Source organism: Mesoplodon densirostris, chromosome 5 (genome assembly GCF_025265405.1).
Source record: "Mesoplodon densirostris isolate mMesDen1 chromosome 5, mMesDen1 primary haplotype, whole genome shotgun sequence".
Lineage (NCBI taxonomy): Eukaryota > Metazoa > Chordata > Mammalia > Artiodactyla > Ziphiidae > Mesoplodon > Mesoplodon densirostris.
This window is the reverse complement of record NC_082665.1, coordinates 139001741-139073829: the sequence shown is the minus strand read 5'-3', so window position 1 is coordinate 139073829 and position 72089 is coordinate 139001741. Positions and strand designations below refer to the sequence as shown.

The 72089-nt window shown below is 38.1% G+C and overlaps 1 protein-coding gene across 1 annotated transcript; it reads left to right on the top strand.

Moving 5' to 3' along the window:
• The first annotated feature begins 31567 nt into the window (after nucleotides 1-31567).
• On the top strand, nucleotides 31568-70952 carry CPB1 (carboxypeptidase B1). The gene is made up of 11 exons (XM_060100210.1): nucleotides 31568-31638; nucleotides 31747-31822; nucleotides 39047-39171; nucleotides 52417-52516; nucleotides 52605-52706; nucleotides 53538-53639; nucleotides 55953-56063; nucleotides 56153-56243; nucleotides 56943-57145; nucleotides 68738-68822; nucleotides 70765-70952. The coding sequence occupies exons 1-11, from the start codon at nucleotides 31568-31570 to the stop codon at nucleotides 70950-70952; spliced, it is 1254 nt and encodes a 417-aa protein (XP_059956193.1).
• The last annotated feature ends 1137 nt before the right edge of the window (nucleotides 70953-72089 follow it).

Here is a 72089-nt window from a genome sequence, read left to right as displayed (position 1 = left end):
CTAACATTCTAATATATTCTTATAGACATTTTTCTTACACGTTATTTTTATTTTTTTACATAATCCTATATTGTATCATGCTTCCTAACCTAATATTATATTTTAAGCATTTCTTATCTACCTGATATTTCAATCACATTATTTGTAACAGTTACATATTACTCCATCGTATAACTACATTATAATTTATTCCAACAGTGTTAACTGTTGTTAAACATTTAAATCGTTTACAAAATTTGATTACTAGAAACAATACAGACTTCCCTGGTCAAACATTAAAATGTGCAACAATGTACAAGCAAAAAAATCAAAATAAAAACTATTTTAATATATAGACAAGTAAGAGAAAACTAAAAGTCTTAAGGATAAGTAAGAGATTAAACCACTCATCAGGGGTATTAGAATCAGATAGGCCATAGGTGCTGGAGGCTGCAATTTAACGAAGTTAGGAAACAGGAGACGAGATGTCACACCCATGAGAGTCAGTCTGCATAAAACTGGGAGCGTGAAGGACTGTGCATTCTATTCTACAAGCTCTGGTTGCCAGCCTTGGAAAGCTCTAAAGAAACTGAGCATGTACATAGGGATAAGGTTGAAAAAGAATCACCTGTAGGAAAGCAGAGCACCACACCAGTGCCATGGGTAAGAGGGTCCTAGTCCCTGGGCATGGAAATCCCAACATGAGGAACTAATGGAACGGTTTGTCCAAATCAGTAAAACTCATAAATCCCTGGAAGAGGCAAGTACAAAATCATTCCACAGGAATGACTCCACAGAGACAATTCCAAAACCCAGGATACTGGGACTTCTGTGGTAAACAACCCCTACTGAAGAACTGCTCACAGTAAAAAATTGTAAGCCCTACACAAAAGTGAGCTACACTGAAGCAGAGTGAGTAGACGCAACTACTGGAATCATCTGAACCCTAAGAACTGAAGATAATAGAGCAGTCCAAAAGAAACCTGCAAATAAATATGAAAGTAAATTTCAAATGATCAAAGAAATGAAGAACAGAATCTCAATGTCAAGAACAGAGAACAGAATCTTAATGTCAAGATTAGATGTAAAAATGTGATTTTAAAAGAAGAAATTCTATAAATAAAAATATGTGATCAACATAATTTTTAAAATTTATATGTTTTAATTCAAAAGCCATTAAGTGGAATTCAGTATGATGGTGTCCATGTAAGGTCAATAAGTGGGGGACAAAGATGCAATGAGAAACAGGCCACATACAGGTAGGACTGATGCAATAAATATATCTAGGATAATGGAAGTCAGTTTCCTCATGTTAGAGAAAGGAGTGGCAAATACAAAAAGATAAAAAATAAAGTGGATTGGAATTGAAGGTATTAGGGGAACTCATCGGTGTCAATATAGATGGTTTGGGAAGTAAATACAGAAGTATATATGTGTTTATGTATTTATGTGTATGTATCTAGATAGATACATACAGAAGGAGAGAGAGAATGTGAGAGCGATTTGAGCATAACAGCAACGATTCCACCTAAAACTCAGGTCTTACTTTTGAAATAACCACTCTCCACTATAAGGAACCACAGGGCTCCTTGGAGAAAGGCTGCTTCCTGAGCTAGGGTAAGGAAAGTATAAGGTGAGCCTGAAACATCTTTGGGCCAAAAAGTAATAAAATGCTCAGGGAATCATGGGTAAATATCAAAGACACAGACATCAGTGAAAAGGGATTCCCAGCCAATTTCTGGAAAATTTGAGCATCAAAATGAACAATAATTTCAGTGGATTATAATCCATTGTATAAAACAGAAATTCATGAGTCCATACTGATATAAATAAATAAGTGAATATCTAAACATGGAGAAAAGAAAGCTTTTCCTTACAGCAGACTACCAGTGAATAAATGGAAACAGAATAAAGAAATCAGGAAATCACAATTTGACAACAATCAGAGAAATAATTAATTCAGCCAAGAAACACCAATAGGTGCTAGAGCTACTTGGTGAAAGTTTAATGAGAAATGGGATGTGTAGTTAGTTTCAAAGCACTTCTTCTCAAAATCCTTATTAATTACAAAGGCATAAAGAGCACCTTTCCTGTGGAGAATGCTGACAGATACCACTTTAATCATGGTTATGATGATCAGGGATGGGACAAATCAAAACCATGTGCCACCTGATAGGATGCAATGAGAAGAATATGGTATCACTTCTGTAATATTCCTATCAAAATACACAAGCTGAATCTAACGATGAGGAGATATCAGAGATATGAAAATTGAGGGACATTCTACAAAATAACTGGGCTGTAATCTTCAAAAGCTTCAACATGAAAGTCAACGAAGGCTGAGGAACTGTTCCAGACCAAAGGAGCCTAAAGAGACAGCTAAACACAATGCATAATTCCATGCTAAATCCTTTTATTAAAAAGGGCAATGTTGAGACAACTGGCAAAAACTAAACGGAGTCTAATTAGATGGTAATGTAATGTACCAGTGTACCAATGGTACACTGGTACATTACAATGTACCAATGTTAACTTGTGATGTACCAATGTTAACTTCCTGATTTTGATGATTGTAGTTATGTAGGAGAATTCTGTGTTTATAAGAATTACACACTAGAAGCAAGAAAAACTACAATCCTGCAGCCTGTGGAACAAAAAACACATTCACAGAAAGACAGACAAGATGAAAAGGCAGAGGGCTATGTACCAGATGAAGGAACAACATAAAACCCCAGAAAAACAACAAAATAAAGTAGACATAGGCAACCTTCGAGAAAAAGAATTCAGAATAGTGATAGTGAAGATGATACAGGACCTCGGAAAAAGAATGGAAGAAAAGATTGAGAAGATGCAAGAAATGTTTAACAAAGGCCTAGAAGAATTAGGGAACAAACAAACAGAGATGAACAATACAATAACTGAAATGAAAACTACACTAGAAGGAATCAATAGCAGAATAACTGAGGCAGAAGGACGGATAAGTGACCTGGAAGACAGAATGGTGGAATTCACTGCTGTGGAACAGAATAAAGAAAAAAGAATGAAAAGAAATGAAGACAGCCTGAGAGACCTCTGGCACAACATTAAATGCAACAACATTCACATTATAGGGGTCCCAGAAGGAGAAGAAAGAGAGAAAGGACCAGAGAAAATATTTGAAGAGCTTATAGTTGAAAACTTCCCTAACATGGGAAAGGAAATAGCCACCCAAGTCCAGGAAGCGCAGAGAGTCCCACATTGGATAAACCCAAGGAGAAACATGCCAAGACACATAGTAATCAAACTGGCAAAAATTAAAGACAAAGAAAAAGTATTAAAAGCAGCAACGGAACAACGACAAATAACATACAAAGGAACTCCCATATGGTTAACAGCTGACTTCTCAGCAGAAACTCTACAAGCCAGAAGGGAGTGGCATGATATACTTAAAGTGGTGAAAAGAAAGAACCTACAATCAAGATTACTCTACCCGGCAAGGATCTCATTCAGATTCGATGGGGAAATCAAAAGCTTTACAGACAAGCAAAAGCTAAGAGAATTCAGCACCACCAAACCAGCTCTATGACAAATGCTAAAGGAACGTCTCTAAGTGGGAAACACAAGAGAAGAAAAGGACCTACAAAAACAAACCCAAAACAATTAAGAAAATGGTCATAGGAACATACATATCGATAATTACCTTAAATGTGAATGGATTAAATGCTCCAACCAAAAGACACAGGCTTGCTGAATGGATACAAAAACAAAACCCATATATATGCTGTCTACAAGAGACCCACTTCAAACCTAGAGACACAGTCAGACTGAAAGTGAGGGGATGGAAATCAAAAAAAGCTGGAGTAGCAATACTCATATCAGATAAAATAGACTTTTAAATAAATAATGTTATGAGAGACAAGGAAGGGCACTATATAATGATCAGGGAATCAATCTAAGAAGAAGATATAACAATTATAAATATATATACACCCAAAATAGGAGCACCTCAATACATAAGGCAACTGCTAACATCTATAAAAGAGAAAATCGACAGTAACACAATAATAGTGGGGGAATTTAACACCTCACTTACACCAATGGACAGATCATCCAAAATGAAAGTAAATAAGGAAACAGAAGCTTTAACTGACACAATAGACCAGATAGATTTAATTGATATTTATAGGACATTCCATCCAAAAACAGCAGATTGTACTTTCTTCACAAGTGTGCATGGAATATTCTCCAGGATAGATCACACCTTGGGTCACAAATCAAGCCTCAGTAAATTTAAGAAAATTGAAATCATATCAAGCATCTTTTCTGACCACAATGCTATGAGATTAGAAATCAATTACAGGGGAAAAAATGTAAAAAACACAAACACATGGAAGCTAAACAATACGTTACTAAATAACCAAGAGATTAGTGAAGAAATCAAAGAGGAAATCAAAAATACCTAGAGACAAATGACAATGAAAACACGACGATCCAAAACCTACGGAATGCAGCAAAAGCAGTTCTAAGAGGGAAGTTTATAGCTATACAAGCCTACCTCAAGAAACAAGAAAAATCTCAAATGAACCATCTAAACTTACACCTAAAGGAACTAGAGAAAGAAGAACAAACAAAAACCAAAGGTAGCAGGAGGAAAGAAATCATAAAGATGAGAGCAGAAAAAAATGAAATAGAAACAAAGAAAACAATAGCAAAGATCAATAAAACTAAAAGTTGGTTCTTTGAGAAGATAAAAAAATGGTAAACTATTAGCCAGACTCATGAGGAAAAAGAGAGGACTCAAATCAATAAAAAGAGAAATGAAAAAGGAGAACTTACAACAGACACCGCAGAAATACAAAGCATCCTAAGAGACTACTACAAGCAACTGTATGCCAATAAAATGGACACCTGGAAGAAATGGACAAATTCTTAGAAAGGAATAACCTTCCAAGACTGAACCAGGAAGAAATAGAAAATATGAACAGACCAATCACAAGTAATGAAATTGGAACTGTGATTTAAAATCTTCCAAAAAACTGAAGTCCAGGACCAGATGGCTTCACAGGTGAATTCTATCAAACATTTAGAGAAGAGCTAACACCCATCTTTCTCAAACTCTTCCAAACAAACTGCAGAGGAAGGAACATTCCCAAACTCATTCTATGAGGCCACCATCACCCTGATACTAAAACCAGACAAAGATACAACAAAAAAAGAAAATTACAGACCAATGTCATTGATGAACATAGATGCAAAAATCCTCAGCAAAATACTAGCAAAGAGAATCCAACAGCACATTAAAAGGATCTTACACCATGAACAAGTGGGATTTACCCCAGGGATGCAAGGATTCTTCAATATACACAAATCAATCAATGTGATACACCATATTAACAAACTGAAGAATAAAAACCATATGATCATCTCAATAGATGCAGAAAAAGCTTTTGACAGAATTCAACACCCATTTATAATAAAAACTCTCCAGAAAGTGGGCATAGAGGGAACTTACCTCAACATAATAAAGGCCATATATGATAAATCCACAGCAAACATCATTCTCAATGGTGAAAACCTGAAAGTATTTCCTCTAAGATTAGGAACAAGACAAGGAAGTCCACTCTCACCACTATTATTCAACATAGTTTTGGAAGTCCTAGCCTCAGCAATCAGAGAAGAAAAAGAAATAAAAGGAATACAAATTGGAAAGGAAGAAGTAAAACTGTCACTGTTTGCAGATGACATGATACTATACATAGAGAATCCTAAAGATGTCACCAGGAAACTACTAGAGCTAATCAATGAATCTGGTAACATTGCAGGATACAAAATTAATGCACAGAAATCTCTTGCATTCCTATACACTAATGATGAAAAATCTGAAACAGAAGTTAAGGAAACACTCCAATTTACCATTGCAAAAAAAGAATAAAATACCTAGGAATAAACCTACCTAGGGAGACCAAAGACCTGTATGCAGAAAACTGTAAGATGCTGGTGAAAGAAATTAAAGATGATACCAACAGATGGAGAGATATACCATGTTCTTGTATTGGAAGAATCAACATTGTGAAAATGACTATACTACCCAAAGCAATCTACAGATTCAATGCAATCCCTATCAAATTACCAATGGCATTTTTTAAGGAACTAGAACAAAAAAATCCTAAAATTTGTAAGGAGACACAAACGACCCCAAATAGCCAAAGCAGTCTTGAGGGAAAAAAAACAGAGCTGGAGGAATCAGACTCCTGACTTCAGACTATACTATAAAGCTACAGTAATCAAGACAATATGGTACTGGCACAGAAACAGAAACATAGATCAACGGAACAATATAGAAAGCCCAGAGATAAACCCACGCACCTGTGGTCAACTAATCTATGACAAAGGAGGCAAGGATATACTATGGAGAGAAGACAGTCTCTTCAATAATTGGTGCTTGGAAAACTGGACAGCTACATCTAAAAGAATGAAATTAGAACACTCCCTAACACCATACACAAAAATAAACAAAATGGATTCGAGACCTAAATGTAAGACCGGACACTATAAAACTCTTAGAGGAAAACATAGGAAGAACACTCTTTGACATAAATCACAGCAAGATCTTTTTTGATCCACCTCCTAGAGTAATGGAAATAAAAACAAAAATAAACAAATAGGACCTAATGAAACTTCAAAGCTTTTGCACAGCAAAGGAAACCACAAACAAGATGAAAAGACAACCATTAGAACAGGAGAAAATACTTGCAAATGAAACAACAGAGAAAGGATTAATCTCCAAAATATACAAACAGCTCATGGAGCTTAATATCAAAAAAACAAAGAATCCAATCCAAAAATGAGCAGAAGACCTAAATAGACATTTCACTGAAGAAGACATACATATGGCCAAGAAGCACATGAAAAGCTGCTCAACATAACTAATTATTAGAGAAATGCAAATCAAAACTACAATGAGGTATCACCTCACACCAGTTAGAATGGGCATCATCAGAAAATCTACAAACAACAAATGCTAGAGAGGGTGTGGAGAAAAGGGAACCCTCTTGCACTGCTGGTGGGAATGTAAATTGATATAGCCACTATGGAGAACAGTATGGAGGTTCCTTAAAAAACTAAAAATAGAATTACCATATGATCTAGCAATCCCACTACTGGGCATATACCCAGAGAAAACCATAATTCTAAAAGACACATGCACCCCAATGTTCTTTGCAGCACTGTTTACAATAGCCAGGTCATGGAAGCAACCTAAATGCCCATCGACTGACGAATGGATAGAGAAGATGTGGTACATATATACAATGGAATATTAGCCATAAAAAGCAATGAAACTGGGTCATTTGTTGAGACGTGGATGGATCTAGAGACTGTCATACGGAGTGAAGTAAGTCAGAAAGAGAAAAACAGATATCGTATATTAACGCATATACGTGGAACCTAGAAAAATGGTACAGATGAACCGGTTTGCAGGGCAGAAATTGAGACACAGATGTAGAGAACAAACGTATGGTCACCAAGCGGGGAAAGCGGTGTGGTGGTGGTGGTGGTGGTGTGATGAATTGGGTGATTGGGATTGCCAGGTATACACTGATGTGTACAAAATTGATGACTAACAAGAACCTGCTGTATAAAAAAATAAATAAAATAAAATTTAAAAATTAAAAAAAAAAAGAATTACACACTAGAGTAATCAGAAGTGATAGGGCATCACATCGGCCACTTACTCTTAAATATGTCAGGAAGAAAATTTCTTCATCCTATTCTTACAAGTTTTCTCTAGGTTTGAAATTATTTCAAGTTAAAAGAATAAAAATGTCAAACAGTAGAGCAGGCACAGCTAACAGTGAATTATTTGGAACCTAGAACAGAAATGATTTTAAAACAAGGGGACTGTCCAGTAGAAACTAACACAACATTGTAAAGCAACTATGCTCTGATCAAAAATAAATAAATAAAAATTTAGAAAATAAAATATGGGACAAAAACTAAGAAAATGAGTGGGAGATTTCAGAATTAAGGATTTGCAAGGGCCTTACATTGGTTCACAGGAGGATATAGATGTACTGTTTAACTTTAGAATTTAAGAAGGCACATAGAAATTTAAAGGTAACATAAGGTAGATATAGAATTAAAAACTTCCAAATTAGTAGAGAAAAATATGAGAAATAACAAAAACATGATCAATCTTATAGAAAGCTGGATAAAGAATAAAACCATAGAAACTGAGTAAGTATGATTAAAAGAAAGTTATCAATACTATAATAAACATTCTTGGATATAACCTTCTGTATAATATATATATTTAATCATATCCTTAGAATTCCCTAGAAATGGAATCACTGTGTTAAAATTTATGTTCACAGTTTTATTATAGATGCAATAACTTTTGATACATCAACAAGTAAACTAAGGTTTTATTTTACAAACTACCAGTTTTTAATAAAAAGTTTTAACTGCATATCTCTTAAACTTCACTTTGCCATGATCCACCCTGTTGATGACATCCCAGCGACACTATTCTTCTACCTGCTCCCAGAACATGGCAAGCTCTTTCTCACCTTAGGGCCTTGCAGATGCTGTTCCCTCTGTCTGGATGGCCTCCCACTTTCCCTCACAGCCCACAATCAACATGTTCCCTTTGGTCTTCCCACCATTTCCACCTTCCCAGAGAAGTCCTCCCCTAATCCTCCTTTAGCTCTTCCTAGGAGATCATCTCCCAGGGAATCCACAGACACATTCTGCAGAAAACTTTCCACAACTTTCTCTCCTAAAACTGAGGAGTGCAGTGTCACCTTCTTATATTAATTTTTCTAGAGTAGTCTTTCTCTTTTGACACACTATATTCAATTTTTTTCTTTCATAAATCAAGCTGCTAAGTGCTAATAAACCATGTAATAAAAAGGTAAATGGCCTCTATTAATCTTAAGTACTGCCGCCTGTAATATGATTTTTAAAGCTATATTCTCAAATTATATAAACCCCGTGGGGCTGATTGTCAATGTCTTTCATACATAAGAAAGCCTCATTGTGGCTGTCATGTAACTTATGCCAAATCTGTTTTCTTCTCAAAAAAAAAAAACCTTGTCATAAGAGACTTCTGTGAACTTAATGCTAGTGAAAGGAGTCACACTAACAGCTCATGACCTTGGCTAAACCACAGGAGAAACACCCTCTTAGATCACTGATATCTGCACTTCAACAAATCCACAGTTTCCCTATTAACAATCATCAAATACTGGTGAAAGTTTTTGTCATTTTAATTTTTTCCATTTCCAGTAGGAAATGACTTGGACTACCACAAGGTGACTGGCTTTAAGGGTCTGGTGATGGCCGCCAAGAATGAGCTGGTGAATTATTAACATTACTAGACCTGTCTGTAGCATTTAGGATTTTCAGAGTGTTTTGTAATCCCTTTTCTTAGTCATAACTCACAGATTTGTGAAAGAGGCGGCTCCTGTCATTTTTGCTTTGTGATTTGGATGCTGATCCATGGAAAGGTTAAATACCGTTTCCAAGGTCACCAAGAGCTTTCCTGACAGAGCCTACTTAAGCATTCATTGCTGCTGACATAGGGCTCTGGGGAGAAGGAAAGAGAGGAGGTGAGGAAAAGCCCTAGGCTAAGATGAGAATGCTACAACATAAGCACATCCTGGGGATAGCCTTTCTCATAAACTACTAAAGACAACTACACCAGGAAATATCCGATTTTGTCCAATTTTTGCTAATATTAAATAACGTTATCCTTAGAATTCCTGGGAACAGCAAAGCCATAACCTGAAATAAAATGGGAAGGGGATGAAAGAGAGTACGTTAACTTTTTTAACACCTCCAAGATATACTATTTATTTTCTACTTATATCATGTTGATGCTCATACATGTACACGCTAATGTCTGTCGTATGTGCTGAAAGCATTAATTTTTCTAAGTGTCACAATAAGATCTTAGTGTCAGAGGAACACTCTCATTACTGAGCATAGTACACTGTCTTCGGAAAAGTTAAGTGGCTCCTCCAACATCACACACCCTGTCCCCAAGCCATGCTATCTCCCTCTGGCCTTCCTCTGATAGACACTACTGATACCCTTAAATATGTAGAAAACAACATCCGTGAGGACATTTTAATTGGGGGGAGGCCATGAGTGGAGGGAATCAATTAGCAACAAGAGCTACTAATCAACTGGATTTGGATGAAATACCGAAAATACTCCAAAGTCACATGACCTGAAGACCTTTAAGAAGAGGAGCTCACCACTGCTCTGTAATCATCAATCCTTATTTAATGCTTATCCTAAGAACACAGACAAAGAGTTGGAAACCCAGATGAGCTCTGGAAGCAGGCTGTGCCTCCAATCCTAGGCTCTTCACCCGCATCATCACTAGTTTAATCAGACTCCCTTCTGCACATAGAAGAGTGCAGTTACGGCTATTTCTCACAGAAAGCAAAGTCATAGCATAAGAATCAAATCTCTTGTCTTTTCTCTGTTTATTCCAAATACAAATGTATTTCCATCACGCTGTGGTTCATGAATACATTTGATCATAAAATCTTGGCAGCTCTTGGGAGTTTATGTTGTCTAACCTGGAGGAGAACGGATGTCAAGGCAGGGCCTAGAGCAACTGAACAGAACTGGGCCTTCAACAAATTTCCTTCATTCACACCATCCTCTAAGCAGAGTCCAAGCATGGCCCTCTTACTCCTGCCTTCAGCAGCAAACCCAAGACTTTTCACTGTGGGATTTGGGATTTGGTTTGTTTTCCCTTAGCCCTGTGACCATGACTTTTCTAGTATGTGAGCGAGTGCACTGTCTCTCTGTCGAGCTCCCCAATTGGTCCCCACAGAACAGACTTGGCGCCCAAGGCAACATAGCTAGGCAGACCACAGAGTCTTCAGAATGAGAAAATGTTGGAAGCTGATAATATATTCAGCGGAGCATTCTTCCTGGCAGTGTGAGCGAGAGCCTGATTTGGACCTTAAAAGCTAAGTGGCAACAACAAATGAGCACTGGCCTGGAATATCTACTTCCTTTTAGGCAAGATAAGGTAGGTAAGGGGAAAATAAGTTTAGGTATTTGCAGAATCTCCCTGCATTAAAAAAAAATGTTCACAGTCAAATACAGGCTACTTTCATGGAATCATTCAGCTCTACATCCCTTGTGTGTAATCCAAACCTCTTTGCATCTCTGACTGCATCCCAGTACCTGAGGGTCAAGTATCCCGCTGAGAGCTTGGAAAGAGAAGCCAAAAAGACCTGGAGCTGATACGGGTGACTGTAGAGCACAGATGGTCAGTTACCGATGTAATCTGTGTATCTGGGAGGCATGTGCTCTAAGGAGGCAGCTGCTAAACCAAATGAATTAAGCCACAGTTTTTAAGAAGAGAGGGTGCATTGGAAAAGGATAAAAGTTTTGAATGTATGCAGCTGTGGATTTTCCCAAAGTGCAACCCTATGGAAGTCGGAGTGACAGTCCATTTTACTGTGTGGTCGGCGGAGCCGGGTAGGGGGAGGCGGGAGTAATCATTTTGCAAGCTCACCTTTAACTCTCTCGGTCCATTGTTTTCCTGGTATGCTAGAATGTGTTATATTACATTGGTTGTCTGTGTTCTGGGATAAGATAGTAGGTCCAAGTTTAAAAGAAGGTATTGGCCTGCCATTTTCCTATGAAGGGAGAGCAGGGAATGCTTTTACTCCATTTATTAGTCACTTAGACGTGTGGCTTAATCTGTATGGCTGGATAAATTCTGAATTTTCTATCCATGGTGTAACCCACAATGTTAGTGGAAAATGAGCCACCATTACTTTGTTCTGGCAATGGGAGCAGCACTGAATTCTCATTTTGTTTCTCTATCTAAGCCCCAGAATGGAAACTGCCAAGGTCAATTCATTTTGATAAATCAACTGTTTCAGATGGCCATCTACGCTGAACTACAGCTGCTGTTCTTTTTTTTTTTTCCCTAACAAAATGATTATGAAGCAAGCATGTTCCAACTGTTACATTGTTTTACTGAACTAATGAATTGCTCTGGGAAGACTGTTATGAAGACTTTTGATCAATTATCATATACAAACTAGTTAAAAGGAAATACATCATAATTAGGCTAACAAAGCTGCTGTGATGCCACTCTCCTGACGAATGAATTCCTTTGAGACCAAGTGGGCACATAGGGGTACTTATGTGTGTTTTTTCTGTTTATGGATTTTCATACTTTATAATATGATAGATTAACCAACACTGGCTCACAACTGCTCTTTGTCCAGAGTTTAATGGAGGGAAAAAATACCTTTTGGTCTCTTTAAAAAAATCTCCTAGACGTGTGAGAGGAATAAGCATATGGTCTCCAGCAATACTACTGAGAACATGCACCTAGCTCAAAATGAGGAAACACATTTCAGCTGTCACTACCATGTCATTACAGCCCCTCCTCAACAGCATTTATGTTGCCAACACGAATCCTCACCAGATCAAAATGATTGGAATCAGGCCCAAGACAGCTGTAGCCTAGATAAAGAAAACCAAGTGATTTTCAGTCTCCTGGATACCAAGAAACAGAATATGTCATCGATGGCCAGTTACTGGTATTATTCTACACTTCAGTACTGCTCATCTGAGTGTGACACTTTCTGTATAGTCCTTGGACCATCATTGTTTGTTACAGTTTAAAAAGGAAAGGATTCCATTTACTTTGAAGCCTTTTACTGCAAAGTTGGGAACTCAGCAAGTGACGCAGAGAAAACTTCAGGAGTCCATACAAAGAACCAACCATCCAATCAACTACAATGCCCTTTATTCTAATAATTTTATTTGTTCAAAAACTGAGGAAAAATTGGCATGTATACAGATTTTAGATTGGAGAGTACCAAATGACATATGGTGTGTGACTCTGGATTTATTAAAATTTGATCTTATATATTACTTAAAAGGGAGAAAATGACTACATGAAGGAAAAGTCATGTCAAACCTCTGGGCATTGAGAAGTTTGGGCACTGAGGAGAAATTAATCCTTTCATAGCTACCCATATTTAAAGACACTGTTAGCATTATGCTCTATGAGATGAAATTTAATGAATTAAAAATTTGCAGGTCAGATATGAATGTGGGCAAGATCAAAGTCATTTGAACTTTATGCCCAGACAAACAGAAGAGAGTCTCTGGAACTCAGGGGTAGTACATTTCTTAGGAAGAATCCAGGTACCATCTTCCCCTGTTCCACGAAAGAAGCCAAAAAGAGTCCCCCCCCCCCTTTTTTTAAAGAGTTTTATTAGCAACTAATCAAGATGCTTGTTTTTTGTTTGTTTCTTTCTTTCTTTCTTTTTGCGGTATGCAGGCCTCTCACTGTTGGGGCCTCTCCCATTGCGGAGCACAGGCTCCGGACACGCAGGCCCAGCGGCCATGGCTCACGGGCCCAGCCGCTCCATGGCATGTGGGATCTTCCCGGACTGGGGCACAAACCCGTTTCCCCTGCATCGGCAGGCGGACTCCCAACCACTGCGCCACCAGGGAAACCCAGGACTCCCTTTAATGGGCCTCCATTTTCCCTTGTGAGTGATCTTGCTCTTGTCTGAGGGGTTCTCCCCCACGAACTCGAGCCTCCTAGTTCATAAAGCTTCTTGTTACTCTAAGCTCTTCTTCCCCTCTGTAATCAACCCTCACTTTCCCTGAAATAAAGATAATAACACCATGTAGGAGATAATTTGAAAAAGTGTGGTATAATTTGAAAAAGTGTAATTTGAAAAAGTGTGCTATCCTTGGAAGACTAATGTTAAAAGAGTCCAATCACTAGTAACTTAAGAGTTCTCCCCCAACTTTTCTCATATCACGGGACACATAAAGTAACATCTGTACCGACAAGGCTGTCTGAGGTCAGGCAACCTGCCTGGGGTTGCTCCAGCTACAAACTGCAACCCTGAGGACTGAGAGCATAAATATCTCAGATATACTGTAAGCTATTCATGTGGGAAGCTTTACTGTCCAGCAGAGGATCCTAACCTTTTTTGTGCCATTGACCCCTTTAGTGTCTGGTGACGCCTATGGATCCCTTCTCAGAATAATATTTTTAAATGCATAAAATAAAATTCATAAGATTAAAAAGAAAACTGATTATACTGAAACAGTTTAAAATATTTAAAACCAAATATAGTATGTGTAGTATAGTATATGTGCTTTTTTTATTAAAGCATGAAATAAGATCTAGCGGCAAGTCCAGTAACTACCATGATTTCAAAGTAGTTGTGAGGATAGTTAATATTTCAAGATATCTGCAACAATTACACTGTAACATGAAAACATTTGTTATTTCTATTAAAGACAAAGTCATGGGTGTTGCTAATATGACAGTGGTTTGTGGCTTAAGTTCATAGTTGAGGATATGTCAACTTTTAGTTAGAAGTGAGAGGAAATAATCATGTAATTTTTTCAAATCCCAACTCACAAACTCCCTGACTTTTCTCTATGGATCTCACGCTGAGAAGCCTGCTTTAAGAGAAGAAAGCTACAGGAAAAAGAGTCTTCTCTGCTGCTTCGTATTCCTCCCTTTCCCCAGACTTGTCCTAAATCTCTTAATCCCCTTCCTGTCCCCTTTTCCTGCAGTTTCTCGCTATTTCTTCCTGTGTCTGTCTTTCCTTCACTCTTTCCTTACTTCCTCTTCCCATTCTCTTCCTTCACCTCATTCTCTTTTCTCACTTTCCAGAATCCCCTTCTTGACACACTGAGCACGTGAGCAGGCCGATCAGGACAGGCCCTTGAATTGGTCCATCCATGGCACACAGTGGAGGTTTGGGCACAGAGGGAAATGAATCATGAAGTGAGGCCAAGGTATGAGATGGATGCAGCTTGCTCCAGGCCAGGCTTCTCTGTCACAAGTGAAAGAAAGAAAGTAGTCTCCACAGCTCAGAATGAAAACGGGCAATTATTTGCTAACTTTAGTCAATATACAGTCACTAAAGTCATCCAATCTCCAAAGTAGAATATTTGACATAATTTTTATCATTTAAATATCAAGTTTTTCCTATAGAAACTAAGGTTACATTAGTTAATCCCATATTGTTACAGAAATTAGTATTAACAAAACCCTAAAAATATTTCTGGATACTCAAGAAGATTGTAAGGAAATTCAAGCATTTAAAATTGTTATTCACATACCTCAAATACACAGCACTCAAAAGTGTAACAATACTACACATACACACTTATCACCCTCCTCCTCAAATAATATTCTAGAAGCATCTTATATGATTATTCTCTTAGAGACCACTGAATTTTCTGGTTGGCCTTCTGGACCACGGCTGAGTAATCCAGAAGATGGTTAAATCCCCGAGTAAGTAGTTAATAAAAGATACTGAATAAATATGGAAACAACAGGAAAACAAGAGACTCATAAATAAAATTTATTTTTAAATTGTGCCAGATAGGTTAGACTTACCAGTGAGGAAAGGGAATTCATTAAATGTTAAATATTTCATTTCAGTAAAGCACATGTAACAACATTTAACATAATTTTGTGAGACCATCTGAACTAATTCTGCAACAAAAAACTCAGCCACCTGTGTAGAAAACTGTCTGAAAAAAATAATGATAATTTATAAGAATGCCAGTTGGGAGAAAGCACTTAATACTATGTTGTCTAGCCAAAGAAAATGAGATCTATTCCAATTACTTCAATATTCTGACATGAAGTTTTTGTGTTATTTTGTTCTTAATTCACCATGGAGAAGACTCAATCAAGAGGCAGGTAGAAGCATCTGTGTGAAAGTCACACCTGTTCACACTCTTTTTTTTTTTTTTCCAGATGACTCTCCCCTTTCCAGACTTACACAGGTCTGACTTCCTGTTCTTTCAAGTACAAATAAACATAATGTCTCTGATTCAGTTCTGGGCTCCCTGACCAATCGTGTGACCTTGAACAATTACTTTTTTCTAAGTCCCAGTTTCTTCAAATATAATATAGGTGTAATTCATAGAACAAATATGAAAACCAAAATAGACAATCTATGGTAAGCTGTTAGTACTGAGCTTGGCACTGAGTAAGGTCTTCATAAATAATACAGTGATGGTCTTTAACTGATCCATCCAACTGATCAGATAATATTTCAAACTAGGAGGAGGAAGAACAGTTGAATTTTGTATACTGTGGAATGCCTTTTACCTGTTTAGGAATCTATTTGTTCTCCTTATATTTTGTGAAACATATACCAATGGTGTGCCAATGCTGTACCATTTTTTACACACCAAAGTTGTTAGAAGTATAATTTTAACTTCAAGTGTAAGCAGCTCATATTATGCCCGGGACTAAGTCTTCTGCCTTGATACAACATAAAGAAAACTCACATCTGCCTAGACAGAGAGAGAGGACAGCTATAGCATTGCTTCTATTCGGGAGAACAAATAAAAATTTTGTGATTTCTGTACTCTGAAATCCAAAGTACACTGGCTTAGCCTGGGGATTTCCAGAATAATAATTTTTTTTAAGTAATAATGATCTTTAAAACTAGGAAAATGATTACAAATCCATCTCCTTTATTCAGTCCATTCAAATATAATATCTATAAAAGCTTTGTGTTGTATTAATCCCTTACCATTTCCTCTCTCTGCTTGGTCTTTTCATTTATTCATTTCCCATTAATCGTAAAATTGAAATAAAAAGAGAATGAATTTTTTAAAGTCACTTTCCATTCTGGAGCTTGGCTAATTTCTTCTAAGTGCACTTTAGTGCTGTTTAATTTGTACCTAGGGGTAGCACACTGTTACTGCACTATTCGCTTATTCCTCCAGATAAAAGCAATTAGTGGGGCTAGCCAAACCCTCCACCTGGCCACCATCCGCATATGAATAACACCAGGAGAAAACAGGAGGCTGAGTGTTCCTTAGGGTATGCTTCCTTGGATAGTCAAAATCCCCACTTTCTCCTGTGGGCCTGTGGTAGTGAAGGCATATCTATGGAACTCAGATCATCTCTGATCTAATCCCGGCAGACAATAAACATAGGCTGTATTCCTATTCTGATAGTTCAAAACCAAACACAGTTTTTTTCTACTTAAAAGCTATGGCACTAACAAATAGAGAATCTTTAAACTGCACTTACTAATCTGGCGCTGGTTGATACTTGTGTGTGTGTGTGTGTGTGTGTGTGTGTGTGTGCATGTGTGTGTGTGTAATACCACCAAGCAATTTTCTGCGACACCAGCTGGGTGTCTTACAATATAACTCAATTCTAACACTATCTACCTGGAGATAGCATCAGATCCTACAGGTTAAGGGTTCAGACCCACAAGACTTGCTCACCCCCTCCTCCACTGCTTCAAGATGCCAATCACAAGTCCAGATTATCACCTGTGTTTCTGACCAACCAGCTGTAGACCAGTGGTTCCCACCACCCAATTAATTTGCTAGTGTGGCTCAAAGAACTCAGAGAAACACTTTATTTACTAGATTACTGCTTTATTATAAAAGGGTATAGCTCAGGAACAGCCAGATGGAAGAGATGCATAGGGCAAGCTATGTGGGAAGGGGCTGGAAGCTTCCATGTTCTCTGGGTGCAGCACTCTCCCTGAATCTTCATGCTTTCACCAACCCAGAAACTCCAAACCCCATCCTTTTCAGGCACAACTGATTAAATCATTGGCCATCAGTGACTGATTCAACCTCCACTCCTCTTCCCTCCCCAATGGCAGGCAAGTGGGACTGAAAGTTCCAACCATCTAATTACACAGTTAGTTCTCCTGGCAACCAGCCCCCATACTTATGTGCTTTCCAAAAGTCACCTCATTGATATACACTCAGATGTGGTTGAAAGGGGTTTATTATGAAAATCAAGACACCTTTATGGCTCTTAGCACTTAGGAAATTCCAAGGGTTTTAGGAGCTCTGTGCTAGGAATGGGGACAAAAACCAAATATATATTTCTTACTATAAATCACTATGTCACAATACTGGAACTGAATGTTTTGTTAATGTTATATAAGAAAAGTCTAGAGAGAAACAAGAGTGACCCCGGTATGACTCAACCAGTATTATGGATGTCCACACTTTGGAAAATGTAGTGTAGATGTTGGACTACAGTGAGATTGTCTTTGTAGGGTCACTGGACAACTCCATATCCCTATGAATTAGAATTTAATAAATTTGAAGTGTAACTTGATATATGCCTGTGTTGAAAATGATTTTTCTCTTAGATGACAGCACCATTAGTTCCTAGGCTTTCTTCCCAAAACTTAGGATAGCATTTTCTCTAGTTTATAAGAAGTTTCTCTCCCTAGATGTCATCTGATGCATGCTCATTTCGATGCAGAAAAGTTTGAATTTAAAAATTAAATCATGCTTCATCTGGAAATTAATCTGGGAATCTGGTACCCAAGAGAGCCGTCATTTTTAACTAAGGATCTATTGTGTCACACTCAACTGAAGCAATCATTAAGCATCTTGTACAAGATCAATAGTGTAAAGAAATGTGCAAGAATTTTAGATGAATAGAACACAGCACCACATGTTTATTCTGTGTGAAATGCTTGTAATTAATCTTGCATTTTTAGTTTTGAACAATATTTAGATCTTTCTCCTTAGGTTTCAACAAGAGACACAGGGTTCAGAAGGCCTCATCTTGGAGGTCTTGGAATTTTCACTTTAGAGAATGATTCTTCTTGTCCTTGGTCATGTTTTGCCTGACCTTAGAAGTTGCTCAGTACCAAATTCATAGGTGATTGAGGAAAAATGCCGACCAAGCTATTATATCAAAGAGCTGAAGGGAAGCCCCAAGGATCTTTAAACCAAGTAACTTAAAGTTGCAAATTTCTTCTTCCAAAGCAAATTAACTTTTTTTAATTAGTTGGGAAAACCATCTGCTAAATAGCTTCTTTCTTTACTATGTACAATTTAAACTGCTATTCACAGTTGTAATCAGGGTGCCTAGCTCAGTGTCAAGCACAGGGAAGATGCTACATAAATACCTGTAGAAATAATAAAAGTCTAGTTTAATGAATAGATGAATCAATGAATGAATGAATGACCATATTATAAGTCTTATTCTATCACTACCAACTTAGCTGAAATGTCCTGAGAAGTGTTATTGTTAACATTACTTTAACATTCATCATCATCACATTTTCCCTATGCACACTGTCAAAAATATGCAAATGTAGAATTGGACTCTAGATTACTCTGCAGTTGTAAGAAGCCAGGGAACAGAGCAAATCAAGATGGGGGAAATTTTCTAACCTCTTAACTTCTCTGGCAAATTAATAAACTATCTTGCATGTTGTTCTGGATTGAAAAGGTTTTAAAACAAAAAACATTTCCCCTCATAGTCCCTTTAAGAATCAATCTAAATCCCAGTTGTCAAATGTAAAATGTCCTTCAAACATAAAGGGACAAAAAAAGGGAGGAGATGAAATGATACATTCAAGGACACAGTTTTAAAGAATTAGATTGCTACATTGCCTCAGAGCAGTCTGGAAATGAAAATTGCTAGGCTTTTTGGTGGTATTAGCAGAGCAGTAAATATAATGTATGTCATTTTTATTCTAGACAGGAAGACTGGAGGTAGTTACTAGTGAATGACAGTAAATTGTACCAGATGCCAAGTAAATCTTAACAGCCTTTTAGCTGCACTTCTCATATTCACATACTCATTAGTATTTTAATTTTTAGGTACATAACTCAAGATTTCAATACAACCCCATATAAAAATGAAAATTGCAAAGATGTCTATAGAACATCCTGCTCTTGAGACAAGAACACATAGTTTGATCAAGAAATTACTCTGTATCTCCCCAAGAGAAATGAAAACATATATCCACACAAAGACTTATATGTGAATGTTCTTATTATTATTCATAATAACAAAAACACCCATGAACTGGTAAATGGATAAAAAAAATGTGGTCCACCTAGACAATGAAATATTATTCAGCAATAAAAGGAATGAACTACTGATAAATACTACAACATGGATGAACCTCAAAAAACATTATGCTAAATGAAATAATCCAGGTGCAAAAGACCACTTACTATATCATTCAATTTATATGAAATGCCCAGAAAAAAAATCTATGGACATAGAGAGCAAATCAGTGATTGCTTGGAACTGGGGATAGGAGCGGTGATTAACTGCACAGGGGCCTGAGAGATCTATTTGGGGTGATAGAAAGATCCTAAAATTTGGATTTTGGTGATAGTTACACAGCTGTATAAATTTACATCCTCATTGGTTTCTCAACAATCCTCAGATTACATGATCTCTCGGGAGTGTGCTTTTCCGCCTTAGAGTTGACGCTGTAAAGGACTGAGACTTAGAGGAGTGTTGGGATGGGTGAATGTATTTTGTACCTTCACCTTTCCAAAGATCCAGACAATCACTTCCAAGTGCCTACTGCACATTTCTACTTGGATAACACATTGGCAGTGTAGATTCATATATTGTATTTCATCAAATCTAAATCACCATCAGTTACAAAATAAACCATTACTTTACATACCATTAAGAAAAAAAAGTCACCAATTTGATTATGATATGCTATTCATTGTAAGAATCACAGCAAATTAAGACACATTAACACGGGGAGCGTTCCCTGGTGGTCCAGTGGTTAGGATGTGGTGCGTTCACTGCCATGGCCTGCTTTCAATCCCTGGTCAGGGAATTGAGATCCTGAAAGCTGCGTGGCTTGGCCGAAATTTAAAAAAAAAAGGGGGGGAGTGAGGGGGACACTGTGCCTTGGATTCAAAGAATTGTGGGAAGGAGGTGAAGAATTTTCTCAGCTGGGCTTCAGAAAGAAAGCTATTTCAAGCAGCTGGCAGAGCACAGGCAAACGCATGGGTGTCTGAAAATGCCTGGTGTGTTTGGGCAACTATGGCACCTGGAAAGACCACAACTAACTTGAAACAGCCTGTTACCAAAAAGATCTGAGCAACTAAGCAGGCTTTCAACCATCACCCATAGTCCCCTACCTCTGAAATGTACTCAGCATCCACATTCAAACGCTCACAGAAGCACAATCTCACTTCAAAAGAAGATGCACCACTCATGTTTCAGTCTTGAAACCACCCTCTTTTAAATCACCTGGTGAGCAGCTACACATTTTTAAGAATTCTATAACTTAGAAATCAGCAAATTACACTGGTTCTTTAGAATTCTAAATAAACAGAATATACCTTTAAAACATATTCCTTAAAAAATATGTGTTCAATGTAAAATTAAAAAACATAAATAAGGAAGGATGTCTGGTGCTTACACAGATTTTAACTAACAGCATTAGGTAAGCCGAAGTTCAGAATGTGCTATGGGGAAATGTCAAGGATAACAAACATCGTTTAATGGGATCATGGAGACAAGAATTAACAAGAAATGGGCCCCTCTGCTTTACTTCATTTTGGGGACGTAGTATCATAACTAAAACAGAAAGAAATTAGAAGTACTCAGCTCCTAGTTGCCCCTGCCCCAGCCTGTCTTCACCTGGAAAGGGTAGAAGGAATCAAGCCCAAGAAATATGGGGAATAGTGAGAAAGCATCAGTCTGTTTACTGCGGTCACAGGCTCTAGGCCCAGCTGGACTGTGCACGGAACTCGAGTTCCTCTGGGGGACTGGAAGTGCTTGCAGATGTTCAGAAGAAACAAATGCCAAGGAACTCTAAAGAATTCAAGTTACCTCTAGTCAAGAAAAGCCTCCCACTCAGTAACTGCCACCCTCTTTGTAGGCAACTGCTGCTGCTTTCCAACTTGTCACATCTGAGCTTCTATTCCTCAGGCCATGTTTCAAGGCTTCTTTTGCCCTGGGTACAGTTGTTCCACTTCACCTCACAAAACCGCAGCTGCCTACAAGGCCACCAACCTCTCTGCACTGCTCAGTTCCAGAAAATAATCTATTGAAGCAAGCATCGTTTTCATGCTGGCATGTAAGTACCTCATTGTTGCTGATGTTGTCTCGTGATGTAATGCTCTAGTAGGTCCTTATGGATGATGATGGAGCCATAAAAGGCATGACTGATGTCTCATCTAAACATACTACACGTATACCTTCTTCCTGATTTGCCTCTCCATCTGGGTCTACAGTCTTACTAAAGTTCAGAAGACTTAGCTTGACTTGGAAGCAAGCTAATCCTACCAGTGGACCAGCGGTTCTCAACAGGAGAGGTTTAGCCCCGAGGGGACATTCAGCAAAGTCTGAAGACACTTTTAGTTGTCACAACTCAGAGGGCATAAGGAGGTTACTACTGGCATCTAACTGGAAGGGTCCAGGGATGCTGCTAAACAGACTAAAATACACAGGACAACCCCTGAACAAAGAATTACCAGACCAAAATGTCTATAATGTTAAGACTAAGAAACCTTGCAGTAGCCTAACAAAATATCATTAATTCCATGACTTTAAGCTCATTTCTCATTTGTCATGTATTTTTGGAGTACAGAGTTACAGTACTTGCCTTCAAAGATTCAACTAGAATACGAAACTGTTCTGCATACCTACCATGCATACATTTAAACCATATTCAGAGATCACCAGCATCAGATAAAATAATGCATGCCAAAAACACTGTTGACTCTTTTTTTAATTTCCAAAATACATGAAGCTATTAATATGCATAAATCATTAACAATTCATTTAATAAGTGCATGAAAGAGCAAAGTCCTGACAGTTTCTATGCATAATTTTCACTTATGAACCTGTCTCTAGACTCTTTCTCATCCCCATTAAAGTCTTACCTGCCTTAAACATAATATCCCCTACCACAACCAGGAAGAATATATGGAGTCCATCTTTCATATCAGCAGAGTTGAGCCACACACCTGACCCTGCAGGGCAGGAATGTACATTATATTCTGAATCTGCCTGATGCCATTATGATACTCTCACTGAGGTATTAATATATATAAACATTCCATTTGATGGACAAAATGCTAAGCAGAAATAAGCAAATGAATGAGTTTTAAAATGGGTATGAGTTAGAGAGTAAAAAAGAAAGAAGACTGGGAACAGAAAAGGAGAGTGAGAGAAAGAGCTTTTCAAAAAAAGAGAAAGAGCTTTTCATCAAGGCTTATGCCAGAGATGTTGGGGGTAATTACTTCAGCTATGTCCTTCTCTCAGCTTCTGAAGCCCTGCCATTGTCCACAATTTGTGACTTGGTCGTGTATTATTCTTGATCAACTTGTCAGTCTGTCAGTTAGAATTTACCATCAAACTAAACTTTTACCAGCTGCTACCCTTATGCCCATTGGACTTAAACCAGCCACTCTTTCCCACATTTTATACTCTGAACTAAATTGTGTGTGAAAATTACCTTTTATTGACTTTAGTGAGAGCCTTATACAAACAACTGAGGGCAGATTTCAACTGCCCACTGCCAAAATAGCCCTCTGTGCCATCTGTTGGATGCACATATCATTAAGACTTTTATTAGCCTCGGAAATGGAGAACTCATTTTATGGTGTTAGCTAAAAATCTACAAAAGTCCTTGAAAAGCAGTTCTTAATGGTCCCGGTAACCACTGCATCTGAGCAAATGCTGTTAAAGAGCCAGACTGGGAACAGATATTGAAAGATAAGAATGCCTCTAAATGGTAGCGCCAAACTGTAATTTCATGTCTATAAATTCATACTTCACAGTAAACTGCTCAAAGAAAAGGGACCTATTGTCCTTCCAAAATGGAGACTTTTTAAAATTTAACTTTTGGAAGAAAATAAGAAAAATTCCTCAGAAACATTTGGGAAAACATAATTTCTTAAAGAAACCACTGTGAAGGAAAGACGCAGCATAAGAGTCACCATCAGAAGAAATCAAGAACTTTCTTGGAAAAGTTATAAAAGGCTTAACCATGAGGGGCCCAGGGAGAAGTAATGATCTTTTACCAGAAGAAGAGAATAAAATCATGGAAGCCTAATATGGCTTTTTACAGTTCTGCTTACAATTACACATTAAACAATTTACCCCTTGTGGATGAGTTCCTGAAGCCTGCTGAGATGTTGCACTCAGAGAAACGAGTACATGCTGTTTTTCTTCTGTTGAGGTTTATTTTTGTTAAAACAAAAAACTTACAACAACTAAAAAAAATTCATTTTTGCTGAACTTTACTCTTTCTAAGAAGACCGGCAGCATGGATGAACATTTATCCAATGTTTGTAGTAAGTCCAACAATAAAAGACAATGGCTTATACATTCATGCCCAGTCAATGTCCTATGGGCTGGAATTCATAAAATAAAGGCAGCAGATGGCATACCTACATTTAATTTGCTGTTTGACTCATCCTTGTGTTACCACTCTGAAATGTAGACACTGAATGTTTATCTAACACTGTTAGAAAACACAAGACCATGCTTTGAGCAAGTTTATCATGTAATCTGATGCTGGATCATCAATCCTGAGAATGAAAACAGTAGCCCATCCACAGAGGCACTCTCTTCAGATTGAGGGACCAATATTAAGAGTAATTAAGAGTATTATCAACAGCCAATACTCCATGTATCAGGGATGCCATTTCATAGTCTGGAATCACTTCTCATGACAGTAAAGCAATACCAGAGACCATCAAAAAGAAGAATGTGGGGCTTCCCTGGTGGCGCAGTGGTTGAGAGTCCGCCTGCCGATGTGGGGGACGAGGGTTCGTGCCCCGGTCCAGGAGGATCCCACATGCCACGGAGCAGCTGGGCCCGTGAGCTATGGCCGCTGAGCCTGCGCGTCCGGAGCCTGTGCTCCGAAACGGGAGAGGCCGCAGTAGTGGGAGGCCTGCATACCGCAAAAAAAAAAAAAAAAAAGGAAGAATGTGCTTTGATTCTGCTGTTCTAATTTGAAATTAAAGAGGATATTTTTGTGTGTTTCGGCCTTACCTCCCAATGTTCCATTAATGTCGTTGCTTTTCCTTATGGGTTCTTCTCTTGAATACTGTGCTACTGTCTTTGATTGTCCATTAGTATGTCTACATCAGACCAATATTCTAGATCACCACACTCTAAAATGAATACTTTTTGAGACTTACATTACTGCTTCTGGCAGCTGTCAAAATAATTCCTGCTGACATCATGTTTAACAGACTTGCCTCCCAGTCAGATCAATGTTGGGAAGCAGCATGCAGTGCTACAAAATTAGGTCATTAATTGTGAAGCAAGCTCACTCCTGCTTGCATTTGGAGACCAAAAAACTCTGAAGTTAAAAAAAAAAAAAAAAAACGGAACAATCCAAGATTCTGGAATCTTCTTTTAAATCTCAATAAAGGTGTCAATTTAGCTATTTAATTCTCAGAGTTCTTCGGAAGAATTTTATTATTTAAAAGTATGGTGATATAATACCTAGTCCTCCAAAGGGACCTGAAAACATTCCAACATTAAAATATACACCACTCCTAAAGGGTGAAAATCCAAGTGCTAACACCCATTGTACTGACCATCTTTCTGAGCACTCAAATGTTAACTTTTTCAAATGACTACAGAAGAAGCTGTTGTTAGCCTGTTACTCTCAAGTGTCAACCTGAGTGGTCGTCATAGTATTTGCCTATAAAATTACCTCACACTAATATAAAAGAAACACAAGAGTCTCAATGACTTAGAACCTGGGAAGAGAAAAAAACCAATCCAGTAGTTAGAACTAGAGTGCCAAATGACAGCATCAGCTGCATTATCTGTGTGTCTGGAGGCTTCCCTTCCAAACTAATTTTAAGAATAAATTGAAATTGAACTGGAGCCATGCAAAGCAGAACACAGACCTTTTTGAAGATTCTTATCAGGTAAAGAGTAAACAGGTTGTCAGAGAATACTGACATTTTCTTTTTACAATTGATTTTATGCTTTTATTTTTCTACCCATATGGCATTTTATATTATTAACATTTATTTATTAAAACCCTGCCCTTTCCTCAAAAGGTTTTAAGGAGTCTGAATGTTCTGTTACAGCATTTTAAGATAAAAATAGCTCCCCATTATCTTACAAACTAGAATAAAACAAATATTTCTATTTGAATTAAAGGTGGAAATGTACACCTTCTTACAAGTTTGTTTCCAAAGCTGTCAAGATGGAAATACAAAAAAGGTCATTTATTAATTTAAAAATTCAAAATACCTGGAATCTTTCCCTAAAATCTATCATCTAATACACAAATCAAAGATCAAAATATTAAGATGGTCTATAAGAATTAACAAAGATAAATCTTTTGTAGATCCAGAAACAGGTTGATTTATTTGGCATCATTCCAATTTACCTCCCCACTCTTCTGTCCTGATTAATTGCCCTCAGCAAGGAGCTGTAACCTAGTTATGCTGTTTTCTTAATTCCTATTGATGGGGTGTTGATATAAGGATAAAACAAGAACCCACTGCCTTTTAACTAACCCATTCTTCATGAGTTAATCAATCATAACTTGTCCATGTTAATTATCTCCCAAATTCCTAATAGAGATATGCTTGCAGTTTCCAAATATTTGCATGATTAAAGATGTTTTCCTTGTTTCAATAAGGAACCTCAAATTGATGAGTCAGATGGCAAGATTTATGGGATGAAGTTGTCCTGTTTATCTCCCCGCTTTCAAAAATACTGGTCTGCAATTCAGTAACAAAACAACATTCCCACCAGAGATATGCAGACTATGCCCATTAATGATGATGAGCATATTTTAAAAAATATATGTATGTACCAAAAGCAGTAGATGCCAGAGAGAAAAGCCTCCAAGAAAATGTTTACTAGCCTCCCTCTTCATATCCATAAAAAGGCAGTCTATCTGAATATTAAATATAATTACACAAAGCTAACAGGCCATTGGCACACTTGGATAACATTTTCAGGTCATTTTTGCCCTCCTTGGAGCCATACCACAGATTGTGTCATCAATCAGGTATACCACTCAAATTACAGGGAAATTCTGGCTGCTTCACAAACAACTGGACAGTTCAGTTATGATAAAACGTGAGCAGAATTTTCATTGCATTGACTGACAGTTATTTTGACTGGATGCAAACAGAAATAAAAGCTAACTTTCTTCAAAAATAACTTCCCATTTAGGAACTTCCCTCTTCTATCACCTAAAATCCTATCATGTTTTAAACATCAAAATTGAAGTAATAGTGTTCCTCTTTCATAGCAAGTGGTCCAGCAACTGATGATAGAATATGATGGTGATGACGACAACAATGATGATGATACCGGGTTTCTGAGAGAATAATTTTTTATATAAAATCTTTCCTATTCAATATCCAATAGACACAAATATATGTACAAAGTAATTGAACTCCTCCAAGTCATTGGAACTGTTTTCTCTGACTTAACAGAAATTGCACATTCCCTGATTTATCTCTCTTCCCTTGAATCATCTGGTCCTTTAACAGTAAAGAGCCCTCTATTTACTTCTCACCCATCAGTTCTAGGTAGCACTCAAGTTGAGAGAATGGTTTGCCCAGAATCATCAATTGACCCAATTGTTAAACCCACACTCTACAAAAAATAAGAAAGATGTCAAGAAAACTACTTCCTTAAAATTTGTGTCTAACCACTAATATACCTGGCACAGCAGGGCCTGAAGAGCAGAAATCAAGCCCTTTTCATCTCTGAATACTCAGAGTCACTTTGAGTCACTCCTTCCAGGAGGGGTGATCATTACTTGCCCCTCCTTAGAGGAGTGACTTACCTGCCTGGTGAAACTTGGGAGAGCCTGACATCCAGGACAACATCCCCCTGGAGGCAGGGTACTGTTTAGAAACATAGAGAGTGCAGGTCCATCTCTCCTTCTCTTGGACCTGTCTATCCTTCAGTGAAGCTTTTTTTATACAGCTCCAAAAACAAGTTATACTTCAATATCATAAATCATACAATTAAATGTAATCAAATGTAACTATATATACATTTGTATATATTCACTGAACTTCCATCTAAACAGTATAACATAATCCAAGGTGGGTGTTCAAAACATGCCGGTAAACATTCTTCTGAATATATTCTTAGTATCTTACAATCACACCGATAGCACTTAGCCCACTGACCTTAACACTGAAGTCACAATAAACTTTTTGGCCTTGAACAAAACAGACCAAGAATCCACAAGTTAATGTCATTCCCTTTGTTAACTCAGCCTAGAGTTTCCCAAAACGTGTTCCCAAAATCACTGGTCCTAAGTGATGCCTTTGAGGAAAACGTTCCACAACCAAACACAATGGTCTAGCAATAGTCCTAAACCTTCTAATTTAGCTGATCTTAACCCACCTGGCACTCTACTGTGAGATAGGTTTGGGAAATGCTGTATCAGAGCCCCTTTTTGATAATTTACAATACATATTAACAACTCTAAAAAGCCCTACACTAAATGAGTTTGTTTATTTTAGTTTAAAGCAAACACGTTTGACTTTAGAACCCTTTCCTATTTAACACCATGGAATATGCTTGGGGAAGTGCTCTTCCAGAAAATGAGAGATCACATAGGATGAATCATAACTCCATGGGGCAGTTTACAGCCTCTCCAAAATCTCATGCTGTTACATGAAACACAAACAGATACAAAGGTGCCTCTTGGCTTATTAATCACCAAAGCTGTGCATAAAGAAGAAGAATTTAAATATATAAACATGAGATGGGAAGCAGCAATTTTAATATCTATGAAAAATTATTGCAACTAACAAAAACAAATGTTAATTACTGACTGAAAATCCTAATTGCCCTCCACTTGGATTCACAAAGCACCAACTGAAATAAATTCTCTAGCATGTTTACCATCCCAAGTACAATACCACAAGTCAGCCACAAATGATTATGTCATTCTTTTTTTTAGCCATCCAGATCCGAACCCCTACTCTAAGTTGTTACACATGACAGAGTTGCTCTAGACTCCCTTCTTTCAGGCGATGGTGGAGTTTATACAATAGCTAATATTTCCTGTTGTAACTGAATTGTTGTCTCAGTGGAACAGTCAATACTGAAATTTAAGAAAAAAGCTACCTGACTTTCTAAAGTAGACACTGATGTTTTATGGAATTTCTTCAGCCGGTTAGATCTGGTACCCTAGGGAGGCATGGATGAGGTCAATAATACAGATTAGTTTCCTCAATCTGTTGGGAGTGCTGTTAATATTAACCTTAATTAAATGCCATATTATGCAAATTGAATGGATTTGGTCCCAGTCCCTGTCAGTCAGATTAGTAAGAGTGACCAACAGAGTAGCACACTCACGGAAAAATTCACCAGGAGTCAAGAGTGTATAGAAAGAGGTAGGAACTGTTGAGACACAAGTCTTCATGGATCTCTCTGTTTCTGCCTGTATTGGGACAGCTTTTATTTTGGACTATCTTTTCAAAGATGTTTGTACAGCAAACAACTTGAAAGACAGAAATGACATCCCCCTCTAGGGCAAAGGAAAGTTCTGTTTGCCATTCAGGATATTAAAGCTAATGTCTCCTCTGGGGTAAAAGTTGGGCAGATTTGCTAGCAGCTCCCTTATAAGATTGAGAGGTTCCTAAACTTGGTATACCTCAATTGTGACACAAACCTTTGCACCCAGCATCTACCTGGGCCCACCTCCACATCATCCTCATAGGACTGGGGAGTAAAAGGACTGAAACAAACATAAAGCTTATGCTGTCTGCTGTGCTTGCATAATAAAGTCCTTCAATTTGATCCAGGAGTTTTGTCTTCTGCCAGCATCTATGAAACTGTGGCTGGATAACGTTTTATCTTGTACATAGGATAGTATCTCAGACCCTTCACACTTTTTGACAAAGACCCAGATTAATGTGCAGAGATAACAGGCTTCTAAGTTGAAAGACTCAAAAGTATAATTATATCAATTCTCCCCAAATTGATCTATAGATCAGTGCAACACCAATAAAAATTCCAGCAGTTTTCTATTTTCATAGAAATTGACAAGTTGACACTGAAATATATATGGAAATGTAAAGTACTTAGAGTAGCCAAAGCAATCTTGGAAAAGAACTAAGCTGAAAGATTTATATACTCTCTGACCTTAAGACTTACTATATAGTAATTAAGACATTGTGATAGTTGTATGAAATTAGAGAAACAGATCAATGGAACACAATATGAAATCCAGAAATTACCCCGCACATATACGGCCAAATGAATTTGACAGAGACACCGACTGTAATTCAATGGGGAAAGAAAAGCCTTCTCAACAAATAGTACTGGATCTACTCAATACCCATGTTTTTCTAAATGTGTTGATCCGTAACTTACATTGTGCATAATGACCTAAACTACAAAGCTCCCATAAGAAAACATAGGCAAATATGTTTGAGGCCTTGGGATAGTCAAAGACTTCTTGGGAAAAAATGTAAAAGACCCAAATTATAAAAGAAAAACAATAATAAAAAGGCAAACAATTAACTTCTTTTAAAAGGCAAGGGCCTCCCTGGTGGCGCAAGTGGTTGAGAGTCCGCCTGCCGATGCAGGGGATACGGGTTCGTGCCCCGGTCTGGGAGGATCCCATGTGCCGCGGAGCGGCTGGGCCCGTGAGCCATGGCCACTGAGCCTGTGCGTCCGGGGCCTGTGCTCCGCAACGGGAGAGGCCACAACAGTGAGAGGCCCCCATACCGAAAAAATAAATAAATAAATAAATAAATAAAAGGCAAAAGACTTCAATAGATGCTTCACAAAAGAGGACTTACAAATGGTCGAAAAATTCATGACAAGATGTTTAATGTCATTGGCATCAGGGAAATATGAATTAAAACCACAATTAGACACCACTGCACACTCACTAAAATTACCAAAATTAAAGACTATAACACCAAAATGTTAGGGAGAATGCAGAGCAACTGGATACTGGGGAAGCTTAAAATGATACAACTGTGGAAAAATGTTTGGCAGAATCTTAATAGTGTGAAACCCTCCTACATTATTATTTATTTATTTATTTATTTTTTTTTTCCTACATTATTATTTAGCAATTCCATTCCTATATTTACCTCCCTCCAAAATGAAAACATCCATCTACAAAAGGTCTTGTATACAAGGTTGATTGCAGCTTTATTCATGATAACACAAAACTGGAAACAATACAAATATCCACCAACAGGAAAATAAACTGTGGTATACAATAGAATACCACTCGTTAATAAAAAGGAACAAACCAATAATACAAACAAAACACTAATAGATCTCAAAAATGTTATCTTGAATGAAAGAAGCCAGACACAAAGAAATATATACCATATGACCTCATTTATATAAAGTTTTAGTACAGACAAAATTAACGCATGAAGCTAGAAATGGGAATAGTGGTTGCCTGAGGGGAGTACAGAAATAGACTGGAAAGATGCTCAAAGGAACTTCTTAGGCTGATGAAAATGTTCTACATCTTGACTGGGGTGTCAAATTCTACAGACTTTGTTCTATATAATTCTCAAATCAAAAAAATGTTAAAGGCTATAAAATAGATTTTAAAACTCCTTTACCTCCAGACTATTCTAGGTCTGACATCCAAATCAGGCAGGCTGAACTTCAGATTATTTGCTCTGTTTCCACAGGTGTTAAGAGAGATATACTCGAAGACTTTACACAGCTACCAGGGCAACAATGCCAGGAAAACCTTTAATCAAGACTTGATAGTGATTATTTGCAATCAGGAGAAGAAAACAAAGAACACCCCGGATTATAAAAGCAGGTGAAACCCACCAAAAGACCTAATCAGGCACAATGCTGGCGTTCTTGATTCTCGTGACTGTGACCCTAGCCTCTGCTCACCATTCTGGTGAGCATTTTGAAGGGTAAGTGACTGACACCTTAAATGAGAAGCCCTTCCTCGCTAGCCAAAAACTTTGAACACATTACCCAATGTCAAATTTTCTCTCTTTCTTCTGTATTTCACCATTCAGTGAGAAGGTGTTCCGTGTCAGTGTTGAAGATGAAAATGACATCAACTTACTCCGTGAGTTGGCCAGCACCAGGCAGGTAAATAACAATTCTATGCTATAGGGTTTCCTTCACACTTATTTTAAAATCTTAGATTACACTATGATTCCATCAAAGGAAGAATGACATGAAATATTAACTATAGCACTTTTGTAGCAAGAAATAAAAACTTGAAAAACATTTAGTGCCCCCATGCCTTCTTTTTCTGCCTAAATTAGACTGCCATAAGCCCTACCCTACAGTATTATAAATCCAGGGTAACTTTTTAAAGAGCTGCCAGAGCATGATAACTGAATGAGCTGAAACTGTTGCAAAGGTCATAGAACATCTAATGTACAGTAACTTCCCTTCTAAGGCAAAAGAGAAAAATGATCAGCTTGGATATTACAGAAAACTGGGCTTTTGTCCAACTTGATATTCATTTCCACATCCCATGTATCATCTGTTCTCTTTGATTTTCTTTCATTCCAAATCAAACAGCTTGAGTTTTCATGACCTTGATTCAGGCCCTCTTAATGATATGGCATGAAGGAGGTAAAGAAGGTAAAAAGCCAGGAGTGATTTTCATACTTTTACTTTCAAGAAACCAAAATCTCTAGGCTACTTTATTTTTAAAAATCCACTGTATATGGGATGAAAACTGACAGTTTTAATTATATATAGTGTGTGTGTCAGGAAGCTACTGCTGACCACAGTAGTTTACTTGATCCAATGCTGTCTTTTCATGAATATAGAAACCAAAATATTCTACTAGCTCCTAAGTATCTATCTATCCATCCATCCATCTATCTTTCTAATAGTTATCTTTTTAGCTTTTAAGGTGTGGAGGAAAAAAGAGGGTAAAGAGTGTCATAATCTGAAACAGATTCAGAAGGTTAGAATTGAAAGAGAATATAAAGCCATCTATTGCAGCCTTCCACTCAAACTTGAACTTTCTCAGTGGAAACAGCATCCCTGGTTACTAGCCCTGATAAAAACTGTTTGAGTATTTCCAAGGATAGGAGGAATACTGCTTTTTCAAGGTAGCAAATTTGCCTTACAAATCATTTTAATCGTTATACTGAACTGAAAGCTACCTTCTCTATCTTTGACCCATTGGACCTAGTTGAGTCAAATACTGTCTCACTTCTAAGATTTATCTTTTCCAGGCCTTCCATCATTTCTCTTAGCACTGGTTTACAGACACTTGATCATTCTGGTCACCTCTGAATATAGCTCAATCTTTCTGTCTATATTTCTTTTTTAAAATGTAGCTCTCAGAATTGACAATGGACCTCCAGGTGTGCTCTGATTAATACATACTGTAGGACCATTGCCTGCTTTCATTTGTAAAGCAGACACTTATTAATGGGGCCTAAGATTCTTTTTAGCATCTTGAACAGTTAGAATGCTCTTAGCTTATAGTAAAGCTACTGCCGATCAAAACTATTAGGCTATTTTTTTCTCACATGAATCACCCTCAAGCAAGGTATTCTTCCTTCTATACTTGCCACATTGATTTTTTTAACCTAAATGCAGGATTTTAGACTTACTCTGTTAAAAATTATCTTGATAGCATATTGAGACAGTTTTAAAAATTAATTCACTCATCCAAATAATTCTTCGCCCTAACTTTGTATCACCAGCAAGTTTGATAAACATGCCTTCTTGACTTTTATCTTTGTCACTGATAAAGGAAAAACATTAAGTAAGTCAGGGGTCAGCACAGAATTAGAGGCACCCTTCATGGTTCATTCATCTAATACCTATTTATCATGAGGCTCCAATATGCCAGACACAGTGTTAAGTAAGCACTGAAAGTGGTTCATTAACCAACTCTCCTTGGATGAGTTTGCTCTACTACCCAAGTTACTGTGGTGTTACCTACAGCTAACACTGTGCTTTCCAGCTTGTAAAGAAGAATATAAATGCAGAGACTTGGTCAAATGTTTTGCTAAGATCCAGATTCAGCATTCTATCAGGCTAGTGGTCTCTTTCAAGAATAACATGAAGTTAATTGGGCTTGACTTATTCTTTTTTTTTTTTTCTTTTTTCTTGGCTTGACTTATTCTTGCTTTAAACCATGCTGGCTCCCAAGGATCATGGCTTCCTTTTCTGAATATTCACAGTCCATCTGCTTCCAGTTTACTTTGCCAGTATCCATGCCAGGCCCCTGGAGCTCCCGCTTCTGGGATTCACGTGTCTTCCTGTTCACGAAATCCAAGACATGCCCCCTCCACTCCTCAGTGATCCCTTCAAGCTCTGATTCCTCCAAGATTGCTGAGAAAGTTCTGCAATCACATCCTCAGTATTTTTTTAGTTACCTAAAATTCAGCATTTCTGGTGGTCAAGAGCAGAGAATCCGGACTCAGACTTCGTGGGTTCAATTCCTGGCTCTACCACTTGCTAGCTGGACTTTGGATGCCTCTCTGGGTCTCAACTTTCTCATTTGTCAAATAAGGAGAATAAGAGCATTTACCTTACAGGATTGTTGTGAGATTTAAAAGAATTAATATAAGTAAAGCACTTAGAAAGAACTTATATAGTAAAAACTATGTAAGCATTTGTTATCATTACTGTCATTAGATCCAGGATTTTGAATGCAATTTCCATTACCAGACTAATCCCCTCTCTACTTATCTATCCTGGGCCTCAATGTTCTCTTTCCAAAGAAGGTTTTTCTGCTAAAATCATAATATTTGAAAATTTCTTTACTTATGGTAATTTCATCTTTCAGTATAACTCCTTAGAAAAGACAAAAGCCAAACAAGAGTTCAATCTGGCTACTTCCTCTCTTCCAGCTGCAAACATTATACTTTAGCTCCAAGCAGTGAGACTGCGTGTTTCTTCTTTATTCATTTTATTTCCAACATGATTGAAAAAGATTTTTAATCGACAGATGAATGGATAAAGAAGGTGTAGCACATATATACAATGGAATATTATTCAGCCATAAAAAGAAATGAAATTGAGTTATTTGTAGTGAGGTGGATGGACTTAAGAGTCTGTCATACAGAGTGAAGTAAGTCAGAAAGAGAAAAACAAATACCATATGCTAACACATATATATGGAATCTAAAAAAAAAAAATGGTTCTGATGAACCTAGGGGCAGGACAGGAATAAAGACACAGAGGTAGAGAATGGACTGGAGGACACGGGAGGGTGAAGGGTAAGCTGGGAGAAGTGAGGGAGTGGCATGGACATATATACACTACCAAATGTAAAATAGCTAGCTAGTGGGAAACAGCCGCATAGCACAGGGAGATCAGCTTGGTGCTTTGTGACCGCCTGGAGGGGTGGGATAGGGAGGGTGGGAGGGAGGGAGATGCAAGAGGGAGGACATATGGGGATATATGTATACGAACAGCTGATTCACTTTGTTATACAGCAGAAACTAACACAACATTGTAAAGCAATTATACTCCAATAAAGATGTTAAAAAAAAAAGAGTTTTATTCTCCTTAGCAATCTTGCAAGTGCAGCATATTCTGGACTGTAGCCTTCCTGATAAGATCATTACAAGGGCATCTAGTCTTTGTATTCATCCTTGGCCATGTGTCCTTCCTCCCTGCTTTTGAACACGTCCTTTTAAAAGTTGAATATATTGGAGAGACCTGTGACCACAATGGACTCTAGCAGCCTCCCTCTTTCCATATGTAATTGTATAGTAAGGGTTTTATTTTATCTCCTTGTTCCTTTATTGGAGACATTCACCACAAAACCTATTTTCTTTTCTCAGTACTTTCTTGAACTCTGTTTCTGTAGTTTCAGGTGCATGCCCAAGGTAACTTGGTTACAGTCTTTCAATGCTCCCATCACTTCCATTATGATTGTAAGCTTCTCCCTGCTGTCTGGAACTAAGCCTAGAGTAGAAGTCATTTCCTCTTCCAATAAGAAAGGAAAATTCCATCAAGATAAATGAAGAGTCTATCATATGCTCAACTCATAGTCAAACATAATGTGAAGAAACAAATTTGTGTAAATATGTGAAGAACCAAAATTCCCCAACACAAATATTTATTCTTTTATGAATCCTTCTTATTCCCAAAAGAATTTAAGGTGAATACCCTACTTGCTTTTGTGCTGGTTTTGTAATATATTTTAGGAAGGACTCTTTAAGTATTAGCCAGCTGACTGATTAAGTTGACATTCCCACAGTGGTATCACTTAAAGATATTCCTTTATCTTCCAACAAATGGTTGTCACTCAGGTTCCTGGATTTATAATTTTATAACCTCAGTTTTATAACTCCTTTACATATAATAATTCAATTCCCCATATCTCATATCACATATTTTACTCCACTTCCATATTTTAAACATAGATCTCATTCACAAAGTGTTGGTAATTACCGAAATTTATATTTATCTCCCTGTACCAATATTTTAAGTTTATTATTTGTAACCATACTTAATGCATTGTAAACATCTATAAGGCTATAATGTTGCTCCTGATTTTTGTCTCCGTTTCTCCTAAGAACTGGGGACTAACTCCAGGCTACTAAGTCTGCATCATATTTGCAGGACTCCATAGTGTTGGATGTTGGTATGTTTGCTGACCAATTTTCTCCTTGTCAAACTGGAGTTTTAACAGGACCTCAGGTTACATCTGCAAGCCTTCTGTCAAACATGCTTATGAGATTTCTCTATCCCATTTAAATATATATATATATTTCTCCCAATATTTGGCAGAGCTGGGACAAACGTTTGTACAAGTGGTTAGAAGATTAGGGAAGGCAACTTTCAACTTAATATCAGAAGGAAAACCATCCAAAAGGCAATTAGGCTGTTCTGAAGTAGTACTAGATATACTCAAGATTGTATTAGAACCATCACCAAGGATATTGTGCAGGTATTTGTTACTCTAAGTGGGAAGCTACCATCTTAATGTAGGTTCTTCCAGAGCAGACCCTTAGACAAAGATTCAAGGGCAAAGATTTCATTTGGAAAGTACAGGGAGCCTGGGTAGACAAGTGAGGAGTGATACAGAGAAGGGAGGGCAGCAAACAAAAGGGGCACTATTAAGCCAGCTACCACAGAGGATGACTAGAGCTTAATCCTACAGAGAAATTCCAGGAAAGGGTGCAAACCACATGCATCAAAATTATCCCACCTGAGAAATGAAAGAATTGGAATATTTAGACATCAACTTGCTAGGGTCATTGGTTAAGCACTTCTCTGGAAAGAGTTATTTCTTTGGCACTTCCTGCCTGCTGCGAGCCGTTAGGCTTTTTCCAGTTTGGGGGAGTTTTCAGCCACAGAGATGCAGATCTTGGCAGTGGGGAGTCTCCTGAGCACGCTAAAAGGCTCCAGTGTTAAGTATGAGTGGGGCACTGTTAAGTTGCCTACAGATGCTTGGAGGACTTTATGTGCTTTACCAATTCTAAACCTCTGTGTCTATAATAAAGATACACCTCCCTCTCCAATCCCACCATGGAATGACAGGCATTTATTAAGAACACAAATTCAGAGTTAACTTTTAAAAATATGCTTTCTCCTATAATGTGCTTGTCTTCATGGCCCTTCTCTTTACAATGCTGGCTAACTAGAATTCATTACCAGCCCTTGCTTTCTCTGTCTTTATCATGATAAGCCTTTATACTTTCTCCACTACCTTTTTTTTTTAATATTTATCTATTTATTTGGCTATGTTGGGTCTTAGTTGCGGCACGCAGGATCTTCGTTGTGCTCACGGGCTCTTCATTGCAGCGTGCAGGCTTCTCTCTAGCTGAGGTGTGCGGGCTTCTAGAGCATGCAGGCTTAGTTGCCCCTTGGCATGTGGGATCTTAGTTCCCTGACCAGGGATCGAACCCGAGTGCCCTGCATGGTAGGCGGATTCTTAACCACTGGACCACCAGGGAAGTCCCCCTCCACTATCTTTTAACCTCTCACCTTTATCCTCTCATCTTTGACTCAATAGATCACATTCTGCAGCCAATCCTTGTCAAATTATCAGTACTCTCTCTTTTCAATACCTTAGTGACAACCATACTCACACTATTTCTTCTGGAATCCCTCCTGTGTAATCCTAATGTCCCTGCCTCCCATTCTCCTGACCCTCCCTATGACCCTGACTCATGATTCAGTACCCTCTAGACATCTACAGAGGTTTAAAGATTACCAGGACAAGATATAGGCACCTGGATTCTCCACAGGTATATCTAAAATTGAGTCATCTTATTATCTTACATCATCAGTTTCTATTTAACAACCTCTAAGTCTGTCCAAACTCCCTTCTAAGTTCCAAAGCAATGGTCCTAAATACCACCACCTCTCACATCTTCATCCTGAGACTAGCGCATAAATATCTAAACAAGTATTGAGTGAGACACAGGCCAGAGAAAGATCCAATGTCAGGGTCACCTCACGTTTCTAGGCCTTTACTCAGCTCAAGCAAAGAACAGAAAAACAGAGACCTGTGAGAGGCGGAATGTCATTGGTTAATATTTTCCCAAGGAAAAAGGAGATCTGAAACCACACATCCACAAAGAAAAACATTAGAATTATCAAATATGTCATACTACTTTTGTGCACAACTTCCTCTAAACTCTCCCCATGTTTGATTTGCTCACTAGTGTATTCCTAGTCTCAGGCACAGAGCCTAGCACATAGTAGGTCCTCAGTAATAGTTGATGAATAATTGAACAAATGAAAATGTCAGCACATTATTGGATCCTCAAGAATATTTTGTTTCTGGCCATGGTTCCAACATGACCACTGTGTAAAGATACATTTTTCCTCCCTGATGGATCCTCCACAGGTCAGAGATGTTCTTGGTTCTACACATTACAATGACTTGTATAGCACTGAGTTCCAAGATAAACTTATAAAATGAGTCCATTAAAAAGTAAGAGAAAGCTCAATTTCTCACTTTTAAATTTTGTGGCTACAGTTAATTCAGCATCATTCATTCAGCACATACATCCATTACCACAAACACTGCTATCACAATAAGCAACTGTTCTAGAAAATCAATAAATAGAAGACAGCAGTTATAGAATACTGCAATTAACTAGCATTATGGGAGACAATTATATGCTCTTCATGCTTGTTCATAATCAATTAATGCTATGTATGTATGTGTAAACACTTTTATTGACATCTAACTGCTTGGTCCCAACTCTTATTCATTCAAATGAGAGATTTTTAAGAAATTTCATGGATAATTTGAGTCTGAAAATAACTGAAATAACTCATTGGAGTACAGCAATAGTGTGCTTGCTGGTGATAATCCACCCATTGAATTATAGTTGTCCAGTACAATACATCTTATTCCTTATTCAGATTGACTTCTGGAAACCAGATTCTGTCACACAAATCAAACCTCACAGTACAGTTGACTTCCGTGTTAAAGCAGAAGATATTTTCACTGTGGAAGACTTTCTGAAGCAGAATGAACTACAATACGAGTAAGTTTATGTTTTATAGTTATGAAAATTCTCTCTCATGTATGCTCTCATCCTCATCACCAAAAAAACCTGAGAAGATAAAAATAAGACCAAGACAATGGTTTCCCCAGGGCCCCACAAATAGGTCATGGCAGAGCTGGCCCTGAATTCCAAGTCTTAAGATGTCAAGTCTGGTAGATTTTGTGTTTAGTTATTGCTCTAATAAAAACAGGTTTGACTCTTGAATCCCAACTCTTTAGCCAGATATTTGACCTGCTACTGGTTTACAAGTGATATATAGACCAAAGGCCAAACCAATGGATATTCTATTACCAGCCCAACACAGTTTTAGTCCCAAATTATATCAAGTCTTCTTGCCAGGTGATCACCAGACCTATTGTGAGCCATGAGGGTTCTTCATGCTCCTTTAGATTAAGGACCAGACTAGAGTCAGACTGAGTGGTCCTTCTGTCCTTTTTCCTCCCAAAGTTCCCAACTATCTCTAATGGTAGGAGAAGGTATGGAGAGAAGGGCTGTAAAAAAGGAAAGTGGTTCCCCAAAGGCCTAGAGTAGAGTTGGCTAAGCTGATCACTCCATGAATCTTCCCCAAATGCTGCACTGATCCCTCTAAGCCTTTTAAGATGAGAATGTCCTCTAAGTGGAGACAGTTGTCCATCTGTTGATCCAACAAATAGATAGTGAGCATCTACATATAACAAATGCTGAAAAAATAGATAGGGCCCATCCCCTTCAGAGGAAAATGAACAAAGAATTGCAATATGTGTACCAGATGTCAAGAAGAGCAAAGAGCTGGAATTGCAGGGGAGCAGATCAAGTCTAGGGATCACGGAGGGCCATACTAGGAAAGGAGGCTTCAGCTGAGAACTAAAAGACGAGGAGTTAGCCAAACAAAGACAATGAAAAATCATACTCTAGGCAGAGAACAGACTGTATGTTAAGGCTTAGAACTTCCCTCAATCTGCATTTGAGGGAAGGAGGAAATGAGGTCTTTAGTCTAAAGCAGAGTTTTTCCTCCAGAGAGTGGATCAGCAAGGAGCAAAGAGACAGTCTCACACTCCAGTCTTGAACATTCAAATGTTTATCCAACAATCCCCTACCATAAGCTCAAGTCTCCATTATATTTTGAGAAACTGTGACCTACATAATTTTGACAGAAATTTTCTCTTATTTTTCACATCCTAAAACTACAGAAGAGTATTTATGCTAGTAAAGCTATCAGAATTGTCACCTATAAAATCTGCATCTCCATTAGAAGAAGTGGTACAGCATAATGCAACAAGCAAATGCCTTGGAAAAAACAGACAAGGCTTAAATCCTGACTCTGCAACTTCCTGGCTGTCTGACCTTGGATAATTTGCTTAACCTTTCTGAGCTTCAGTTCCCTTGTCTTTATGAGGAAAGGATCCTTCTAACCTTATCTTCATAAAGTGAAGATATACATAATGCCACTCTCAAAGGGCTGTTGTGAAGATGAAATAAAACAATATGTAAATAAATTGCAACTGATATTTTTATTGCTGTGAATGCTGCTATAGTTTACTCCTGTACAAAGAGGTAGATTATACATCTTTTAAAGGTCAACAGAAACTGTTTTGTTTAACCCCATTATCATGCTTCACACAGCTTAGCTATCTGCTTCTGCCTGAGGGAAGTGTCAAAATGTGACCTTAAGAATTGACTGTCTTTTTAAAACAAAGATATAATACAGTAAGTTTCAAAATGTGATTAAGATTCACGTCTGTGATATTTTGCTCTTTTTATTACACTAGGAAGGACTTCTAAGATCCTAGCCTATAGGAGCCCTTAATAATATTCAAAAAGATGAGTTTCCTTATAATTCTTTAAGAAAAACAGAAGGAAGATCAGTGATCATAAGCTAACCCTAGCCACCTGAATTGACATCCTAATTCTACTCAGATCACAAAGTAGCAAAACAGCTTCTAATCAGGTAACAATCTCCTTTTACCAGGAGGAAAATTCATGTCTTTTTTTAATGTGTAAATGTTTAGGGAATTGTGTATGAATGTTGTCTCACATAGAATATAGGATGTTCCCTGAAGGCTAAGATCTTGTTAATTTTTGCTTAGCACATTTGTGGCATATAATTTCCTAAATATTAAGTAATAATAACTCCCTAGAAATCCTGGAGCAGCACACCAGCAATATCCTTGCTGGGGCTGCAAGCAGTCCCTGTGCATCCCATTATTACCTCATGTGGTAACTAATATGTATTTAGATGGTTTCCTGCTGGCAAGAATTTGCAGTTGTTTTTCTATGTAACAGGAACCATCTACTGTACAAGTTCTACCAAAATAGCTTTTCAGATTTTTCAGTGGTTCCAACCCTCTTCACTAAGACTTTCATCATTTGGTAGTTTTAATCAGGTTCTGAATTACCATGGGAAAAAAATTAAAAATGTGTGCACCAAGAAAAATAACAGTATTTTTTTAATAGATCTTTACTGTGGAGTGTAATTGCTTCACAATACTGTGTTAGTTTCTGTTGTACAACAAAGTGAGTCAGCCATATGCATAAATATATCTCCATATGCCCCCCCTCTTGAGCCTCCCTCCCACCCTCCCTATCCCACCCCTCTAGGTGGTCACAAAGCACCGAGCTGATCTCCCTGTGCTATGCGGCTGCCTCCCACTAGCTATCTACCTTACGTTTGGTAGTGTATATATGTCCATGCCACTCTCTCACTTCGCCCCAGCTTCCCCTGCCACCCCATGTCCGCAAGCCCATTATCTAAGTCTATGTCTTTATTCTGCCCTGCCACTAGTACCATTTTCTTTTCTTTTTTTTTTTAGATTCCATATATATGTGTTAGTATATGGTATTTGTTTTTCTCTTTCTGACTTACTTCACTCTGTAGGACAGACTCTAGGTCTATCCACCTCACTACAAATAACTCAGTTTCATTTCCTTTTATGGCTGAGTAATATTCCATTGTATATATGTGCCACATCTTCTTTATCCATTCATCTGTCAATGGATACTTAGGTTGCTTCTATGTCCTGGCTATTGTAAATATTACTGTAATGAACATTAGGGTCCATGTGTCTTTTTGAATTATGGTTTTCTCTGCACATATGCCCAGTAGTGGGATTCCTGGGTCATATGTTAATTCTATTTTTAGTTGTTTAAGGAACCTCCATACTGTTCTCCATAGTGGCTGTATCAATTTACATTCCCACCAACAGTGCAAGAGGGTTCCCTTTTCACCACACCCTTTCCAACATTTATTGTTTCTAGATTTTTTTTATAATGGCCGTTCTGACTGCTGTGAGGTGATACCTCACTGTATTTTTGATTTGCATTTCTCTAGTAAGTAGTGATGTTGAGTATCTTTTCATGTGCCTCTTGGCCATCTGTATGTCTTCTTCGGTGAAATGTCTATTTAGGTCTTCTGCCCATTTTTGGATTGGATTCTTTGTTTTTTTGATATTAAGCTCCATGAGCTATTTGTGTATTTTGGAGATTAATCCTTTCTCTGTTGTTTCATTTGCAAGTATTTTCTCCTGTTCTGACAGTTGTCTTTTCATCTTGTTTATGGTTTCCTTTGCTGTGCAAAAGCTTTGAAGTTTCATTGGGTCCCATTTGTTTATTTTTGTTTTTATTTCCATTACTCTAGGAGGTGGGTCAAAAAAGATCTTGCTGTGGTTTATGTCAAAGAGTGTTCTGCCTATGTTTTCCTCTAAGAGTTTTATACTGTCTGGTCTTATATTTATGTCTTTAATCCATTTTGAGTTTATTTTTGTGTATGGTGTTAGGGAGTGTTCTAATTTCATTCGTTTACATGTAGCTGTCCAGTTTTCCCAGCACCACTTACTAAAGAGGCTGTCTTTTCTCCATTGTATATTCTTGCCTCCTTTGTCATAAATTAGGTTGACCATATGTGCCTGGGTTTATCTCTGGGCTTTCTATCCTGTTCCACTCATCTATATTTCTGTTTTTGTGCCAGTACCATACTGTCTTGATTACTGTAGCTTTGTAGTATAGTATGAAGTCAGGGAACCTGATTCCTCCAGCTCTGTTTTTATCCCTCAAGACTGCTTTGGCTATTCAGGGTCTTTTGTGTTTCCACAAAATTGTAAAATTTTTTGTTCTAATTCTGTGAAGAATGCCATTGGTAGTTTGATAGGGATTGCATTGAATCTGTAGATTTCTTTGGGTACTATAGCCATTTTCACAATGTTGATTCTTCCTATCCAAGAACATGGTATATTTCTCCATCTGTTTATCTCATCTTTAATTTCTTTCATCAGTGTTTTATAGTTTTCTGAGTACAAGTCTTTTGCCTCCTTAGGTAGGTTTATTCCTAGGTATTTTATTCTTTTTGTTGCAATGGTAAATGGGATTGTTTCCCTAATTTCTCTTTCTGATTTTTCGTTGTTAGTGTATAGGAATGCCAGAGATTTCTGTGCATTAATTTTGCACCTTGCAACCTTACCAAATTCTCTGATTAGTTCTAGTTGTTTTCTGGTGGCATCTTTAGGATTTTCTATGTATAGTATCATGTCATCTGCAAACAGTGACAGTTTTACTTTTTCTTTTCCAATTTGTATCCCTTTTATTTCTTTTTTCTTCTCTGACTGCTGTGACTAGGACTTCCAAAACTATGTTGAATAAGAGCAGCAAGAGTGGACAACCTTGTCTTCTTGCTGAGCTTAGTGGAAATGCTTTCAGTTTTTCACCACTGAGTATAGTATTTGCTGTGGTTTTGTCATATATGGCCTTTATTATATTGAGGTAGGTTCCCTCTATGACCATTTTCTGAAGAGTTTTTAACATAAATGGGTGTTGAATTTTGACAAAAGCTTTTTCTGCATCTATTGAGATGATAATATGGTTTTTATCCTTCAATTTGTTAATATGGTGTATCACATTGATTGATTTGCATATATTGAAGAATCCCTGCATCCCTGGGATAAATCCCACTCGATCATGATGTATGATCCTTTTAATATGTTGTTGGATTCTGTTTGCTAGTATTTTGTTCAGGATTTTTGCATATATATTCATCAGTGATATTGTTCTATAGTTTTCTTTTTTTGTGATACCTTTCTGGTTTTGGTATCAGGGTGATGGTGGCTTCATAGAATGAATTTGAGAGTGTTCCTCCTTCTGCAATTTTTTGGAAGAGTTTGAGAAGGATGGGTGTTAGCTCTTCTCTAAACGTTTGATAGAATTTGCCTGTGAAGCCATCTGGTCCTGGACTTCTGTTTATTGGAAGATTTTTAATTACACTTTCAATTTCATTACTTGTGATAGGTCTGTTTATATTTTCTAATTCTTCCTGGTTCAGTCTTGGAAAAATGTACCCTTCCAAGAATTTGTCAATTTCTTCGTGGTTGTCCATTTTACTGGCATATAGTTGTTTGTAGTAGTCTTTTATAATCCTTTGTATTTCTGTGGTCTCAGTCGTGATTCTCCTTTATCATTTCTAATTTTATTGATTTGCATCCTCTCCCTTTTTTTCTTGATGAGTCTGGCTAAGGGTTTATCAATTTTGTTTATCTTCTCAAAGAACCAACTTTTAGTTTTATTGATCTTTGCTATTGTTTCCTTCGTTTCTATTTCATTTATTTCTGCTCCGATCTTTATGATTTCTTTCCTTCTATACTGACATTGCTTTTCTTTGTTCTTCTTTCCCTAGCTGCTTGAGGTATAGGGTTAGATTGTTTATTTGAGATTTTTCTTGTTTCTTGAGGTGAGATTGAATTGCTATAAACTTCCCTCTTAGAACTGCTTTTGCTGTATCCCATAGGTTTTGGGTCATTGTGTTTTTGTTGTCATTTGTTTCTATGTATTTTTTTTTTCTTGTTTGATTTCTTCAGTGATCTCTTGGTTATTTAGTACTGCACTGTTCAGCCTCCATGTATTTGTGGGTTTCACAGGTTTTTCCCTGTAATTGATTTCCAGTCTCATAGCATTGTGGCCAGAAAAGATGCTTGATACGATTTCAATTTTCTTAAATTTTCTGAGGCTTGATTTGTGACCCAAGATGTGATCTATCCTGGAGAATGTTCCATGTGCACTTGAGAAGAAAGTGTATTCTGCCACTTTCAGGTGGAATGTTCTATAAATATCAATTAAATCTATCTGGTCTACTGTGTCATTTAAAGCTGTGTTTCCTTATTTATTTTCTATTTGGATGATCCGTCAATTGGTGTAAGTGGGGTGTTAAAGTCCCCTATTTTTATTGTGTTACTCTCGATTTCCCATTTCATGGTTGTTAGCATTTGCCTTATGTATTGAGATGCTCCTATGTTGGGTGCATGAACATTTATAATTGTTATATCTTCTTCTTGGATTGATCCCTTGATCATTATGTAGTGTCCTTCCTTATCTCTTGTAACAGCTTTCATTTTAAAGTCTATTTCATCTGATATGAGTTTGCTACTCCAGCTTTCTTTTGATTTCCATTTGCATGGAATATCTTTTTCCATCCCTTCACTTTCAGTCTGTATGTGTCCCTAGGTCTGAAGTGGGTCTCTTGTAGACAGCATATATATGGGTCTTGTTTCTGTATCATTCAGCCAGTCTGTGTCTTTTGGTTGGAGCATTTAATCCATTTACATTCAAGGTTATTTTTTTCTTTTCATACACACACACTGTATTTTTTTTACAAGAGATAAATAAACTGACACCAAGCATTGTAAATGGATGACCACAACAAAAGCAACAATGATTGCAATTACCAAACATGAAACACACTCACATTATGTCATAATATTGACATTCAGTCCTGTAATCCTCCACTGTAACAGCTCCTTTACTTTGCAGTGAAAATTGATTTGTATATTTTTTGCCTCTGAGTCCTTGTGGGATTTTCTTTTAATTCAAACAGAAAGTCACAAAAATTATAATCATCCTCATCAGTTCACTCAGTCCCATGTAATTAATTCTTTTTCATCTTGATCTTTTGTTAGCACTTTTATGAATTCATCAGTTTTCCATTAGAGTTCTGAAAATGCTTATTCATTCAGTTCAGCAGTATAGGCAGTTACCAGAAACTGTACTTGTCAGAGTCTTTTCCATGAATTCCTTGAAGATGAAACCCTTTTATAGGAACATTTTTGCAAAAGCATCAGAGTATACCCAGAACTATCTGTAAATGAGAAGACTTAAAAGTGACCACGGTTAAAGATTTGATGAAAGTTCATAATAATGAAATTGACAAGGAAATTTAGTTATTTCTGAGATATACATTTTAAAGTAATAACTAGAGTTATGACTTATAACATTATACCAGAACATATAAGATTTTTAGAAATTTCATGTAATGTCTGAAACATTTATATTAACTTATTTCCATACAAATAACCCAAAGAAAGTTTAGTATTAGTTGGTTTTTTGTTTCTTTGTTTGTTTATACTGTAGGTTCTTATTAGTCATCAATTTTATATATATCAATGTATACCTGTCAATCCCAATTGCCCAATTCAGCACACCACCATCCCCACCCCCGCCCCCGGCTTTCCCCACTTGGTGTCCACACATTTGTTCTCTACATCTGTGTCTCAACTTCTGCCCTGCAAACTGGTTCATCTGTATCAAGGTTATTATCAATATGTATGTTCCTATTACCATTTTCTTAACTGTTTTGGGTTTGTTTTTGTGGGTCTTTCCTTCTCTTGTGTTTCCCGCCTAGAGAAGTTTCTTTAGCATTTGTTGTAAAGCTGGTTTGGTGGTTTGGTGGTGGTGAATTCTCTTAGCTTTTGCTTGTCTGAAAAGCTTTTGATTTCTCTGTTGAATCTGAATGAGATCCTTGCTGGGTAGAGCAATCTTGGTTGTAGGTTCTTCTCTTTCATCACTTTAAGTATATCCTGCTACTCCCTTCTGGCCTGCAGAGTTTCTGCTGAAAAATCAGCTGATAACCTTATGGGGATTCCTTTGTATGTTATTTTTTGTTTTCCCTTGCTTCTTTTAATATTTTTTCTTGAATTTAATTTTTGTTAGTTTGATTAATATGTGTCTTGGTGTGTTTCTCCTAGGGTTTATCCTGTATGGGACGCTCTGTGCTTCCTGGACTTGGGTGACTATTTCCTTTCCCATGTTTGGGAAGTCTTCCACTATAATCTCTTCAAATGTTTTCTCAGACCCTTTCTTTTTCTCTTCCTCTGGGACCCCTATAATTTGAATGTTGGTGCATTTAGTGTTGTCCCAGAGGTCTCTGAGATTGTCTTCAACTCTTTTCATTCTTTTTTCTCAGCAGTTATTTCCACCATTTTGCCTTCCCACTCACTTATCCGTTCTTCTGCCTCAGTTATTCTGTTATTGATTCCTTCTAGTGTATTTTCCATTTCAGTTACTGTGTTTTTCATCTCTTTTTGTTTGTTCTTTAGTACTTCTAGATCTTTGTTAAACATTTCTTGTATTTTCTCAATCCATGCCTCCATTCTATTTCAGAGATTCTGGATCATCTTTACTATCGTTGCTCTGAATTCTTTTTCAGGTAGATTGGCTACTTCCTCTTCATTTATTTGGTCTTGTAGATTTTTACCTTGCTCCTTCATCTGTGCCATTTTTATTTTGCCATCTCAATTTTCTTTTCCTTTTTTTATAAATGGGATTGTTTTCCTGTCTTACTGGTTGTTGGGCCTGAGGCTTCCAACACTGGAGTTTGTAGCCTGTTGGGTAGAGCTGGGTCTTGGTGCTGAGATGAGGACCTCCAGGAGACCTCACTCCAGTGAATATTCACTGCGGTCTGAGGCTCTCTGTTAGTCCAGTGGTTCGGACTCAGCGCTCCCACCACAGGAGCTTCGTCCCACCCCCTGGCTCATGAACCAAGATCCCATAAGTCGTGCCGGATGGCAAAAAAAAAAAAAAAAAAAGGAGAACAATAACAAAGTAAAAAATAAAATTAGACTTAGAAACTCACAGCTATGTTAGAAAACATATAAAAATAAAAATATAGACAAAACAACAACTGGAAGGTAAAACAAAGCCACAGTAGTAAAAAAGAGGAGGAAAAAAAAAGGTGGAAAAGGCCTTGGCTGTGGAGGGCAGGGCCTAAGCAAGGGTGAAGCTTGGGTGGTGGGCAGGGCCTATGCTTAGGACCCACAGGGCTGGAAAAGTCTGAGGGTGGGGGGCCTTAGGCTCAACAGAAGAGGCCCAGGCATGCTTCCTGCCTCTGGTCTCAGAGGGCAGAGGACCCAACCTGGGAGCCCAGCAGGCTGCTCCTCCTGGAGGTCTCCTCTCACCTGCCTCTCCTGATCTCCCTCCTACACCCCCAGGGCCCACATGGCCTGGAGGGGACTTTGGAGTGCAGGGGACTGGCCTGGGAGCTCAGCAGGCTCCCCCAGCCCAAGTGGGTGGGGCAAACGCCCTCTGCTCCTTTCCACTCCTCTGGTCCTGGAAGGCCCCTCCCACCTGCCTCTCCTGTTCCCTCCTGGGTTCCCTCCTATGCCTCCAGGACCAACCCGGCCTGGAGGGGACCTCTGAGGGCGTAGGACCTGGTCCGAGAGCTGGGCAGACTTCCCTGGCCTATTGGGCAGAGGAAACGCTGGGCCCACTCCCCCCCGATCTGAGTCCCCAAGGGTCCCTCCAGGGTGGGAACCCCTCCCCCCTCTCAGCCACCCCTCAGGGGCACCAGTCCTGTCCGGCCTCTGTACTCCCACGTCCTACCAGTTCGCTTGGGGGTTCTTCCTGTCTCCTTGGGCATCAGTGTCCCCCACCAGCATCCGGCAGGCACCCTAGTTGTGGGGAAACGTGAACTCTGCATCTTCCCACACTGCCATCTTGACTTCACACCCCCAATAACTGTATTTTTAAATGCTTATGTCACACCCTAGGTACAGAAAGACTAGGAATTGGATGGTGTAAATCTCCCACTTATGGTTCTGAAGCCAAGTTGACAGAATCTTTCGGTGGGTGGGCCTTCACAGAATTCCTTCTTACAAATTTCAGTAAGGTGGTCTATGCCCTATCCAACGCAGGAAGAGACTGATTGTTGCTATCTGCCTATAACATTTTTCTGCATATTTCAGATTCGATCAGTAAAGTGTCCTTGGATAACAATGTGTACATAGTAATGTTCTTCAATAGCAATGGGTGTGTAGTCTGGGGACTGACCTAATACTCCTTTTTCAGGAATCTGAAAGGGGGAGAAAACTAACTCCTGTCTATCCTCCTCAGACATTGTGTTTCTTGCTTTGTTGGGAGTCCCGTTATCAAATTTGCCTGCATGCTGAAAAAAAAAAAAAAAAAAGAAGAAGAAGTGGGATAGCACTATAAAAGGAACATATAAAAGTATAAAATAGTGTACATGCCTCTGTATTTTGGAGCTGTAATGCAGTCCCTATTATATTATGAGTCATTATTTTAATCTCCTAGAATAGAAGCTCATTATTTAGTAATAATATTTTGTAATGTGGCTAAAGTAGTACTTTGTCCTAAATCTAATAAAATTATAGGGCTGGAAAGGATCATTTAAGGTCAATTTCCCACTTTCAGGCAAAAGCACCACATTTCAACCTCATTCTGATACTCTTTTGCAAGTTACTAGAGGACACTTTTACTCTTGGGTGTCATCTTAAATCTAACTGGTTTTATTATGCTTCTTTGTCCTGATTATTGATGAAAATGTTTAAATATTAACATAATAATAACTCTAACAGATTGTCTCTTCTTAGTACCAAACAAAACACTAACCTCCGCATTGTCACTTATTCTCCCAGATAATTTGAATTTAAGGATTGTATGCAAAAGAAGGATATTGCAATATACTGTGGAAGCCCTATTTCCCCCCTCTACTCAGAGCTGGTTCCTGGTAGGTCAGAGATCACTATGGTTATGGTCTTAGGGACAAATGTCTACTGAATGTCCTGAGGCTGTAGAATGCCTGGGAGCAATTAACTGATGATTTCTTTTCTCTGGGCAGCCACTAAGAAGCCATGTGACCTAGATGATTATTTTACTCTCAATGGAAAATCTTGTTAAAGGGAAAGTAGATGTCATTTATCATTTCCTCTTGGATTTTTAGTTTTGCCATTCTGTCAGAGAAGTTCATCCTTGTTAGGCAGGATTTGTTCTTTCAAACTGATAATCTTGGAGTACAGTTGTTTTCTTAAAGGTTTCTGCCTGTTGATTTTCAGTTTTCAAGGTTTTTGTTTTACTTGTTTTGGTTTTGTTTTTAGTTTTTAGCTATATTTGAAAATCATTTACCTAAACTATCTCTATTCTAGATGTTTCCCTAGAGTTTATGAAGGTGGTAGCTGGCAACTTTACTGTAGTTTAATTTTTTTTCTTCATAAACCTTGGAAGACATCTACGTAAATGACCAAGGCCTAGGGATTTGAGTCAAGTCATTGCATTTTAGAACTGAAAAGGACATTGAATACCAGCTAATAAATATCCCATTACACAAATTATGAAATTAAGGCCCTGAGATTAAATGACTTTGCTGAAACCAATTTACATGTTAGGCAAAACTATGACCCTGATTTTTTGATTTCTAATTCTAGATTCTTTCTAATTCCACCCTATTCCCTAACAATCCAATTTGGGTGTTGAATATAATTATAGCACTTACTATAATCATTGTTCCTAACTATAGCAGGCAGAATGACTGTCCCTCCAAAATGTCTACATCCCAACCCCTAGAACATCTGAATATACGCTAATGGCAAAGAGAAGTTAGGATTGTAGATGGAATTAAGGTTGCTAAGCAGCTGAACTTAAAATAGGTAGATTATCCTAAGTTGTCCAGAGAAGTCCAAAGTAACCACAGGGTCCTTACAAGTGGAAGAGGGAGGCAGAAGAGGAAGTCAGAGTGATGAAACATGAGAAGGACTTGAGCTGCTGTTGCTGGCTTTGAAGATGGAGAAGGGCAAAGAGCCAGGGAATGTGGGCAGCCTTTAAAGGGCAAGGAATCAGACTCTCCCCTAGAGCTTCCAGAAAGCACTTCACTGTTAACATGTTGATCTTAGCCCAGTGAGACCTGTGTTGGACTTCTAAGCTGTAAAATAATAAATTCATGTTGTTTTAAGCCACTCAGTTTGTGGTAACGTATAGCAGCCATAGAAATGAAAGCACTAACAAAGTACTGATGGCTGATTAATGGGAAATTTTCTTTCCACGGAATAAATATTAAACTCTTCTCCTTTTCCTTTTTTTTTTAATACTACCTTAAGATAGTTAAGCCCTTAAGACAGTATTTGCCTCTTGCTAGGAAACAAATATCATTTAGTATTAATTTATTGCATCTTCCATAAACAGACACAAGTTCATGCACAGTTAACCAAAAGGAGAGACCAGGAGGGAGGTTCAGAGGATGTCCCTGACATACTTCATCAGAATGCCCTTGGGGCAGCCGGAGGAGAAGTAGACTTTTGATATGCGGCTACAATTCTCTGTGTGTCAGATAAAAACATTTCAAGGCTTGACTGTGGATAATAGAAGTTTCTGTAAACTAACTACTGCCCATGATATTTACAGTCTATGACCAAGGACATTAATGCTCATAAAATTTTGTCCCTTCAGAACATACTTTCCACTCAAAAGTAGCAAAGAGAAACAAAGTCATATATACCCACACCTTCACACGTGCCTCTTATAATAAGACCTTTCACCTGAATAATCATTGTTAGAAATAAGCAAGCCTCAAAGTTTCTGTCACCAATTTTCAAATTACCTTGCTACAGAACCATTCTTACATTACTTTAAACCAGCCAAAAGAAAGGCAAGCAGAAATGAATACTTTAAACTCAGTATTCTTTGGTCTAAAAAAATCTTTAGCTTGTCAATATTTCTGAATTTCCACCCATCAAGATATTTTTCTCAAAACCTAGAGAAAGGCCTCAGGTGACTGGCTGTCCCAATCTACCTGGGATTGAGTAGGTTCCTGGGACATGGGACTTTCAGTGCTAAAACAAGGAAAATCTTGAGCAAGAAAGACCATAGATAGGGCTTAAGGGCATGCTTCTGTGTTGAGCCCAAGGCCCTGATGCAGAATGCCCCAGGTACCAGGGAAATCATTTTCCAAGTTTAAGGTCCAAGGACCCCCAAACAGGTGAAGTTTGGGCCAAAGAAGAGCCTGCCTTGCTCATAGTCTCCAGTATCCTTCTCAATGATTTACTTACTTTGTGATGAGTAGCTCAAGTTGAAGAGCATAATCAGAGGACAGATCTGACTTCATGGAGAATGTACTGTACCATCAGCTAAAGCAGAAATTCTGGGTTTTTGCCGACTGGGAAACATGCTTATGTTCACAGGAGCACTCCCTTTGATTTATTACAGGGTATTAATAAGCAACCTCAGATCTGTGCTGGAGGCTCAGTTTGATAGCAGGGTCCGTGCAACTGGACACAGTTACCAGAAGTACAACAACTGGGAAACGGTATGATGCGCACGTGATTTAGACAGACATTGCTTTGGGAATTGAACCAAGAATGTCACATTAATCCACAAATGGTTCCATTTGGTAGATAGAGGCTTGGACCCAACAAATCGCCAGCGAAAATCCAGACCTCATCTCTCGCAGTGCCATCGGAACTACATTTTTAGGAAACACTATATACCTCCTCAAGGTAATCCTTTTTAACCATAACCTTCCCATGTCTGAGGGCTTTAAATCAATGAATTCTAACACATTAACATCTGTTTCACAGATATATTCATCCCAAACATTGTTATAACTCTTTCCCTGACTCAGATTCCCCAGATTGTTTTATCATATGTGAATTTTTAAATCATTATTTTGATTTATTCAAAAGGAAATCTGCAATAAAATAAGAGAAGTCCTATAAATTTAACCACATTCCTGTAAGCAATGTAAATGATCACCTACCTTGATGAAACTGTCCTCTCCCAGATGTTGTTTGCAAATCCATTTGCTAAAGAGGTTCATAAACTTCATATCTATCAGACAACAGTACACAGCGTATCAACAATTTGTTTCTGTCGTCCTCTACTGTCATTTTTATCATGCAATTCTAATGAAGAAAATAAAAAGACATGGAATAAATGGGAGACAAGGAAAACTTCTTACAAGATTAGGAACAATCATGATTACTTCTAATTACTCATCCAGTTGTCTTGGTCACGTCCCCTAATAGTAGCAGCAGAAAATAACCTCCATGTGAGTACAATTAAGCAGGGTAATCAAGCATCTTCTGAAAAATATGAGCTTGTCAAGCTTAATAAAAATAATAAATAGCCATGTAAGCCTTCAGCTCAAATATTGTGAGTGTCTAGAGGCAAGAACATACCGTGCTAGTATTATGCTTTAATTTAATCACGGAATGTACCTCTTGCTGCTGTCAGGTTTCACCTGTTGAGTCCAAAGCCCAGATGGGTAGTGAATGTTAAGCCCTGAATATGATGAATCACAGTTTCCCTTTTCCTTTTGTTTGTAATAGGTTGGCAGACCTGGACCAAATAAGCCTGCCATTTTCATGGACTGCGGTTTCCATGCCAGAGAGTGGATTTCCCCTGCATTTTGCCAGTGGTTTGTGAGAGAGGTCAGTATGTAGAATGATTACTGGCAGAGGAAAGTAGAAAGTATTTTTTTTATTTCAATCAATCCCTTGTAACCTAGCTATAATAAAAGAGAATAATAGCATAGACAAAATTCATAATTCCAAGGTCCAAGCTATAAAGGTCACCAGGAGAACTTGATAAGGCAAAATTTTTAAACAGTTAGCAAATGGTATTTATTTGTATTTCACTCATCTTAACTTTCTTACCCACCTTTGGTAGAAAGGCTAACAGGTAGTAAATATCGTGGATAGGTCATTTAAAAGTTAATGATTGTGGAAAAACCACTAACTTGATCATTATCTCCTAGATAATAATCAATGTATACTTCAGAATAAAAGAAAACAATACATAGTGGTCCCTATTCTAAATGATACTGTTTTCCACTCCTTTATAATTCTAATGTTAAGATATATGTAAAAAACCTTTTAAATATCCATGAGTCCATAATGATATAGATGATTCAATAAATTTAAAAAAAGGAAAGAACTCTTTCTTATAGAAGAATTACAACTAATAGATGTACAAATGAGCAAAATAGAAAGTTACCATTAGAACACCACAGTAATAACCACTTCATGAAAATCTACAGATGGATACAAAAATTAGTGGGTAAAAGTTTAAAGAGAACTAGGTTATTTGCAGCAACAAAGTATCTCTTAAAAAATATGTATTATATTACAAAGGCAAAATTTACAGTGGAGAAGCCTAGCAGAAACTACCTTAACCAAGTGAACAAGGTTAACAACACCTGTGTCAAAGTCATAAAGGAAAGTCTGAGGAATTGTCACAGATAAGAGGAGATGTGACGACCAACTACAATGCGGGGAAGCTGGGTAAAAGGTATATGAGAACACCCTGTATCTGCAACTCTTCTATAAGTCTAAAATTATTTCAAAAGTAAAAGTTTACAATATTGAAATACTTTTAAAATATAAGACTATTATTACATACAATGTAATTTCTTTTGGGTAAAGCACTTCTGTATCTATTCATTAGGCTTTTGGTTTCTAGACATGTTATGTGACCAACTGGCACCATTTAATTTCAGTGAGTATCTCACTATCTGCCCTCTAGAAAGAAAGACTTTCATCATTACTTCGGTTACCTCTAATCACAGACCACTAACAGAACATGTTTCTATAGCTCTTCCAACATAAAAAGCACATGCTTTACCATGTGTTATTTTAATAAACATACATGTATAGAGCCATGAAGAATATATAAAAACTGTTACTACACAGAAACCTTAAATATCTTTAAAATCTCTTCAAGCAAGCCTAGGGAAGAGTTGAATGTAAATTTAATATAATCCTGGGGCTGAAAGAGAACATAATAAATGGGTATGAGGTCCTTCATTCATAGATAGGTATCCACATCACTTAGCAGGGAGAGCTAGACCCTTAACAGAGTTCCCTTCTCAAGAAAGAGGAATAAGAAGAAGACTTCGATCATTATGCAACTTGAGACTTGGTGAGAGCCTCTCCAAAATCCATCAATGTGATCTCACTTCATAGTGGGAGGCTTTTTCATTCTTCTTCCTCTACTGAGACCATCTACAGGAGGTCTCACCAAAATTAAACAGATTTCTAGATGACAGTATTAGGAACATGTATAGCCATCCATAGACATTCCTTACTTACTAGGAATAGCCTCATAGTCTACTAACTTTGAAAAAAAGTTCTTACCTTCATATCCTACTAACTTTGAAAAAAAGTTACTACAATTACTATTTCAAAGGAAATGAGTATTCACGTTCTTTAAAAGTCTTTAATTTTATTGAATTTTTGTTCATCTTTAAAGTAAATAGTTAAAATAAAAAGTAATAATTATATGAGTTATATATGGATGAAATAGAGCAGGGGTCCCCAAGGCCCGGGCTGTGGACTGGTACCTGTCCGCAGCCTGTCAGGAGCCGGGCCGCACAGCAGGAGGTGAGTGGCGGGTGAGTGAGTGAAGCTTCATCTGCCACTCCCCATTGCTCGCATTACCACCTGAACCATCCTCCCGCCCTCCCGTCCGTGGAAAAACTGTCTTCCACGAAACCAGTGCCTGGTGCCGAAAAGGTTGGAGACCACTGAAACAGAGTATCCTAGAAAAAGAGAAGAACTAGAAACTATTTTAAACAAAACTGTCAGTAATATTTTGCTATTTGCTTTTTAAATATTAATAATATCTACTTCAAAAGGGGATGCCACTTTTGTTACCAAAGTCAACATTCATCTAGTCTATGTAAATTTTAGCAGCATAATGCATTCCATTTTTCCATGAAATTCTGCTTTGTAATTTATACACAGGCTGTTCGCACCTATGGACATGAGATCCACATGACAGAATTTCTCGACAAGCTAGACTTTTATGTCTTGCCTGTGCTCAATATCGATGGCTACATCTATACCTGGACCAAGGTATATGAACCAATACTGAGAGGGGCTAATGAAATTAAAACCAACCACTTTCTACTATACTTGTCCTAACCATAAACTGCACTTTTCAGTATCGAATGTGGAGAAAGAACCGCTCCACCAACGCTGGATCCACCTGCATTGGCACAGACCTCAACAGAAATTTTGATGCTGGTTGGTGCAGTAAGTATCTGGCTGACCATTTTGCATGCATCTTTTGAAAAGCATAGGAAGAAAGTAACAGGAAAACACAATAGTGTCTAAAATAAGAAAAAAATATAAATTTTTATATTTTAGAGTTCTAACTTTCTGAAAGCACAGACAATAAACAGTTTGTTTATTCAGTCAATAAAAATATATTGCTTATTCTATTATGTTCCCAGCTGTGCTAGATGCTGGAAACATAAGACTGAACAAACCAGACATAATCCTACTACTTGTGGAATGTAAAATCTAGATGAGACCATCATTAAATAATTATTTAAACAATTATTTAAATAAAATTGTGATATAATTATAATTTTGTGACTCAACTCTCAGTAAATGATTATACTAATATAGAAAGATCTCATGGATATTAGTTTGTCCCTACTTATTAATCTTCTTACACTATATTGATCTCATTGTTTAGCACTACACAGGGACATATTGGTGATTTCACATGCAACTTTTTAGCCTGTTAGCTTAAAAACACCCTACTCTTGTGACTAAATGTATGCATACTTTATAATGTACACATATATGAGGATGATTATAAAAACTCCTGTGAAAACAACTTATATTTTAACTCTCTAACTCTCTAATTTGAAATTTTGAAACATGACCTGTGGGAACGTCAGTAGATGACCATTTGCCATTAACAACAACAATACATTTTTCCAGGTGTCGGAGCCTCTAAAAACCCCTGTGATGAAACTTACTGTGGATCTGCTGCAGAGTCTGAAAAAGAGACCAAGGCCCTGGCTAATTTCATCCGCAAGAACCTCTCTTCCATCAAAGCATATCTGACAATCCACTCATACTCCCAGATGATGCTCTACCCTTACTCCTATGATAACAAACTCCCCGAGAACTATGCTGAGTTGGTAAGTAGTCACGGTAGTAGATATAGTATTTCACTGTTGAGATTTTTAAATTCTATTCCTGGAAAAAAAAAATTATACAAACAATTTCTGGAAGTTCCATTCTTGATTTTCGGTAATAGAAGCAAAAAACTTACCACCACAGATTTACAAGGCATCTGAAATTGGCTAGATAAATTGGCTAGAAGAAACGTGATTTTGATGCAGGGAATGATCCCCAAAATGACGTTAATTCACTAATCTTCAAAATGACAACAGTTCCACTTCCTCCTGCTTCACCACAATACGGACACACATGATGATTTCAGACGCATCCGGGGTAATCAACAAAGTTCCTTCACCTCATACATAATCTTAATCAGAAAGTCAATTTTATCAAGTTGCCTTGAGCTGGATTTGACATGCACAGGCAGAGTATAGCAGATGTCATTAGGAATTTGGCACATTTGGTTGATATCAGGTTAAGTGATAAGATCCTAATATTGCTTATTTCTAAACCGTTGGATTAGGTGAGACACAGATGTAAATCAATCAATGAACAAATGATGTGAATGGGTCCTTACTATATATGAGAAATAATGCAAAGAAAATGAACTATCCCTGACTCAAAAAATTAGCAATCTTGTTGGAGAATCAAGATACAACCACATGAAAAGTTAAATAATATGAGTTTTACACTATTCACATTAACAAATATGGTACATCAATGTATAATTCTTTTAAAATAAGCAGGTTTGAATCCTTCAAACAACTTTTTTTTTAAATTTATGAACATCTGGCTGCCAGAAGTTGGGACCAATATTCTGAAAGAACAAGTGTAAGATTTAAAGCATTTGAGTCATGTCAAAAAGAAAAAAAAAGTATTCCACCTGGACAACGACATAGATATCTGGCTTACCTAAATGCATAAATTCAAAGACCTAATAACTTTATCAACTGGAAATTCTTTTGTACTTTCAGATTCAGTCTTTCAGAGACCAAATAAAACATGTAATGCTGTAAATATTTTGTGAAGAGCAAAATGGAAAAATAACTCAGCTTCTTAGAAAACTGATAGCTAATAGTTAGCCAGGTCCTGTTCTTTAAAAAAAAAAAAAAAAAAAAAAAGCTATTTTTCATTTCAGGAAAATATTCTCATTTTCCCTATCTGTAGCCAAAAAACAAAAGAGGACATCATTAGTTGGAACCATTAAATATTTCAGTTTTCCAATTAGGCTCAGTCTGTAAGTGTTCCCAGCAGGGGGTGCTCACAGGCCTGCTGTCCCAGAGATGGGTGTGGTCAGCTCCTCATTTCAGTCCTAGATTTCCAGGGCCACCAGAGGAGAGGAGGTGGGGGTATGTTGTTTGCTTAATTCATGTGAATATGTTTAAGCTGTACCACATCAAAAGAGAAAAAGACAAAGCCATAAAAGCTAAGCACGAATGAGTTAGTAAGTAACATATTAAAACTAAAATTATAAACCATATTAAATGTAACAACCAATATATCCAATTTGCTTAATAACTAGTTTTAAACATAAACACTAAAAGACTAATGCTAACAGAAAAGCTTAAAGTGTTCTTTGGAATTGAGCTGCTGCACAAAGTTTCAATACTTTTTCTTACTTGGGGAATAAGTTTAAGCCCTTTTAGTGATGAAAACTTTGTCCCACTGGTTCCATACAATAACATAGTATATGACTGCTCTAGAAGTCTACAAACTTTCCTTTAAAAAAAAAGAATCAAGTAAGTTCTACCTTTAGAATCTCATGAATAATTCTTGCTACTTCCTGTGGTTTCTCCAGGAAAAGACCCAAGACTCAAAGTGAGTTTAGTGGGCCAATTCAATATGTGCCCCAAATGGTGTGAAACCATTCCAGAGAATGTGATCCACTGATACTTACCTCTAAGAATCACTTCTTTATTTAAAATCAAGGAAAGAGAGGTAATAGTAAAATATATATATATGTATATTAGAAATTCCATCCTCCAAAATTGTTTTTAAATTCTAATTAACAAAGAAGTGAACCAGAACTATATCAAAGTAAAATATTCATAATCAATTCTCAACAAGCATAAACCACAAAATAATCTAACCTTGTTTAAATTTATACCCACACATCTAATAAATTCAAGGAAAAGGACATGTTACTTCTTATGTTTTCTAGAGCATGATAAGATAGGTGAATAAAATACAAAAATTCTTTGCACTTATATCACACACATTGATTTAGAAGTTACTTTAATTTCCAATAATCTTTTCTGTGATTAAAATTTTGCCTAATATCTTAAAAGAGATATTTAAATGCTACCAGTAAAATCTAAGATGAATATCATTTGATTATTTGATTCATTTGAGATCTGAATTTAGTTTGACACCCCAAAACAATTTAAATCATTTGAAGAGTTAACTAGAAATCCTTTCAGTCTTTTTCTTATTTTGTATAAATCCAATTCACTTACTTCCTACGAACATTTTGCTAGAACAACTCATAACTATAGTGTTATCACAAATACATGTATAGCCAAAAGAGAATTTGAGTCTCCCAAGAAGAAAGATATTGGCTTTTCCATGGTTTTTATTTGTAATGAGGATATCACTTTAAAAAAGTAAAAATCTTGACCTAGAAAGATGAATGTTCCACCCAAATCTAGTGTTTCCATATTAATTCTCAATTAGAAAAATGTGACCCCACTGTAGAAAACAAAAGATAGTAAAAGACCAATAAGATGAATTATTGGCACCATACCACATTATAGATAACTCAGAATTTTCTTACAGGACTACAAAGCAAACTTTGTCTTCTACAGATTTTAGCATATATATATATATATATATATATATATATATATATATACATACATATATGATTCTTATTTTTCTTTATACATATAAAACTTAGAAGATCATATTTGTAGCTAAAAAAATGCTTCAGTGAAATAATTGGAAGGAAATTATTCTGTACAGAAACATTAGCACTCTCAGTTCAAATTTAGAACATACCGTAAGTAGCAATCCTTTGACATTTGAGTCGTGATGAAAATGTATACGGCTTCATTTCTGAAAGATCTTACATGTAGATTGCCTGACAATTACTTATATCATGAGACAACCTTCAGAGGGAAGAAAGGCAGAGAAGGGAATGCAAAAGACCAATGAAGTAAAAGTACAGAAGTAATAGCCTGGATTACAAAGGCTACCAAAAATACATCTTCAGCAGATGAATAAAAAGTTTGAGGAAACATAACAGTGTCTTACATGCATAATGCTTTCCTGACTGCAAACTGTTTTTACACACATACGTTATTTAAAGAAAGAATACAAAACGCACTGTGAGTTTCCAATGACTTCATAAACGTCCAGTCCCTCAGTGTTGACTTCTTCAGTATAAGGCTATCACTATCTTCAAAGGAAGTTTTAAGATCCAGAAAAAGAATATCTTTACATTTCCAAAATTCTAAAGGGTAATGAAATATTGAGTTATATGACCTCTTTATCATCAGAGGAAATAAAAACTGGGAGACATAACTGAAAAGGCTCCCAAACCTATCCATATCTTTGCATTTATTGAGCATGGAAAAGCTCCCAATCTTTGGTCTACCTTCCCCCCAAAGAAGCACACATGGCACTATTAATAATAATTATTACTATAATACTTCTTCTACATTCAAAAGCAGAAACCCAGAATAATAACCAATCAACTAAGTATCTTCACCCATTTCCCAGACTGACCAACTGGAAAGCTGATGTATACTACACAAAGATGCCAATCCAGGGCATGCACCTATCATTACATTTCTACATTAGAAGCGCAGAATTTCACAGGTGGAAATCTGGAATTTCTCTGGTTCTGCTTTCTCATTTTCCAGCTTAGACAATGAAGGCTTGGTTAAGCCAACACCAGTAGTAGAGGCAGCCTTGGGCATGGAGCTATTAGATGCTGAAGAATTTCCTAAGCTGCCCCAACTTCCAAAGATGCACACACACATATTTGTGCAGCCGTGTTCTATGTTGGTGCTCCATGCAGCCGATTTGCAAAAGGCCATTCATTAAATAAAGTCTTTTATCTCACAAATATATCATTATTACCTCCAACCCCGGACATTGCTAAGGATTTACACTGGTCAAGTAAGATCCCTGACTTCTCAGGGCCCAGTCTTCATGATTCTGGCCAGTACTTGCATGGGTATATGTACATTAACCAGGAGAAATATGACAGTCTAAAAATTTCTGAAAAATTATTAAACTTGACCAAAAGATAGAAATCCATTTCTAAAATCTAATACCTTCTAGTCCAGAGACACCTCACTACCTCTTAATTAAAGCTTTACTTAATGAGCTACCAAGACAGAAACTCACTGCTCCACCCAAGCACGTGATCGTAAGCCAAGACTATGATTAGAGATAAACATAAAAATCAGGGGGGAAGAAATATTGTGATTAGGAGGTGGACAATTGCAGGGCCGTGCGCACATACATCACTGCTGTCACCACGTCCTTGCCTAATAACAAGAGTAACAGGGTCACAGTCCCTGTGTCAGGCAGGCTGCCAGCAGCTACGGCAGACAGGACTGGAGGCACAGAACATTTGCTTCAGGAATTTTCTCTGAGTTTCTAATCTCACTTATAAGACAAAAAAATTTTCAATGACAACTGCAGAATTTCTTTGATTAGAGAAACCGGTTGCTGATTCACCATTATACATTTTAAGTGGCTTTTTGGCCCGTTAAAATTCTCCTGCAGGGCCTGGTCAGTACATGACTCATCAGGCAATCACCAGAAATTCCACTGAGCACCTATTAAGTGCTCAGCATAAACCATGGTTCCTGCCACGAGGAAGGGAGCAGAGAGGCTCAGCCCGTTGTGAATGTTCTCTCGAAGGAAGAGTGGGAGGGAGGTAACCAGGTTACCGAGGGACGTTAATGTCAGGATGACTCCTGTATCACAGCGGGCCCTGGAGCCAGTAACCTGGTAAACAGAATGGCCACGTCAAACACAGAACTCCCAGTTAGATCTGATTTCAGATCAACAACAAATAATTTTTAGTGTTTAAGTATGCTCCAAATATCGCATGGGATAGACTTATACGGGAAAAGCATTCATTGTTTACCTGAAGTTTAAATTTAACTGGGTATCCTGTATTTTTGGCTAAATCTGGCAACCCTGCAGGTAAAGTGTGATTTTGTGATTTTGGCCGGTGTGACCTAGCAGCGGCGCTTCAGAGACACTTGTACTATCGTCAGCAGAGGAAAACAAGGCATTCAGAGCACCTTTAAAACCAGCTGTCTTCTTTTTCAGTTCTTCTCTCTAAAATACTTTCTTCTTTAACATAATTACATCTTTTATCTGACTTTCCTTTAAGCTAATTTTGCCTCCTTCCCTTCCCCCAGAGGACATCTGTGGGGTGGGGGTGGGGGGCTTTTTGATTGTTGTCACTGTGGGAGTGCTCCCAGCATGCCTTGGGTGGAGGCCAGGGGAGACTGATAAACACCCTACAAAGCTCAGGACAAGCCTCCACAGCAAAGGATCATCCAGCCCACGTGTCACAAGTGCCAAGGTGGAGAAACCCTGCTTTAAGCAAAGGTAAGTAGAGTCTCATTCCTGGCCAAAGGTCCCTGGCTTTCAGGATCCTACATCTCCTCACAAAGAGCTTACAATTTTCTGCACATCTCAAGTGCGAGAGAGTACATTCCCATCATACGGCATTTATTTTTTAACATTTATTTGGAAGAAGCACCACTGCCACCGGCGGGAAAAAAAAAAAAATTCTGGACTTTGCAACTTCAGCTGACTCATGCTTCACATTTTACCTGAATTTTAAAGTATTTTAAAAATTTTAAAAATTTTAAAAATATGTATTCAGATCAGCCAAAGAAAGAATTTGGTTTCCATCAGCGAAAGCATTGCCACGCTCCCCATGGAGTCTGCCAGAATAGACAGGCCCTGCTCTCTAAAGCTGGCCTTCCCACACTCCTTGCCTTTTCTTCATCTCAAGGCTTTGCAACCAGAGCCTGCACTTGTTTACTCTCCTCCTTTTTCTCAGAAACATATTCCTTTCAAAGGCTTTCTCCTCAGTCCCTGCCTCAGTGGGCCTTGGAGGCTTCTCCTTTTGCACCCAAGTTATAAAAGTTCAATTCCCCATTGGTCCCTTGGCGTAAGCTACCCATTATCACAGGACAGAAGGAAGGAAGCTGCCGCTAAAGATCATTTTGATGCTTCCATTATCACATGTATTCACCCAGGGGGATGGTTAAACTCAGAACTTCAAGTTAGAAACAAAGTTCTGAAGAAAATTTCCTTTGAATTGGTATATACCCCACCGTCAGTTTGGGGCTTTCGTTTTCTTGTACGGTAATAATGGACCAGGGGAAGATTAGAAGAGGCAAGACCCCACTGTCATGACACTTGGCTGTGTACGTAGAGGTTGCAATGAGGACCATGAGCACAGTCACCAGACGGGGCTTCCTGATCACATGTTACCTAGGAATGCAGGTCGGTGGAAAAGAACACCCTCACCTTATTCATCTCACCAGCCCCCTGGAGCTAAGAGCCTGGGGAAACGTTACACTAGTTGGTCCTTTGTCTCTTGGGCTTTGAGTTAGATGTGACATTTTAGACTCTCTCTGTCTTTTGCTCTATGACCAAGGCCTCTTTTTAAGAAAACAGGTGACAAAAGAGAACATGCATAAGACGTGGTAGGAAACTCATATCTAAGGATTAATAAAGGCTGGCCATGTTTGGCCTTGACTGAAAGCAAAGTTTTCTCTGAGGCTGATTTATATTTAGCTTCCTTCTGTTCTTTACAACTGGTAAAACCAGCTCTAGCAACACTTCTTTTGAAGTATTCCAAGGCCACAAGGAGAAGTGAAAAAGAGCACAGGATTTAAAGCAAGAAGAACCTAGCTCAAGTCAGCCACTTATGGGGCTGCATGCCCTTGGGCAAGTTCTTTTATCCTCTCTGAGTTTCAGTTCTTTTATCTGTAAAATGGGGATAAAAATATCTAGCTCTTATCAAGAGCTCTTTGTCAAAGTCTAAGGTTTTATGTAAATGTTAGCTCTTATTTTGAACCCACTGAGCGAGGATGTAAGATCTCCCTCAAATGACAGGTTATATAGAAAATGTCATTAATTAGAGTTTGAAGACATGGATCATGCTCTCTGATGTACTATTGTTTCTGCCAGTCTTTTGTCAGCTGTCTTAGTCCCTTTTTACAGAAACATACAAGGAAAAGGAGTTACCTCTCTAATAGTTTAGCAAATTCAGGAATCACCCCTCTCTCTCTACCATTTCTGGCAGGGGTCAGTCACCCAGCTTGGTTGGAACATTCCCACCAAGCGTGCTGCCCCCATGGCATTCCATTCTGCTAGAAAATTCTGTGTTGATGAAATGTGGACAGATAATGTTAGGAAGATAAATGAGCAACATTTGTAAAAGTATTTGAACTATTAAAAAAAAAGAAAAGACCCACACTGATTCCAGGGATTTTTGTTACAATACTTGGAACTTAAAATATGATATTTTGGTTGATTAAAGTCTGCTCTGACTTTTTTGTCTCTTGGCCTCAGAGGGGCTGAGAGAAAGGGTCTACAGACTTCACTTTTTTTTTAATCAAAGGAAATAAGTTAAGTGCCCAGCAGAGGTCAATGTCTAAATGTAGTAACCCATCAACCATCACGACATGGTACCACCACTCTCCCCACAAGCATCCTCAATCTCCACTCAGGGGGGTCACAGTCCAGCCTTTGTAGAGTTCAGCACCCTGCACCCCCATCCAAATCTGGCTCACCTGAAGCCCTAGGAAGAGACTAAATCAACCAACCAACAATGTGCTAGGTGTTAATGCAATCTGCTGAGGATACAAAATGAATAGCTAAGAATCCTCCCCCCACAAAAAGTTCACCTAGGGGAAAAATAGATGCAAGAACAAATGATTACAGCACAGAGTGATAGGAACTCTGATAGAGACATGTGAGCCCTCACAAAGAAGGGGTGCTCATTGCTCCCTAAGAGAGTTGGGGGCAGCTTTGCAAAGAAGATGACATTTAGACTGAATTTGGAAGAACAATAGCAAGCCTCCCTGTGAACAAAGAGGGAAAGAGAATTCCTACAAAGGGAGAAGGACACCCAATGTCATGGAGGTAAGGAGAGGTGGGGAAGGGTACAGAAAGTAGTTCAGGGAAACCTGGCTTGGAAGGAACATGGGGATGCACGGCAAGCGATGCAGCCTGAGAGAGAAGAGAGGGACAAACTCACAAAGACTCTTTATGTCAAGAAAGGAGGCCAGACTTCAACAGAAGGTGAGAGAGCCTTTGAAGGATGTGATGACGAGGGGATGGTCAGAGGACAAGTGATGAGGTAGATATCAAGATGAGCGAGCAACTTAGGACAAGGAGAACCAAGGCTGAGACACAGACTAGATGTTCCTCCAGTGGGCACCCATGACAGGAACAAAATAACAGCCATTTTAAGTTAACATGAATCTTAGATATTGCTTCAGTGTCACAGGCAGAGCAACTGTTTCCAAAAGATGCCTCTGAAGGCTTAGAAAGCACTTGGTTATTGCTCTGAGGAAAGTCAAACTAAACATTTTTGTGTGGCCCTAAGGGTAGTTATGACTAAATGGATAAGTTGATAAATCAGAAGCAGTAACAGATCACAAGTAAGCCCCTTCCATTTTGCCAGATAACTCAGTTTTTATGTTACACCAATAAAAATATTGAGAGACTTGAAGGCTGTCTGACACACAGGAGGTCAAGAGATAAAGACAATGATCTTGTTTTAAATTGTCTATAGTCATCATAACTTCTCATATTTGGAACTAATCCTGAAGAATTTCCTTTTTTTCCAGCTTTACTGGGATGTAATTGACATATAACACTGTGTAAATTTAAGGTGTACAATGTGATGATCTGATACACGTATATACTGTAAAATGTTTACCACATTAGTTTACACACCCTCTACACCTCACATAATTGTCATTTTGTTGTTACGGTGAGAACACTAAAGCTCTATTCTCATAGCCATCTTTAAGTATACGACGCAGTATTGTTAACTACAGTCACAGTGCTGTACAGCAGCAGTCCCCAACCTTTTTGGCACCAGGGACCGGTTTCATGGAAGACAATTTTTCCATGGACTGGGGGTGGGGCAGGGGGATGGCTCAGGCGGTAATACAAGCAATGGGGAGCGGCTGTAAATACAGATGAAGCTTCGCTCACTCACCCGCCACTCACCTCCTGCTGTGCGGCCCGGTTCCTAACAGGCCACGGACTAGTACTGGTCCACGGCCCAGGGGTTGGGGACCCCTGCTGTACATTACATGCCTGGAATTTATTAGAATCTTATTTCTACTAACTAAAAGTAAGAATTCAAGGTTTAAGGGGGGAAGAAAGCAGAACAGAAGAAAAGCCTGAGGAAGGTAGCTAGGGAAGGAATAAGAGTTCTTTAGGATTAGAGGTTCTGCCTTACAGAAAAATAAGTAACTAGAAATTTCCTTGGATGAATCGCAAGTTAAAGAAATTGTAGAACAGTAGGAAACATGTTGTTTGCCTACCAAAAGAACAAGTACCTCACCGTGTTTCACATCTCTAAAAGATGGTTTTAAATGTATTCTGAGCATTGTGCAATGTTTACAGATTATTTCTGATTTCAACTGGCAACAGGCCTTATACTAAAGGATGGAGAGAAGACCTAACTCTAGTATGTTGGTTAGAATAAGATTAAACAACAGAAACAATACCTTTAGATCACAACAGTAAAGATTCCATACAGTATGAGAAAGCATATATTAGTTTACCAGTTTGGGAAAAAGGGAAATGAAACCCTAAAATGTTCAAATTGCTGTCCCAAAACTCTAAGAATAATAAGTTAGTTCCAAGAAACTGATTGCATCATTTCAGGCCAGAAAGTCATGATTTAAGTTTTATAATTCCTTTTAAATTTCCAAATTTACCATTTGTTTCGATGAAGCATTGATGCTTTGGGAGCTGAAATTCTTGAAGTCTTACAGCCATGCCCTCATCAATTTGACTAAGACTTTACTGAACTGGTTCTAATATTAGAACAAGGGAAGGGAAGCTGCTATTTTGTAAAAACAGAATTATTCTGACGTCATCACCAGCTTCAACAGTTTTCCAGGCATATGTACAAGACAATTATGATGCCCAAGTAAGAAATATAGCTAGTCTCATAGCCAGAATGAGTTACGGCTAATTCTCCTATAGTAACAATCAGATTCACAAATCTGTGTTCTCCAGACAGAAAAGTAAAGCTTGCTTTCAAAGTGATTCAGTTAAACAGACAATTTATCAGTGGACACTGGAGAGTTTACTGTGCAGGGACTAGCTGAGTGCACAGCCCTTCTCCCTGAGGGGCTGGGTGTAGGGGCGGGAGAGCATTGGGTCTGATGAGAAGGTGATGCTGCTTCTAATAATAAAATAATAATAATAATAATAAGTTAATACTTGCTACTTTTTTAAATTCTGGAATTCCAATGTTCTGCCTTTTGAAATAAAATAAATGTTCTCTCATTTTTCAGTCTAAAAAATCTTCCATGCTGGAACTACCACTCCTCCTTGGAATTGTCCATTCTTAAGCATTTTTACACTATCACTGAAGGTTGCACCGACTATCCAATCATTCTTTTGAGTGGTTTTTAACACTCCTACCCCAACTCACATAATTCTGTCATGACTTAATCTTCGCTTTATAACCTGCCCTATTTCCAGGTGGTTTTTGCATTGTTTTGTTTGGAATTATTTTGTACGTTTTTGATTTTTGTTTGTTTGCCTCTAATAGGTAGACAATCTCTTTGCACAACCACAAAGACCTCCTTGCCTCCTGCTTTTCTCTCACAAGCTCCAGAGACAAGATAGATTTGCCAGACTAATCCTTAGATATAACCTAATTCTTCATACCCAGTGACATTTTACTTTGTCAGTAAATGTGGTATCTGGGACAGTTACAAATCACTATAGCCTCATTTCTCCAGCCTGAACTAAGGGTTTAAAAAAAAATGTTTAACAAGCCTAAATAAGAATTCCAGAAAAAAAAAGAGCAACTAAATTCTATGTAAATAAAAAAGAAAACAAAGTAAAAGAATAAACTCTGAATACAACAGAGTTTACAGCTAGGACCCAGATTTTACTTCAACGATCATTTAAAATAAATGTAAGGACCTAATTCTCAAATAATAGGGTAAGAAGAGTGCTAACCATCTCAGAGCTTCAACAAACAGTTACTGAGTAACCACTAAGTAACAAACCCTGGGCTAGGCCCTGGGGACACGGAGATAAAGGACAGAAAAAGTCACTGAGAACTCAGAGGGCAGCTAATGGTATTGACACAATATGACACAACTCTATGTGTGACAACGGGAAGCTCAGAGTGAGTGCTTGAGGAGGGCATTAGGGAAGACATCCTTCCACAAGAATCACTTGGATCATATGACAAAGTTCGCTGGAAAATGGGGATGCGCACTGAGTAAGTTTAAAACACTAACCTGAACTGTGACTTAATGTCTTCAACGTCTTAAAAATCATGTACAGATGTTTGGTTTTTTGTCGGTGTGTGCTTTTATTTCTTCACTCACTTACTGCTGGCTCTTTTGCAGAACAGCATGGCTAAAGCTGCCACGAAAGAACTTGCCACACTGCACGGCACCAAGTACAAATATGGCCCAGGAGCTTCAACAATCTGTAAGTCTTGGCGTCAGAACTGTGCAAAGAATCCACGTGCTTAAAAGGCAACAAATGGTTCCGTCTTTCCTTTCTATCATTTAAAGCATGTGACTTTTGCCTGACAGTGAATTTTTTTATAAAATATGTAATCAGTTTCCTGTTCAGAAAAAAGGGGGAGAAATATCCCTTTCAGCCCACGGAAACATTTGCTCTCCGTAGACATCTATTGAGCGTCTACCACTTGCCAGGCCCTCAACAGATGCTAAGGGAGAAAGGAGAGAAGGATGGAGAGAAGGCAAGAGGGAAGGAGGAAGGAAGGAGGAGGACTGGAGCAACCTTCAAAGAACCCACAGCAGGGAAGCGGGGAGAGTAAACATTAATTGTCATACAGGAGCTAAGCGCTGCGACAGAAGCATGTCTAAGAAAAGAGCACACCCAAAGACTAACCACCCCACTCCACAGTATCAGGAATAAGTTCCCAGGATGATGACACAGAAGCTTCATCTGGAAGGACAATTGCTGGAGGAAAGCAACAGAGGGAAGGTTTTCCTGGCTAAACAGACGGCCGTTTCGAAAGGCTACTTCAGGCTCAAGCTATATGCAAGGGATGCAAGCAAGTGGCAAAAGAGTTAGATAGGGGCTAGACCCCAGAGCCTTAGGGCTGCCATTCGGATTTCACTGGGAAGGCTCATTCTGCAGGCCCCATTTTCAGTTTCTACATATATTTGCCTTTGCATGATTTCTTTCTGCCCCAGGTCTTAAAGGACCAGAAATACAAGCCAAAAAGGCCAGTCCCATCATCAAGGGGGCTTCAATGCAGTTGGAGAGGCTCCAATCCTGAGGGGTTTCTAAAAGCTTCATGTAGAATACAGTTTCCTGTATTCTTGTCTTTTATTAAACTTCTCTGTATCAGATGGGGTATACTATTTTCTTAAGGGGGTTCTATCAGAAATAACCCACAGTGACATTGCACCTATTCACATATTGTGAACTTCTTGTAGGTTTTCTTCAGGCAAGTTCAATGAGGTTTCTCCTTCCATTACAGTGTGAGTCCCTGGAGGGCAGGGGCCATGTCCTTCCTTTGTCCTAGCATCTCCAGAGTTGAGCACATGGCCTGCTGCTCAGTGAGAGCTGTACAACTGTTGACTGAATGAATGAATGAATGAACAAATGAGTGACTGAATAAATGAATGACATCATAACTGTCACCGAATGAATAACTGAAGGAATGCCTCATCTGTGCCAGGCCATATGCCAGACCCTGAAGAAACAAAAATGAAGGCACAGCCCTGCCCTCAAGCTGCTCCAGTTTCAGCATTCACCACAGTTTCAGCAGGGTTTGGAGTCCTCTCCTCTCACCAGGCATCATGCAGTTTTCCTTATTCTTCTAGGAGATACACATCCTTTTCCCAGAAACTGCATATATTTTGTAAACAGATTACACACTACATAGCACAGTTTACCTCAGCATACAAGCACTCTGAGAAGTTTTTTATTTTTTTATTTTTTTGCGGTACGCAGGCCTCTCACTGTTGTGGCCTCTCCCGTTGAGGAGCACAGGCTCCGGACGCGCAGGCTCAGCGGCCATGGCTCATGGGCCCAGCCGCTCCGCGGCATGTGGGATCTTCCTGGACCAGGGCACGAACCCGTGTCCCTTGCATTGGCAGGCGGACTCTCAACCACTGCACCACCAGGGAAGCCCCTGAGAAGTTCATATATTACAAATTACATACTTCCTAGGGTATTAAACACATCACTCCCCCTAAGTAGACTTAGAGGTAAGATTGGACCAATTTTTAAAACAGCCCCCATAGCTTTTGTGATCCAGGTTACTAGAAAATTCGCCTACCTATACTGTTTTGTGCAGTAAAACATTCGTAATTATAAAAGAAAGCTGGTGGCGTTTTGAAATCTCCTTCCTAGATTTAAAATTTTTCTTTCTTCTGTTTGCTTATTTCAGATCCTGCTGCTGGGGGCTCTGATGACTGGGCTTATGACAAAGGAGTCAAATATTCCTTCACCTTTGAACTCCGGGATACAGGCAGATATGGCTTTGCCCTCCCTGAATCCCAGATCCGGCCAACCTGTGAGGAGACGATGCTGGCGATCAAATACATTACCGGCTATGTCCTGAAACATCTGTACTAGCCCAGAGCGCTAACAGCCTTATTTCTAAATGCTCACTCTTTCTTTTCTATCCTGAATTGTGACTTTTGTTTGCCTAGTTGTTTTCCAGATCCTCCTCTTTCTTTTAAGATTCTGGGTCTATTAAACTACCTGGGTCTTTAATATTGATCATAATAAAAATGAACCATTACAACTGAAAAACCTGACAGACTGTCTACTTCTTTGGGGGAAAAAAGATGTGAACGAATGACTAAGACAAGCCGTGCACAACCAATGATGTAGGTCAGCCGTACGGGAGTTAAAGTCCTTGGAGTGTTGTCAACCCTGGCAAATTGCAGACATGCACAGGTTACAGTGGGGTACTGATGAGGAAGAAGACATATAAGGGGAAATCCAGGACTGTAAAATGTGGTATAGGTGAAACGATCCAATCATGGTTTAGCTTTCATCTCGGCTCACTCAAGTTATTTTCTGAGCTGCTTACCACATGCCAAGCACTTTGCTAAGCAATTGAGGACACAGCAATGAAAAAGAAAGAAAACATTTCTGCCCTCAGTGGTTGTATAAGCCACTTGAGAAGATGGACATGAAACAAATAATTATTTAACTAATTATGTACTAATTAGTGATTTAATTTATATTAGCCATCTGACGTGGAGGAGGAAGCTCTCTCAGGAAGTGCTAAAGCCTGAAGAATGATTCACAGTTAGCTCGAAGAAGGGAGCACCCCTTCCAGGCCCTGTAACTATGCAGAAGCTATAGGAAGAAAGCAAGAGAGGGTGGAACTCAGAGAACTGAGGGAACAGGGGCATGTGAAAGGGCTGAGGAGGGAGTTGGGGATCATATCAGGCAGGGTTAGAGGTCATGTTAAGGATTTGGAACAACTGATCTAAGAACAATGAGAAGCCTTAGGAGACAGATCCAAAAAAATATTGTTGCGATTTGTGTCAGTGTCCTGCCTATGGTTTCCTCTAGGAGTTTTATAGTATCCGGTCTTACATTTAGGTCTTTAATCCATTTCGAGTTTATTTTTCTATATGGTATTAGAGAATGTTCTAATTTCATTCTTTTACAAGTGGCTGTCCAGTTTTCCCAGCACCACTTACTGAAGAGACTGTCTTTTCCCCATTGTATATTCTTGCCTCCTTTGTCATAGAT

Bases quoted from the DNA above. Each gene is read 5' to 3' on its own strand.
- CPB1 (XM_060100210.1), top strand. From the start codon at position 31,568: ATGCTGGCGTTCTTGATTCTCGTGACTGTGACCCTAGCCTCTGCTCAC. The intron at 52,517-52,604 runs GTATGATGCGCA...TCCATTTGGTAG, and splicing joins AGTACAACAACTGGGAAACG to ATAGAGGCTTGGACCCAACA. The intron at 68,823-70,764 runs GTAAGTCTTGGC...TGCTTATTTCAG, and splicing joins CCCAGGAGCTTCAACAATCT to ATCCTGCTGCTGGGGGCTCT.